General features: G+C 32.4%; 2 long non-coding RNA genes across 5 annotated transcripts; one reads left to right on the top strand and one right to left on the bottom strand.

Annotated features, from left to right (window-relative positions):
- Window positions 1–38,651: 38,651 nt before the first annotated feature.
- Window positions 38,652–45,194, bottom strand: LOC128236424 (uncharacterized). Of its 2 annotated transcripts, none has more exons than XR_008261352.1 (5): window positions 44,982–45,194; window positions 43,820–43,896; window positions 43,405–43,486; window positions 42,498–42,628; window positions 38,652–41,416 (listed from the first exon to the last, which is right to left on the bottom strand). It is a non-coding gene; the product is annotated as an uncharacterized LOC128236424 (long non-coding RNA). The 2 variants fall into 2 exon arrangements; XR_008261351.1 differs by having other exon boundaries at window positions 44,975–45,193.
- A 49-nt stretch (window positions 45,195–45,243) lies between these two features.
- LOC128236847 (uncharacterized) lies at window positions 45,244–52,179 on the top strand. 3 transcript variants are annotated; one of them, XR_008261456.1, is made up of 4 exons: window positions 45,244–45,293; window positions 48,247–48,329; window positions 48,662–48,785; window positions 50,343–52,179. It is a non-coding gene; the product is annotated as an uncharacterized LOC128236847 (long non-coding RNA). The 3 variants fall into 3 exon arrangements; XR_008261457.1 differs by having other exon boundaries at window positions 45,276–45,293; window positions 48,247–48,358; XR_008261455.1 differs by lacking the exon at window positions 45,244–45,293 and having other exon boundaries at window positions 47,892–48,358.
- The last annotated feature ends 19,910 nt before the right edge of the window (window positions 52,180–72,089 follow it).

Genomic DNA, 72,089 nt, shown 5'->3' on the forward strand with positions numbered 1-72,089 from the left:
TAAAAAATAAACAGTACGGGGAATAAGAATAAATCAGTACGGAAAATATAAGAGAAAAATAAAATAACTGCTTCATTAGTATTCATAGAGATAAAACCGGCGATAAATTGGCTGATACTTACATAAAAAAGCAATAGCACTTTCTTTCCCGCACATTGCAATTACGAGCACAATGCCAATCCCCTGAAAGAAATCCGTTTGAATAATGTATTATTATGAGAACAATGAATTTAAATGAACACATTCAATTTCAATTTCTCCATAACAGCCCAAGGATTCATAAAATTAGTAAACTCCTGACACTCACTAGTTACATTTCAAATATAAAAAGGTAACGCTATTCATTGACCACCAATTCGGTTAAAGTCAGTTTAGAGACCCCCCAAAAAACACAAAGAAACTCTTTGAAATATTCCAATGCCATCATCCCAAAGTGTTATTTTGAGGCTATTTTAGGTCACACAATAAAGGTTGATGCAAAAATAATGCATTATCGTGTTTTACTCATTTGACTTAAATGATGCATATGATTTTGGTACAGATATAAAAACATTAGCCACATTTTAGCGCTTTCTTAAATGTGGAGTTCGTGGCTACGTTGCAATTAATAAACAAAGGTAATATTTAAGTTTTTTTATTGGATGTGTGGTACAATGACTATTGCAAGGTGGTAGTTCCATTATGTTTTGGTAAAGCTATCTGGATGCATGTGCGGTCTGTTTGTGAAATATGCATTTGTGAACCTGGTGTTGATGCGTATTTCTATTATTTTGTCGTTTGGGCCCTTACCTTAGGCTTATTGTGTCGTGTTTGAATACTGGACATATACCTTTAATTTTCATTGTATTATTTATAGTTCAGGTTTATTTTCATTATTTTTAATGAAATAATTTACTCGTCAATACAGTTTTAATCCTTTAAGAAGAAACTTTGTTTCAGTAAAGTGATTAACCCCAAAAGGAAAACGTCGACTGATGGCACATATGCCTTTAATAATACTCTGCGTGTGGTATTCTTTGTGTCGCTCACGACAAAAGAGTGTGTATCATTGTACTCTAAGCTTTTCATGAGATACTTGTCTAACCCATAATGTTTCATGTGAGTGTGAGAAGAAGAATAACATTTTAGGAACATTGGTCCTGGACGATCGGATACTTATATAAAGAGGTTAATCAAATTCATTTTTGAAAATTGCTTATTATAATAAAGTGATTATTTTCAGACAGTCTGTCATCATGTTGTTTATTGCAACTAATTTAGCTTATTTGAGTTGTTTTTGCAAATCCCCCCACTTTTCATATTGGTCTATGAGTATCAATATATTTTTCAAAGACGTTTGGTTTCTGTACATATTCTATAGGAATAGTTTAAAGTCCTTTACTGAGTTTGATTGTCAAATCCTTTATCTGTTAACTGACGTATGAAGTTGCATACCTTTCTAATTTTTGAATTACTGTGCGTTCTTTTCATTCATAAATCGGCTGTCAGTGTATCAATTCATGAAACCTATACACCTGTACGAATCTTACACGTTGAACTTTAATTTGGAATAGTGCTGGTACAGAAAAGTGTTGCGTCATAATGACTGGCCGTTCAAATAAGCTGCCTTTGAGATTTGATAAATTCGAGACAAATCAGATTTTATTTATAAATGTAAAGGAAATAATGATGGAAGCTAATGTTATTGGTATCTTTAGAACATTTGAAATATTGATGTACTCTGATTAGTTTTGAACTAGTTCATTAATTGTTATCGTTGTTGTTAGATCTTTTCTGGTCGAATACAGAATATGACAAAACAGACCTTCCTTTCTAATAAACCAATCAGTCCATTTGTTTAAACAAAGCATTGCTTCATTGTTATTCCTAACTTCTGTCAGAAAGTTGCAAAATAAAAAATAGATAAAAATAAAATAAAAAATAAAGGAACAAATCGATTTTATTTAATCGTTCTGTAATATATCTTGCGAAAAAAGTACATAACAACAACTTTGATAAAGATGCTAAACCTACGAAGTAAATGTCGGTGAACCACAATACCTATATTCTGTACTTGGATATGCCTGACAATGATAAATGATACTGTAGTGTTTCCAAGTTTGTGGATTGTTTGGTCGAACTGTTTCATGAACAATTACATATTTTTGCCGTTAATTTAGTATGCTTAATTTGCTATATAAGAAAGGTAGATCTGTATAGTTAGATTCGGTATGTAACAAAAGAAGAACCCAAATGCCCTTGTGCAATACTTATCAGAGTATATCAAGATAGCAAACGTTTTACCTTTTTTAAAATCGACACCGCTAACATTATTTCCAATCATTATCAGGGTGAAGAATCACGTGACTTAAATGGATTCTCATATGGGTCTCCTCGGGTCACATCCGATGTAAACAAAAAAGTTTTTTCTACAGAAAATATATAAAAACATTTCTAAGCCTATAAATAACTATGTTATTTTCTGCTTCTACAAGTGTGAGATATTTTAAATTTGCTTGCAGTGATGCAATCCTTAGCAGAAATTAGACCTTATTTTGTATAACGATGCGAATCTGAAATTTTGTCTAAGGACTGCATTATTGAAATACGAGCAAATCTAAACTATTATCCACTTTGAAGTTACATGAATCCTCACCCTGATAATTTAGTTTATCAAAATCAAACAAACGCGTCTGTAAAGTATCACTTCTCAAAGACAGCCATAAATGTGAAGTCAAAATTTTAAAAAATCTGCCAAATGTAAATTTCACTGTGGTAATCCTTCAGGGTATATATCCGGACACCTATCTTAGTTTGTCTCATTTAATTATATACGGGTAAGCTTAAACATTAAACTTAAATCCTAACATTTTGATCTGAAATTGGATTAATCTAATATAAAGGCGATTATCAACTTCCACGGATGTCATATTTTATACTTTTTAACCAACATGTGATATACTGGGGTTTACATTCATTGCTGTATTTTGTACTATATCGTGAAGCTTTTATGAGTCAAAAACAAAATTTAATTATTTATTTCAATCGTGTCAATGTATGCCCTAACTAATCATTTCACTAGAATGAGAGTATCATGCAAAATGGCTATTAAGATAATAGGAATGGAAAAAAAAGAATATTCCATAACCTAAATCGATGTTCCACTCTAGAGTCAAAAGAGCGAAACTGAACCAAATTATAGGAAAAATCAAAAACGTTACGACGGTCTTGTATACATCTTTGGCTGGAACTCCTAAGTAGAAAGGGACATTAATGTCATCGCCCTTTCATCTATTAAACTAGTTCACCTTCACCCACTGCAAGAAATTTCAAGCCAAAAGAACAGTAAACAATAAATTGCATTCCCTGCTATAAATTAGATTAACATAAATAATAAAGTTTTCATTTTAATGGATACCTAATAGAATATACCTTTTTCGGATAACATCGATCACCTCTTTTGTTCAAAATGCACAGAAGAGAGTAGTCGCGGCCAGCGGATATGACGTAATTTGTTCCGATATAAGCACTATTCCAAGTTAATGACCTAAGTGTCAGGTTCATAAAATGAAGGCTTTTTATGAATTAATCCATTAAAAGCCAATCTATTAATGAACCGAACGCGGATTAAGATGATTAACGACATCATTTAATCAGTTTATTATGCATCGTTAATTTATATAAATATTTCTATGGTTATTGGTTATCTTTTGTGCATAAGTTGAGAGGATAATGTGTAATGACCATGAAAATTGTATTAGTGTTAGTATGTGCTGCTCTGTATGAACCACCGAGTTATCGTACTATAATTCGACGAGATGATCACCATTTTATTAAAGGTACGCAACGAGGCTAAATGTTTCTACACTCCTCTTGTGCCTTTTAAAATAAAATCTAAACAAATAAAAAATGCTATATATTTCAACACCGCGTTTATTATGTAGAATATCAAACTTAAAACCCGTGTAATACGGCTATGCTGAAAAACAAATTCTTGACAAGTCTGTGCTGGGTTCAATAATGTAGAACGATTGACATAAACTGACAAAAAGAACATTGCACACTGATTTGAATATACAACTTTGACATTCAATGACAAAGAACACTGTGCACTTAGCATGACATACACGTTTGGCATTCAATGACAAAAAAAAAACAGTGTACAATCATCTAAATATACACTTTTGACACGAAATGACAATTAACATTTAGCACTCATTTAAATATGCCCTTTCGAAACGGAATAAAATAAACATTGTGCACTCATGTGAATAAACATATTTGATATTCATTGACAAAGAACATTGTGTAATCATCTAAATACACACCTTTGAAATCAGCTGACAAGAAACATCCATGTGTACTTATCTGAATATACAACTTTGACCCTCAGTGACAAAAAACATTGTGCACTTATCTGAATATACAACTTCGACATTCAATGACAAAGCACCTTCTACAATCATCTTTGGTTCGATTTAACAAGTAAACTTAAAACATTATCAGCAAAGCATCCGACGAAGAGAATGAAACTGAAAAGGAACCTTATACACTCATCTGTATGCACAACGTCGATATTAAATGACCACTACCATTGTTCACTCACAAAAACCCTCGTACAATCTTCTCAATGTACACAGTATATATCAACTGACAAAGAACCTCGTACACTAATCTCAATGTATCAACTGACAAAGAACCTCGTACACTAATCTCAATGTATCAACTGACAAGATACCTTGAACACTCATCTTTAAATACAACTCAAATATCAACTGACAAAGAATAATGTTTTCTCTTCTTAATGTTCAACTTTTAGATCAACTAACGAAAAATGTAATCTCATTTAAAATAACTGGCTTTTAATGTCCCATGTCATCATAGAGCATTCATAAGGGTTTTGAAACTTGTATTCGAGAAAAGCATTCTTTTAAATTTCTGTAACCCTTTTAATTCCACGAAAGGAAGTAATTTTCTTCTTTTTACTGTTTTCCGTTAGATAAATGTCTTTAACGAGACGTTTTTGTAGCTTTTATTTTAATTAAATTATCTATAAAATGAATTGAGATGAAATCTCTGAATGCTGAAGACATTCTGACAGGGAGGCATTTAGGAAGCACAAATTACTCAAATAGTATGAATACCACATTCACGATTTGATTGTAGTGTTTACTTTAATCAAGTAGCATGCAATAAATGCAACGGTCTTATACCAGCTTACGACGTATTCAATTTTTCTAGAATCATTTTTTTAAACCAAGTCTTGATACACCCCTATCTTTATGAAAAGACGGTTTCAATGAATAAAACATATTGAAATGTCTTTTTTGTAGTTTTGCCAAATAGTCGCTTAAATGTGTATCTCCTCACTTAAAAGCACACAGTATATTAGGTTGATGCACATATATATGTATTTTAATTTTAATGCATCATCGTGTTTAACTTGACTTGAGTGTCAAAAATGCATATGATCTAAGAAACTGTAAACAAGCTGTTATGTCCGTGGTATGTTTTGAAACTCTATTTTGCTAACACAAAATTTTAACTAAACACCCCTAAACTATATATACAATATTAAGTGACACCAAGCCATCTGGCATCTGTCTCCCACATATTACCTAAAGGTGTTCATAGGATAAAACTGGCACATTTTGCCATACTGGTAAACAATATGCCTCGTTTCAATGTGATCTGCACTTAATATTTGGTCGGTCTGAATGACTGACTTATATATACTTAAACTACCAACCACTAACATTAGAGTTCACAAAAAGTAGGCGTCAGAGGATTAAAGTAGATGTCTTTATCTGACTCTAAATAGCCTTTGCTTCCCAAATCTTTCCATTTTATATCACCAAGAAACGAATAAAAACATACGTAAATCACCACGTGTGTCATTTGCAACATTCGAGATTCCAGTTATTGTCTTTGCAATGATGTGATTGACCAGAAGACAGAATATATCAAAATCGTGTACGTAATCTCTCCGAACGTATTGGTGTACGCTGTCCCTAGAATTTTATCATAAAAAACTGCTGTATGTCGACAAATATCACTTCAGATTGTTTTGCATTAATATGGAGTAGAAAAAGAATTTACAATCAGCTAAAATCGAAGCCTTTGAAAAGAACGCCTTTGCAGCAGTTTATCTGGAAACCTTTATATCCATGCATTTAAGAAGATTTCACGCGTTGACCTAACTTGACAAACATCACTCAGGCAATTTCAGTGAGAGCTATGGTTTGAATGCGTGGAAATCCAGAATATCCATTTAAAGCGTAGAAAGAGATAGCCAGGATAGTCATGGATCGAATACGTTTAAAACCAGGACATACATGGTTCGAAAACGTGGGACGCAAGTAGCACCATGGTTCAAACGCGTAGAAAGTCTGTAGAGCCATTATCGAACGCTCGGATAGTCAGGAAAGTGATGGTTCGAACGCATTGAAAGCAAGAAACGCCTTTCCAATTTTACAATCTTGTATGTATATTAGTATATTGATCATAACATATTATTTGACACCCTGACGTATAATCATGGTGTAGAGAAAGGGTGAGTATGCACTTGATGAGATGAATAGAGCTCACTTTGAATCTGACTACAAGGCGGCAATAATTACAGTTCACTAGTGAACTAAAGACTTTAAAACTTTATCGGCATGAAATCCAATTAGCCCTATGTTGAACTTTTCGGAAATGCTGTATATCTATTTAACTTTACAGTTCCCATTTAACGTGAAAGAAGAATTTCGGCTTTCGTCAATAGGACTTTATACCGGTGCTGTTATTCGTCAGTGAAGCTACTTAAGTAAATGTCAGTGCATTGTGTCGACCAAAAAATCTGTATGCTTAGACAATATCCAAAACGTCATTACATGTTCAAAAGTTATATTTCCCCGACCAAATTCTATGCATGGTCTTTTCTTTGAGAAGAAAATTGCATGGAAAAAAATAATCACAGCTTGAAATCGTCTAAAGCGTTCTTATCAAATGCGTTCTTTTTAATGGCGTCGATTATAGCTGATATTAGATTTTATTTCTACACCATATTTGAGGAAGTCTATCTAGGAATGGTATTAGATACGTGCAACAGTTTTCAACAAGGAATACCAATTTACATTGCGAGAGATTGATAACATGACTTTTATCTTCTATCTTCCGGTCCATTTCACCATTGAAAAGACAAGAACGGGAATTTCCTCCCATACAACTGACAGATGTCGGTGATTATTGTTAGCTCTTTTTGTCAAGCACCAATGTTATTTAATGCTCCGAAACCTACTTTAAAGAATGCCTTTTTGGGGTTCATGGTAATACAAATGAAAGGAATCAGGAAGCAAAAGCCATATAGAGTCAATGTTCTTTAATGCTCTACTTTTCGTGACCTCCAAATTCATTGTTTGACAATTTAAGTATATACAAGTCATTCATAATCACCGGACCAATAAAATGCATTTCACATTAAATTTAGCCTGACAAATGAAGTTCGCTTCATTTTAAATCAAGGTAGATTTCTGAGTTTACCAATATATTAAATTATAATGGAATATGCTATTTTTCAAGTTTCATGAAAAACAACATATCATTTACAAAATTGATCATTATACGAACATAACGTTTCTTTAATCATTTTATTTAAATTGTTTATTCCATTTAAATCCTATAGTAAGTAGTAAGGAATTATGTTTTAATAATGTAATAAACCCCAAAAAGAAAATGTCGACTGAAAGCATAGATGTCTTACCTAGGAGTCTTTGAAACAGTAATGTTAGTTTTTTTGTATGTCGCTCACTAAATTCGTTTTGTATAGTAACTCGGCTTTTTGTTAAAATTTGTTTTAACCTACAGTATAACGTTGTATGAAGTGAATAACAGTTTCGAATCATGGGCCTTGGACGCTTAGACTGTTACTTGAAGTTGAAATCAAATTCATTCAGACATTTATTTATATATAAAATAATAGCAGTTCAATTAAATTATACTGCACAAAAAGAAAAGTCACAATAATACAAGCTATTTTGATGATATATTATTTTCTATCTAGCGATGTTTTGTTAAATGAACCTGAGTCAGCAAGGGAAGATCTTCGTCCCTCCAAAGGCTTTATCTTCAAACGTATGAAAATAATATATTAATTTCTTAAAATCAATCCAAAGAAATGTACACAATTTATTTCCGGAAATCTAGTCGTTGCTCATAACAAAAGGTCAAATACCGTACATAATGCAGAAAATGATTTTGTAATGCAATACACTAAGTAATTAATTGGCATACTGTGCAACAAGATTAAAAAGTGTAAACATTCACAGATTATACAAAAGTGAGTAGTCATTTTACCACAAAAACGTAAATACAACTCAATCAATACCACAGAGTATTTCATTGAAAAAAGACGGAGCCCAGTTTTAATAGTTATTTTTGAAATGTCAATGTTCTTACATCTGTCAATTGCGATTTTGAGCTAGTCTGTTTATGTTGAAGCTTAATATTAGTTTTTCAAACTCCCTTTGTCGCTGCTCCGCAAGGGAGAATATAGCGAGTTTGTTATAGTACTCTGTAGCCTTCATCTTTTCGGACGAAGAGTTGGTATTTAAAACAATATTTCCAAGAAACACTTTTCAGGGCCGTTATAATCTAAGACTTCGTTATCTATTTAAAGTATACATATTTTAATGATATGATTGTACGTGTTATTTTTTAAACACACTGTACTTCACATTTTTTCGTGCAACGTAAAAATTTTCAAAAGCATTCTTCTGTTTTTTATTAACTGGTTCCTCCGTTTAAGCTACATTTTGAACCATATCAAATATATTCGGTGCACGCTCAAAGCGATAGATTCGGGTCTCGATAAGTTATTTGCAAGTAAAGGAACTCAAAAAGCTGGAGATTTGTAAGCCGTTGCTGAGACTTGTAAGCCGTTGCAGATCTTGAGATAGAGATAAAAACAGAGCTAATGAAACAATTGAAAATACAGGGACAGGATCAGTAGCTTAAACTTTAATCAAGTTCGAAATATCAAAATATTAATGCCAACAAAAACTTTACTAGGGACACACAACATAACAGGACAAACATTATTACAAAAAATGTCAAAATATTGTTTTAACTTATAATATTTCGATATTTTAGAAAACACCTTGCCAAGATCAGTAAAACGTAAGCTAGAACTCAGTTGGGGCTTAAAATCCTCGTCAAGAATTAGCCTCTTGCACCAAACAAAATGGATAAACAAACAAAAATACATCATAAACTGATAACGCGCATCAAGATTTACAGCTGAATATCGAATGGTTTCTAAACTCGAAGAAACAAGTTATATAATAGGGTTATTAGAACTGCGATTTGTTCCGGGGGGTTGTATTCGGCTCGAGTGGATGTTTGCAGGAAGCCGAGTGAAATAAATCTGCAAAAATCCACGAGAGTTGAATACGACATTCCGTATCAAAACGCAGTACTAATAACCCTTTTATTATATACATTACTGGTTAGAATACTTAAAAGCTACATGTTTTCATAATAAATGTCATTTTAACGACGCACTATTTTGTTTTATGACGTCATTTTAACATCGCGCAACGATACTTGTTATGACGTGACGTCAAAAGAGTGGAATACGGCCGTATTGCACTTGAGTGGAATACAGACATCCGTATTTTGCAATATGTATTACGTGTGGATTTATGATGGGTATATGATAAGAGTAAATATGACTATACTTTAATACGCTTTTATTTAGGACTTACACACATTGAGACTGTCTTATCAACAGGAACTCGTACGATAACATGTTAGAATTTATATTCTGAGTAGTTATAATATTTATTTAGAAACTAATAACTTTATTGGTCAGTTATGGACATTTAATATCAGTTTGCATGTTCAACTTTTAAATTGATAATCAACTGTAATTTAGTTTTTAGATAAGCGATATTGGACTTGCGCTTGGTAACAAGCAGAAAAACTTTTAGTAAATTACAAATAATCATCTTTATTCGATTCGATGTACTCTTAAGAAATGTTCTTTGCGTACAATTTCAAATCGTAATAAAATTAAGCATACTTCATTGCTTAACTTGAAGGAAAGTTAATTGTAATGTAGATATGCGGCAGTTTTTCAACTTTAGTCAGAACTCAGGCTTGAGACAATTTGTAAGCATGGCTTTTGTATTTTGATAAAAAGACAGACGAGCTAAATATCGTTAAAGCCTTTGAAAACTGTACTAACTTTGACAATCAGATATAAATAGCTTCAATACGACCTTTTAGCTCATTTGAATGAAAAACCCATTTCGTATCTATTGAGTTAAATTAACGGTTTTTGCAACAAGAATAGAACTTCCTTTTGTATAATCTGCGTTTATTTGCATTTTTATTTATCTTGTTGCGCAGTATACCAATATCTGAGTGTATTAAAATCTATTTTCTGCATTTTTTCCTGAACCTTAACTTCGTTGAAGTATTGGATCTGTTGTCTAGGAGCAACAACAATATGATGGAAATCATATTTTATTACTGACTTGTGTATGTTTCTTGGAATTGCTTTAAACATTTCTTCATATTTGCATACGTTTGAATAAAAAATCTTCGGAGAGACATAGTTCTTGCTTTGTTAATTCAGTTGCATTGAATAACCATTGTTCAAGATCGTTCTAAACAGTGATTTAGCATTCGCAATCTGTTTCATTCTCGTCTACTGTTTATATACTGATCAAACTTAGGTTCGAACGAAAAAACAAAGGCGAACTCGTATAGATGAAAGGAAAGTTCAACATTTAATACGATGATTGAATGAAAAAGGGCATTTATTAAGAATGCCATAAAAGAGTTATTAAAATTTTAAATACAGTCGCACCCCGTTGGGTCGAACTTTCGGGGACCGGCGAAAAAACATAGAGCCTCGGAAAATTCGAGCTAAGCGGGAAAACTTACCTTCGGGATATAGCAATCGGTCCTGCACAACCAGTTCGAGCCAACGAGGAATTCGAGTCAAGCATGTTCGAGTCAACTGAGTAAAATTGTACGTGTTATTTAATAAGTGCCGAAATATCATATCTAGGTGGATATAATAAAAGCGACAAAACAATGTAATATTTAGTTCGTCCTTTTTGTCTAGTATTATTGCATGGAACACCTATTAATTTAAAGCTACGTTAGTGCTCTAGTTCGAATGGCAATTCAGAGTATTAATGCTTTTACTTCCCCTGTTAAAATGTTAATGCATTTAAAAATATAATGAAAACTAAAGAACAAAAGCCAAACAGTTACAGCTAAAGCGTTGTTTGAAGGTACAAGGTAATGACCCAAGAGACTCTGAACGAGATTCACTGAATGAAAAAGCTCAATTCTTTTTTACCTTTAAAATATGGTTCTAATGTGTTCTCAAATTATTACTACAACTCTTTTGGTGAAATCGAATCTGATATAATAATCGAATAAATATCCGGTGCTATAGTCATGATATATGGAATGGCTCTGTCATTATAACTCTTAAGATACAATATTTATCTGAGCCAAGAAATTCCCTTGGTGATATTTTATATGAAACCGCCACTATTCAAGGACATTAATATGATGAAAAGTGCGTTCGAATTCTAATCAGCTTGTTGAAATAAGAGTGACTTCTTGCTCTAAATATCATTTCAAATTGGTTCTCGAATGATGAATTTAGTCGATTTAATAAATTCCTTCATGATTCCATTACATATACAACCAACTTGAATTGACGTGTTGCGTCGCTAATCAAAATTATGATAAAAAATATAGTTTTAATAGCTACATCAATGTTGACCGTCTTAGAAAAAACACACACTGCAAATGATTTGCAAGACTAGCCTGAATGCAATAGTAATTTCGGTTGCAATATAATATACAAGTCGTGTATGACACCATATTATTTGAACTTCTCAAAATTAAATGATACTACCCTTAAAAGTAGTTCAGATTATCAGCTAAGTACTGCCTTTGAAATAATAAATAATCGAGATTTGCCTTATACTAGAAAGGCCTTTTCCGTTTATTTCAATCACCATCATCTTTGTCACCTGTTTCCTGTTTTTAAGGCGTTAATGTCGTTTACGAGACGTTATTTGGCTTTTTTAACTACATATCTGAGATGATCTGACTTGTAGTGAAAGATATTTAAAATTTCCAAACGAATCGCTAATCTTAAGATTACATATATAGCTTAAACAATGCCTCCAGATCTTTTTTCTTAAAACACAAAGTATATAGCAAAACGCACAGCTTCACAAATTGAGTAGAACAGAACAAACCCAATTATGGAAAGGGTCGTTGGTAGTTGCTTATTGTCTAGTTTATTGAAACTATCACAGATGCATAATGACGCGGTCAATGTACTAGCAATATTTAACACTTGTACGTTTACGAGTCTCAGAACAAACATCACTCCGAAATTACCATATCATAACAGCTCAGTGGTTGTACTCAAAAGATGGCATGTTGGAAATTGCGAGTTCGAAAACCATATTGAATTATTTCATTATTTGCTTTGTTATTACCTTTTTTGCATTCAATTTTAATGTTGTGTTTGTTATCGCAGCTTGGAGCTAATATTTTCCGTAGTTTAGTGTGTTTCTTTTAGATTGTAGGAGTAACTTGAACATTGACAATCAACAACCTTTTTCCATTAAAAAACACGTTTTGACATATTTTGTAGAACAGATTCCTATGGTTATAATGATCGTGAGGAATTAACGTTGCTTCACTGAAGTTTGTAATATTAATTGAAATCATATCGGATTATTTTATCTTTTCATGATAATAAATTAGTTCTCAAGTCCGTGACTATGAAATGAAATAAAAAATATATATATCGTTTAGAAAAAAACCTGCAAATATTAGAATTTGTTGGATGAGCTATTCACATATTTTCCATTCAATAAGGGATGTATAATTTCGATATACTAGTAAGTGGGCGTTAATTAGTGTTTATATGGCTTCAAGGGATAAAACTGGCAAATTTTACCATACAAGTAAACAATATGCCTCGTTTCAATGTGATTTGCACTGTATTGGTCGGTCGGAATGATTTACTTATATATACTTAAACCACCAGCTGACATTAGAGTTCACGAAAAGAAGGCGTCAGAGGATTAAGGTAAATGCATTTATTTTACTCTAAATAGACTTTGCTTCCCGAATCTTTCCATTTTATATAACCAAGAAACGAATAAAAACATACATAAATCACCACGTGTGTCATGTGCAACATTCGAGATTCCAGTTATTGTCTTTGTGATGATGTGATTGACCAGGAGATGGAAGATATCAAAATCGTGTACGTAAACTAACCGTACGTTAATTGGTGTTCGCTGTCCCAGTTCTAGAATTTGATCATAAGAGACCGGTTGTATGTCTACAATATTTCATATTGTTTTGCACTAATATGGTGTAGAAATAGCATTTACAATCAGCTATAATCGAAGTCTTTTAAAAGAACACCTTTACAGCAGTTTGGCTGGAAACCTTTTTATCCATGCATTTTAGAAGATTAAAGGTAATGACCTGACTTGACTAACATCACTCACAAGCAATTTTGGTGAGAGCTATGGTTTGTATGCGTTGAATCAAGAAAGTCAGGAGAGTTATGGTTCGAACGCATTGAAAGCAAAACGCCCCAAGGTTCAAACACGCATAAAGTCAGAAGAGCCATGGTTCGAACGCGTGGAAAGCAATGAGGTTCATTGTTCGAACGCATGGAAAATCAGTAGAATCATGGTTCGAGAGCGTGGAAAGTCAGGAGAGCCATAACTCGAACGTGTGGAAGGTCAGGCGATCCGTGGTTTGAGTACGTGGAAACAGGAGAGCCATCATGTTTGAGCGAGTGTTTCTAAACCATACAGAACTATCGAACGTGCAATAACCTTTAAATACTCCATAATGTTGTATTACGACTACCTGAAATGAAAACTGTATTCCCTTTAAAAGCCGTCTGTACTCTTTTCTGTTGCTGTTTGTTTTGTAAACTGACGTAAGTCAATGGTCAATGCCGTATGGTTGCCAATAATTGGACGTAAACGCTTTTACATTGTGATCTTTTCCATTTTTACCATCGTGTATGTATATTAGTGTATTGATCATAACATATTATATGACACCCTGACGTGTAATCTTGGTGAAGAGAAAGGGTGAGTACACACTTGATGAGCTGAACAGTGCTCACATTGAATCTGACTACAGTGCGGCAATAATACAGTTCATAGGTACGCTACAGTATTCAGAACTTTATCTGCATGAATCCAATTATCATATGTTGCCTTTTTCGGGAATGCTGTATATCTATTTATCTTTGTCCATTCCATACTATTTAACGTGAAAGAAGAATTTCGTCTTTCGTCAATAGAACTTTATGCCGGTGCTGTTATTTGTCAGAGAAGCTACGTAAGTCAGTGCATTGTTTCGACAAAAAAATTTATACGCTTCGACAACATCCAAAACGACATTACATTTGTGTCTTACGTCGAGTTCGTTTTAACAACACTCAGCAGTAGCGTGTTAAAACCCGATGTTTGCAAGGTCCCGCATTGCATTAATGGCCTCTATATGTAAAAACATTCAATAGTTATACTTCCCCGACAAAATTGTATGGACAGTCTTTTCTTTGAGAACAAAATGGCATGGAGAAAAATAAGTGCATCTTGAGTTCGTCTAAAGCGTTCGTATCAAATGCGTTCTTTTCCATGGCGTCGATTATAGCTGATGTTAGATAATATTTCTACACCATATTTGACGAAGGCTAACTATGAATGGTATTAGATACGTGCAACAGTTTTCAACAAGGAATACCAATTTATATTGCGAGAGATTGCTAACATGACTTTTATCTTTTTCCTCCCGGTCCATTTCACCATTGAAAATACAAGAACTGGAATTTCGTCCCATACAACTGACAGATGTCGGTGATTATTGTTAGCTCTTTTTGGTTTCATGGTAATATAAATAAAAGGAATCAGGAAGCAAAAGCCATAAAGAGTCAAGCACCAATTTTCTTTAATGCTCCGAAACCTACTTTTCGTGAACTCCAAATTCATTGATTGACAATTTAAGTATATAAAAGTCATTCATTTAGCTAAATTGTATAAAAGTCATTCATTTAGCCTGACAAATTAAGTTCACTTCATCTTAAATCGAGGTAGATTTCTGAGTATACCAATATATTAAATTATAAGGGAATATGCTAATTTTCAAGTTCTATGAAAAACAACATATCGTTAACAAAATTGATCATTATACGAACGTAACGTTTTTTAATCATTTTATCTAAATCGTTTATTCCATCTAAATCCTATGGTAAGTAGTAAGGAAATATATTGTAATAATGTAATAAACCCCAAAACAAAAATGTCGACTGATAGCATAGGTGTTTTACCTAGGAGTCTTTAAAAAGTAATGTTAGTTGTTTCTGTATGTCGCTCACCAAATTCGTTTAGAATAGCAACTCGGCTTTCTGTTAGAAAAATGTTTAACCAAGAGAATAAGGTTGGGGTGTATGGAGTGGAATAGCAGTTTTTCTTGCATACCGGACGTGTGTTTCCGGTCATGTGACCAGTGCTGGAAAAACCCATCTTACATACCCCATGTAAGATGAGTCACGCGCAACAACGCGCCACTTCTTATTTCATTTATTGTTAGGTTTATGAAAAATAAATTATGCCTTTTCAATAAAGCGCAATCAAATATATATGTTTGCAAGACTTTTAATTAAAATTGAAAATAAATAATCGTAGAAAAACGCTAATTTTAGTTACTGCGCTCTATGACGTCAGTATACAACGTCGCACGCGCTTTTGGTGTTATTGTACAAAAGTTCGTTTCCAACGTCATTTTTTCCACAAATTGATAAATTTAGATATGCAAGAAAAATTATCAATCATGTTTTTGCGGTCCGGATCGAAAAATCCGACCCTCGGGCACGCTGCGTGGCCGGTAACTCGGCAAGCCTCGTTACCGGCTTACGCACGTGCCCTCGGGTCGGATTTTTCTATCCATACCGGAAACACATGATAGATACTTTTACGAATCATGAGTCTGGGACGCTCTGACTGTTACTTGAAGTTTGAAATCAAATTCATGCAGGCATTTATTTAGTTATAAAACAATAGACGTTTAATTAAATTATACTACTTCAATACGACCTTTTAGGTCATTTGAATGAAAAACCCATTTCGTATCTATTGAGTTAAATTAACGGTTTTTGCAACAAGAATAGAACTTCCTTTTGTATAATCTGCGTTTATTTGCATTTTAATTTATCTTGTTGCACAGTATACCAATATCTTAGTGTATTTCAATCTATTTTCTGCATTTTTTTTCTGAACCTTACTTCGTTTAAGTATTGGATCTGTTGTCCAGGAGCAACAACAATATGAGGGAAATCATATTCTATTTCTGACTTGTGTATGTTTCTTGGAATTGCTGTAAACATTTTTTTCATATTTGCATACGTTTGAATAAAAAGTCTTCGGAGAGACGAAGTTCTTGCCTTGTTAATTCAGTAGCATTGAATAAACATTGTTAAAGATTGTTCTAAACAGTGACTGTCTGTTGAGCATTAGCAATCTGTTTCGTTCTTGTCTACCATTTATATACTGATCAAACAAAGGTTCGAACAAAAAAACAAAGGCGAACTCGTATAGAGGAAAGGGAAAGCACAAAGTTTAACATGAAGATTGAATAAAAAAGGGGCATTTATTAAAAATGCCATAAAAGAGTTATTAAAATATCAAATACAGTCGTAGCCCGTTGCCTCGAACTTTCCGAACCGACGAAAATAGATCTAGCCTCGGAAAATTCGAGCTAAGCGGGAAAACTTACATTCGGGATATGGAAATCGGGCCTTCACAACCAGTTCCAGCCAATGAGTAATTCGAGTCAAGCATGTTCGAGTCAACTGAGTGAAATTGTACGTGTTATTTAATAAGAGCCGAAATATCATATCTAGGTGGATATAATAAAAGCGCCAAAAACAATGTAAAATTTAGTTCGTCCTTTTTGTCCAGTATCATTGAATGGAACACCTATTAATTTAAAGCCACGTTAGTATTCTAGTTAGAATGGCAATTTAGATTATTCCCGCTTTTACTTCCCCTGTTAAAATGTTAATACCTTTAAAAATATAATGGAAACTAAAGAACAAAAGCCAAACAGTTACAGTTAAAGCGTTGTTTGAAGGTACAAAGTATTGACCCAAGAGACTCTGAACGAGATTCACTGAATAAAAAAGCTCAACTGTTTTTTACCATTAAAATATGGTTCCCATTTGTTCTCAAATTGTTACTACAACACTTTTGGTGAAATCAAATCGGATTTAATAATCGAATTAATATCCGTTGCTATAGTCATGATATATGAAATGGCTCTGTCTTTTAAATCTAACGATAAAATATTTATCAGAGCCAAGAAATTCCATTGGTGGTTATTCATATGAAACATCGCCACCATTCAAGTACTTTAAAATGATGAAAAATACATTCGAATTCTAATCAGCTTGTTGAAAAAAATAGTGACTTTATTCTCTTAATGTCACTTCAGATTGCTTCTCAAATGATGCCATTAGTCGATTTAATAAAATCCTGAAAGATTCCATTACATATACAACAAACTTGAATTGACGTGTTGCGTCGCTTTTCAAAATTATGATAAAAATATAGTTTTAATAGCTACATCAATGTTGACCGTCTGCAGAAATGATCCTTAGAAAAAAAACACACACTGCAAATGATTTGCAAGACTAGCCTCAATGCAATAGTAATTTCGGTTGCAATATAATATACAAGTCGTGTATGACACCATATTATTTAAACTTCTCAAAATTAAATGATACTACCCTTAAAAGTAATAACGCAGTCAATGTACTAGTAATATTTAATATATGTACCTTAACGAGTCTCAGAACAACCATCAATCCGAAATCCCAATATATCGCAAAAGATGGCATGTTGGATATTGCGAGTTCGAAAACCATGTTGTATTATTTCATTATTTACTGTGTTATTTCCCTTTGTTGCATTCAATTTAAATGTTGTGTTTGTCATCGCACTGTGTTATTTCCCTTTGTTGCATTCAGTTTAAATGCTGTGTTTGTCATCGCACTGTGTTATTTCCCTTTGTTGCATTCAATTTAAATGCTGTGTTTGTCATCGCACTGTGTTATTTCCCTTTGTTGCATTCAATTTAAATGTTGTGTCTGTCATCGCACTCATGTATATATTTCCTTGTCATTCATGTAAAATAATATGTTGGGGTGATAATCTCATGAAAGGTTGGAAACAAATTAGAATCGTACACAGAATGCTTGGAGCTGATATTTTCCGTAGTCAAACTAGATTCTTTTAGATGATTGGAGTAACTTGAACATTGACAATCAACAACCTTTTTCCATTAACAATCAGTACAGAAAGTAAGAATTAATCAGTTCGGAAAAAAAGAGTAATTCAGCACGAAAAATAAGCGTCTATAAAAAGTAATCAAATAACTGCTTCATTAATATTCATACAGATAAAACAAGCGATACCTACATGGAAAAGCAATACCAGATTACTTTCCACAAAATACAATAACATAATGTCAATCCCCCTACATGTTGTCTGAAAGAAATCCGTTTTATCATTGGGATTGTGACAACAATGAATTTAAATGAACACTTTAATTTCAAATTCAGCATACCAGCCAAATGATTTATAAATATAACTCAACACCTGACACTCAACAGTTACATTTTGAATGAAACAAATATCAAAGTTCACACCAATTATTGACCATCTATTTGGTCAAAATCTCTTTGAAACCAAAAACAACAACACAAGGACAAATTTAGATATACCAATGCTATCAGCCCTTTTGCTATTTCTATGCTATTTGGGGCTACTTACGTTATGAATGTATACTCCTTGTCCTAATCAGATGTTAATTAAATGTAATTATTACAAACTGTTCATGGCTTTTAGTGAAAGTGTGTCGTATATAAGTAAAAAACATTTTTCGGCTTTGTTAATGATTTGTTGTTGTTTTTAACAGGCTGGAATTTGTTCGTTTAAATTTTCTCTACTTGTTCAGGAAATTTGTAATACGAAATGTAAAACTTCCTACAGTGTCTGCATTGTACAGTACTTCAAATACATTTATTTGGAGAGAAACATTAAAGGTTCTGCTCTCGTTTTAATGCAATTCAACATATCATGTATATGATAACATACACTGTCTCAATATATAATTGTCTTTGTAAGACTGAGTAAGTAAACAACACGTCGTATCAGGTTCGATCCTTTTATTTATTCAACTATCATATATACAAAACAACGGAAGTGACGTCGACGTTATGTCATAACGCCGCGACGTCACGTTATGTAAGTTCGCGCGTAGTTCTATGCAAATACAATTCCTGACAATAATATTTATGTTAAATTAAATATGTTTAAACTAAATACATTAGTGTCAATGCCTATGGATAAAGTCTGACTCATCCCTCATTTTTAAGACCAATTGTTAAACTCAAACTTTCAGAAATTAAAACGAAGAATGCCTATTATTTTTTAACGTTATGTACCATGAGAAAGAAAATAAAACTGTCAGATATGGTAATCTTTCTGAACTTATGTGTTCCATATCCTAGTTCAAGAAGTTTATTTTTCTGGAGACACGGTTGTCTTGGAGATAACCATGGTTATATTGAACATTTCACACATGTGTGGCGCAAATTCACAAAGTTATGTTAAAAATGTTCACACATTATAAAACAACGTGTTAACAATTTTGAACAGCGGTTCCTTTGGCTATATTGAACGTGAGAGATAGACGTTGCTTCACTGAAGTTTGTAATATTAATTGAAACCATATTTGATTGCCTTATCGTTTTATATATATTATTAAGTTGTAAAGTCCGTGACTAAGAAATGAAATCGAATGAAATAAGACTTCGTTTAGAACAATAATCTGCAAATATTAGAACTTGTTGGATGAGCTAATCACATTTTTTCCATTCACTCAAAACTGTAATGCTAGTATCTTTTAATAGTGAAAAGTTCACAAATTTAAATCAACCTATAAAACGATATTTTTCAATCAGAATTATTTAGTATACAATGAAGCCAGCCTAATACAAACTTCATGTCGAAAAACTGTTTTAAACGTTTTAATAGTGTTTAATTGGTACATGTCATATGACATTGTAGTATGAGCTTCCGGTAGATCTCCTTTCCAAGAAACATTCAAACTATGAAAACAACAATCACGAATTGTTCGTTGTCAATACAGATAAGTGCATACTTTCATTTCTGAATTAAGCGGTATTCAGTAATCATGAATCAGCTATATCGCAAATCTCAGTACCTCTGCCTTTGGCAGCCTTAATCATGACGCAGAGGATTTTAATATTAATTATGATTTTAATGCACCAAATAATAGTTTTCCAGAACTTGACGAGGCAATATCTGTAAAAGAAATAATAAACACTAGTAAGTCATTAAAACGTTGTAAAGCTATGGTACTGATAATATGTTGAATAAATATTTTATTGAAACTACAATTATTTTAGCATCACATCTATGTGATTTGTTTAACAATATATTAAATTCGGGTTATTTTCCCGAACAATGGACTGAAGGGATTATAATCCCCTTACATAAAAAAGGATCATATTCTGATGTAAATAATTATAGGGGAATTACTTTAGTTAGTTGTTTATCGAAATTATTTACCACTGTTATAAATAAGCGTGTTGAAAAGTTTTGTGAACAACATGATATTATTTCGGATGACCAATTCGAATTCAGAAAAGGGCGCTCTACCACTGATGCTATATTTATATTGTTATCTCTTATTCAAAATTATTTGTTTGAAAACAAAAGGCTTTATGTTATATATGTTGATATGATGAAATGTTTTGATACTATTAATAGAAATGCCCTATGGCTGAAAATGTATAAATGTGGAATACAGGGAAAAATACTTAGAATAGTGCGTGATATGTATATGAAGGTTAAATCTTGTGTAAAATCGTTGTCATCATATTCTGAATACTTTAGCTATACTGTCGGGTTGCGTCAGGGTGAAGTTATGTCCCCTTTGTTATTTTCTTTATTTGTGGAAGATATTGAATTGTATTTACAAAATGATATTAATTCAGGATTACAAATAGATGATATTGTCATAATTATGCTATTATTTGCTGATGATATGGCCATTGTAGGAAAATCTCCTGAAGAAATTCAAACCCATTTGGACAATTTGTCAAATTACTGTAATACCTGGGGATTAAAGGTGAATATTGATAAGACAAAAATCATGGTGTTTCGTAAAAGAGGCGGATTATTTCCCAATGAAAGATGGACTTACAATGACCATGATATACAAGTTGTTGATGATTTTAATTATTTGGGTGTTGTTTTTAATTATACTGGAAATTTTAACCTGAACCAAGAACATTTAAATGGCAAAGCACTTAAGGCAATGAACGTATTATATTGTAAAAGTCAAGATTATGACTTAAAACCCAAAATTATGTGTCAGTTATTTGACGCATTTGTTGGTTCTATTTTAAATTATTCGGTAGAGGTTTCGGGGTATACTAAATCAAAGGAATTAGAAAGAATTCATTTGAAATTTTGTAAAAGATTATTGAAGACTTTCTTTTGTAGACTACGACTGTCCGTGCACCCACTCCATATTCAAACTGGTAGATACAATGGAAATAACGTTGTACGCAACCAAAGATACTGTTTGTGTTGTAAATCTAATGACATCGAAGATGAATATCATTTTATTTGTGTTTGTAAATCCTTTAGCAATTTAAGAAAGAAATATATCAACAATTGTTACTTTATAAGACCTTCTGCATTTATATATATATATATATATATATATATATATATATATATATATATATATATATATATATATATATTAGTTTATTTAATTTAACTACTTAGAAGTATTGAATACTTTTGTACATATATATTTGTATATATATACTCATTTGTTTGCATTATCTGTTACTTTACATACACGTTAACATTATATGTTATATCATTATGTATTGTTGACGATGTACATTGTACAAGTCAAAATAAATTGTCTGTCTGTCTGTCTGTCTGTCTGTCTGTCTGTCTGTCTGTCTGTCTGTCTGTCTGTCTGTTTGTATATAAGAATTAAATCATATCTTATGATGTAAGGGAATGTATCATTTTAATATACAAGTAAGTGAGCGCTAATTAGGGTTTATATGGCTTTATGGGTTCAAAGATTAGTGACCGTGGCCGTGTTAGACATCTGGCCGCTTAATGCTCATACTTTATATTGTGAAAAAGAACAGTTTATTTGAAGTAGCCCGATACTGCAGATGGCCTTTTAAAGTAGGTGACCGTTCAACCAGGTTTGACTGTACTTTGAAAAAACAATAACCAAACGCCCGTACTTGTCTTATGTCGTGTTGCATAGCTTGTCATGAATATCACATGATGATCTTAAATCGTCTTACGAACCGTCACAAGACATCAGTAGTTCCATGACTGGTCGTCAAACCATGCATCTTATACCCACCACCGCATAAAGTCTCAGATCTTTGTCTTTCAGTTTTGAACATTGTCAAAATATTTGCCAGTACTATTTTAGATCGAATCAATATTTCGACAGCCTAGAAATTTCCGACATTGAATAGTCCCCATTTGTACAATGGAAACAATTCCAGTAGCCAAACATTTCACGAATGCATTGCTTAGAGATGTAAGGTTAAGGTCAAACATACGCTGAACGAAAAAGGAAGATAAATTATACATTAAAATATCCTTATTTAATAACGTTCGGTTACCGCTTTGGAACAGTAATCTTATATGGTTTGAATTGGGTTTGTATAAAAAATATGCTTGAAAGACAGTGACTATGATTGAAATAAACTATAACCCAACTCTTTCGAACCTTTCCGAGACAGTTACCTCTTATTTTATAAGCTTTCTGTCCTTATTTTGCTATTTTATATTATAGAGGATAACATTCATTAAAACAAGCTATTAATGTTAATCTAGTGTGTCACTTGATTTGCTGTAGTGAAAATTATATGAACTAATTTCGACATTTTAGAGGTGGTAAAACGGGAACAACATGCTTGGAAACTGTGGGTTAGTACTTTTGTATTTTTTTCTAAATACTATCCAAAAAAGACTCTTTATGAGCAATGTACGGTTTTTCGAATTTAAAAAATATACCTGAAAACAGCTCACTTCTGTTGATTTGACCCGATAGTAATAAATAAGATGGACTGATTTGAGACAAAATACTCAGTCATTTTATACTCCTTTTTTGGAGTTTGAAAACTAAACCATGTTTATTATAAGCATTTGCAAAGCAGCATATTAAGCAGTTATTTTTATATTTTATCTTTTTTGTCAATATGACAAAAAAGATTATAATTGTCGGACAGAGTGAAAGAGAAACACGTCAAGACCTTTAATAATGTCTCCAAATTGATAATATGTTAAAGATGGCTTAGTCCTGCTAATTTAGTTGCAATCGCATGTAAACTTCTGACCCAATTTTCACAAAATATCTTAGAATAGATGTTCCTTTTTGCATAATCATGTTCTGTATTTGCATTTCGTTGCGCAGTATGCTAATAACTGCCAATAAGTGTTTGTATTTCGTTCCAAAAATATTGTTTTTGCATTTTGTTTTGCATTTTTGGAAACGGTGTCTGAAAGCAACAAAAATGTTTCCGGAAATCATACTTTATTATTGAATATTTTCGGCAGTGTTCTTAAATATATCTTTTTTATTTGCATACGTTTGCATACAAAGCCCTTAGAGAGAAGAAGGTCTAACCTTGTTAATTCAACTGCATTGAATAAAACATTGTTCGTTGAAGAATACTGTCTGTTAGAGATGCGCAATCTTTTTTTTTATTCTTGTCTACGTTATATCATAAAAGTGACAATAAATGGAAATGTTTTGTCTTGGCGTTTGTACAGAATACTAGCATTAACAGAAATGGCTATTTTTTAAAGACAAGTTAGTCTCCGTTGTTGGATTTGAATGGTAATTTAAGTAACATGGACGCTCTTTTTCACCTGAAAATATGTCACTTTATTGAGAATACACTGGAAACAACAGGGACAAGCAATGTAGTCAAGCATTTACAGCTGAAACCTTGTTTAAGGGCATCAGGTCATGGCCATAACGACGCTAAAACGACGCCAAAACGACGCCAAAACGAACACCTCGGCCAATTTCCATCGAAAGCAACCTCGGATGTATATGGACGGTTTCCAATGTCAAATCCTTTACATTTAAATAGGCTTTAAGTAAATATCGCAGTAATTTCAATTAGCGGTTTAACATTACTCTTAAGAATCTTGATAATTTATGCGATTATATACTTCACTGGGAATCAAATTTAAACCCAGTCATACAAATTAAACATTAAAAGACTACAATTAACTGATAGTATTAGTATTATTATATATTTACTTACTACTACAACTAATGCACCGGCATACATCCGAGGTTGTTTTCGTTGGAAATGGACGAGATACTCCGATTGTGAACAAGATAGACCAAATGAAAAAACTATGAAATATGGTTCCAATTTGTTGTCAATTTATAAGAGGAAGATGTCTAAACGTTCGAATTGATACCATTATGACAAATCGTAATGGTTTATGGATTTGGTCTGTCGTTAGTTCTACGGATACTTTATTTATCAGAGCCCATAAATTCCCTTGGCAGTAATTCATTTGAAATAAACGCACTATTTAAGCCTTTTGACTGATGAAAGATAAATTCGAATAAATAAACTTCTAAATGATGACATTGATGATAACACAAACTGTTGTTTTAAAAAAATGACATAAAAGAGCTTTTTAAGCACGGTTACCAATGATACAGGCAGATATCATATGTCGAAGTCGTTAGAATCTCAAGAAATACTACGAGATAACGAATGTTCGATAAAGCCGAAACACCAAAAATGTATTACTAGACCCAATATATTTGATTTTCTTTTCGACATAACCAAAACATCGAGATAACTGAGTTCGACATAGAGAGTTTAAAGTTAATATCGTTATACTTAATACCAAAATGTAATTATTAAGCTATCGGATACACCGAACGTGAGTTTGAGTTTCTTGCTGACCTCATATTTTTTATAACATTTAAAAGAGTTCAGATAATAAAACCAAACAAAACCTTTCTTCGACTAAAACTATAAAACGTCATATGATTTAACAATGAACACAATATGTTGAGAATAACCGTCAAAACGATGATAGTGAGAAATAAATGACGCAAAAGAATACCAAGCAGACTTTGATTAAATTGCTTGATGTTATCATAGTGTACGTGAAATAATCGCAACGACGCCATTAATGTCTCTCGATGACTTCCAAATGAGTGTTATTTGTTTCGTGTTTGTGCAGAATACAAGTGGACTTTTGAGCAACTCAAGCACTCTTATAACATTCCCTTTTCAATCATTAAAAATGTATCACAATAACATCAAACTCGCAATATTTTATGGATTGAAATCTATTTCGAAGGATTCACAAATCAAAACTAGGGATTACACATGCATCAAATTATCTTTATTACCATGATATCATTATCATTATTATTTTGATTTTTTTTTCAATACGATAAATATTGCCGGCCAGAGTGAAATAAACACTCGTTAAAACCTTTAAAAATGTCTCCAAATTGACGATAAGATAAAGAAGGGTTTTAGTTCTAGCGTATTAGCTGAAATTGCAAGTATACTCCTCATCCAGTTTTCAGAATAAGTGTTCCCTATTGCATAACCATCTTGTATATTTGCATCTTGTTGCCCAGTTTGTAAATAACTGTCAATAACTGTTTGTTCAGTATTTTGTTGTTGTTTTTTTTAGATCTGTTGTCTGTCCCGGCAATTATATTTTATGATGATTGCATATTTGTTGGGAGTGCTCTTAAACATATGTTCTTATTTGCATACGTTTGAATAAAAAGCCTCTAGATAGTTACTAACCGTGTTAATTCATCTGCATTGAATTGAACATTGTTCAATAGGGAATACCGTCTTGGTAAAGATGTGCAATATGATAATATTATAATATTCTTGTCTACCATATATGTAATAAATGTGACATAAATATCGTAATATATGTTGTTTATTGTCTTTTGTGCAGTTCAATTGCATGAAATCTTAAAACTAAATAAGTGACCGTAGTTTGATGAGAATGGTTATTCCGGTAATTGACGCGCTTACTACCTCTAAAAATATGTTACATTATTAAGAATCCATTGGCAGGTACAGGGACAAGCCCAGGAGTAAATAATAAGCCGAGGTTCTCCGATTGTGAACGAGATGAATGAAAAAGCTATGAAAATTAATATGGTTCCAATTTGTTGTCGATTTATTACAGCAAGATGTCTGAACGTAAGATTAAAAACTGTTCCGACCAGTTGTACAGAAATGGTTTATGGAATTGCTCTGTCATTACTTCTACGGATACTTTATTTATCAGAGCCCATAAATTCCCTTGGCAGTTATTCATATAAAAATATCGGCGTTATTTAAGCCCTTTAGTTTGTTGAAAGATGAATTCGAATTAATAAGCATCTAAATGACGATGGTAATGAATATAAATGAATATAAACATTTGTGTTCAATTTCGAGTGACATGATAGAGACATTTTAGCACGGTAACCAATGATACAGGTAAAAATCCCTGTTGAATGTTGAAGTATTTGGGACCTCTGGAAGTACTTCGAGATAATGAGAGTTCGATAAAACCAAAATACAAAAACAAATATAACTAGACCCAATATACTTGATTTTTTTTATATTACCAGAAAATCGAGTAAACGGTGTTCGACATAGAGATTTTAAAGTGAAGATCGTGATAAATTACACTAAAAAGTAAACAGTAAGTTAATGGATACACACATACGTAAGTTTTAGTTTCCTGCTGGCCTCATATTATTTACATCATTTAAAAGAGTTCTGAGAATAAAACAAAACAAGTGAACAATTATTTTTTTGGCTTTGAAAGGTGATACAATATTGAATGTCCTTTAGGACTAATTTGTGTTTAAATTAAGTAAATATCTAGACACTGTAATACTCGTATGTTGTCCTTTGATTATATATGAGCAATCAGTCAGTAAATATACCTCGAATGGTTCATACACAATTAAACTTTGAGGTTAATCATTAAGTTATTTTTGTTGGGTTCCTTAATTAAAAAAGCAAAAATATATGCTAAGAAAAAAGATCCTTTGCAAACTTCACACATTATTTAGGACAACATTATCTTCCTATGCAAAACAATTAACAAGTCGTGCGTAACACGATTTAGCGTTCTCAAATAATTGGAACCATCATTGAAAGTGTTTCAAATTTAAGCTTAATGCAGCATGAAAATGATATGTTATCGAGATTCGCCTTATACTAGAAAGATATTTACGCTTTTACTTTAATCACTCTAATATTCTACGTCAGTTCCCTTTTATGTCTTTAACGAGACGTTATTTTGAACTTTTATTTCAATTAGATAACGAGGTTGCGAAGCGCTACTTGTACTTGTTCTTCCAGCTTATATCTACTTGGGGTCTGTATAAAACGCAGCTACTTGCACTGACTGCGTTCTGCAGAATGCGTTGTTAGGATGTAAAACGTTGCGGTGCAGCCAATATAGTATATAAGGAAAACACAGATTTTGTAAAATTGCATCGGTTATTGCTTGTTCTTCATGTCGGTAACCCAAAAGATTATGAACGCTTTGATATGGTGGTACGTATCTAAGATCGATGGATAAATTTTATTTAAAACGACATGGTATAATACAGAAGTAAAATGGCTATAGAAAATGACAAGTTAAGATGACCGACTAGTTTTGTCGATCAAATTTGGAAACACTGTATATATAATTTCTAAAATCGCAGTGGAAATCTTTCGAATATAAGTAAAGATATTGCATCGACCATGAAGTAATGCACATACCGTGGCTTGGTGTTTAATTTTGTGCGGGTCAAGGGCAATCGAATGATTTTCAAAATTTCTGCTCCTTAAATTTACGGTCGATTCTGACAAATTAACCAAAACATTGGTCTATTTCTCAACCAAAGCTTCCTTGTTAAAATATATCAGTAGTAAAATAAAGCATATATATTTGTGCAGGCAGTTGACAATTCAGAATGTTTCCAATGTTCTGTTCATTAATTTTTCGTAGATCGATTCTGATGAATAAACAAAAAAAAAAAAATTAGTAAGAGTCATATTTTAAAGATCTACAAAAAAATAGAGGTAGCATCCTCGGCCTCCCGCTCTCTTTTCTTTAGATCTCCAAAATTGAACTCTTAAATAATTTATACGGCAAATATGGCAAGCCTGACATTAACCTTTGACCTAATGATGTCGAATAAGTAGGTTGCTGGTTATGCCTGAGTGATCTCAGTCTACCAAGTTCGAGGTATCTGGGCTTAAGTCGGATTCAATTACCGATAGGAATCTGTGTATGTCCTTATTACTGTCATAACGATCTTGAGCTTTGACCCTTTAACCTCAAAAGGGTTCATTTGCTGCTCATGACCATCCAGCCTACAAAGTTTGAGCTTGCTGGTTCATAACGTTCTTCAGATATTGATTGGAAACCTATATTCAATATGATTTTCTTATTGCCAAAAATACCACATTGCTTTATATACAAATAATTTTCATTTTAACTAAGAAAAAAATGTTTTAAATATTTAATAAACAAAACAATCATTGTTAAACTGTTATTCTTATAAATATTCCAACTGAAAGCTAAATAATATTAATTAAAGGAAAAGATAGATAAGAAGACAATAAAACAGACGTGCTTATTGCATAGCTGATCATTGAGACTGTTATATGTGATGAATGTTCTTTGATTCTTCACATTTAACCATTTATTAAGCATCCTCCAAAACGTTTTTTTCTGTGTTTTGTTTAATCAGGTCCTAAGGTTCGTAAATAAAGCTACAAAAAAGTAGCCTACGAGTCTGGGGACAAGTTATTAAACCCCAATTAAATGTGTCCTAAGGTTTGTATTAACGGTATAATGCATACATATTATTTTGTATGTTGATGATTCTTTAAAAAAATGTTTGGTGGTCCATTTTGATCACGTGACTTTCCATGTTACAGCATCAAAACCTATTCCATAATGACTTCGCGTTTCCACGCTACGTCAATTAATGCTTCAATAGCATTCATAAAATCAAAAGTGTGAGAAGGCGGAGAAGAATTGCAAAGAAAAGCAATATCAGTTTGCTTCTCACAAAGTGCAATAACAAACACAATACCAATCCCCTGCATGTTGTCTGAAAGAAATTGGTGTAAACCTTGAGATTGAGAGAAAAACGAATTTAAAATACAAATTCCAATTTCAATGTGAGCATACCAGACCAATTATTCAAAAGTGGTATTCATCTCGTGACACTTCAGCGTTACATGCTTGATTAAATACATATCTAAGGCCAAACCCATCACTATTCTAACCACCTAGTCAGTTAAAGACAGTTTGACAAGTTAAAGGAAAGAGCACAAGAAATATTTTAGAATCACAGAGCGTAAAAATAGGTCCGTTGATCTTTTTGGGTATCGAACGTTTCTAATAAATATTTCGTATTTCGTCTTATCAGATTGTAATTTATTTCACGAGATAGTGTTACTATTGCCAATAGCTCATGGAATTTATAAAAATGAGCTGTTGTGTTTCATATAAAAATATATGTAATGATTTTTAGTCCATTTGGTTTCAACTCTTTATTTCTGAAAGCTTTTTAAATTCAAAAGATTAGATATTCCTTGAACGTACTTCAAGAACTAATTTGGTAAATGTCTTTGAATAGAGTCTGACAACTCTTTATTATTAAACATATTGTTACACTCAAAAAGCTAAGTAATTTTTCAAATTACTTTTGACAAGGAAAATAACCACCCAATAGTTCTCATTTAATTACTTATCAAATGATTATTGAGTTCATCAAGGTATCGTACTACGCGCATGAACCTTAACTCGTTCGTACAGTTCATATTGGCGACAACTTCCTTCTTACTTCGTTAAATATTATTTAATTCACCTACTGTATTTGTAACATCATACAGCAAAAGCTCGGCACTCATGCAAACAAAACAATTGTTATATTTCAGCGTTTTAACCATTATCAGGCAAAATAGACCATTGTTTTGTAAACTATCAATTGTAGAAAAAGAGTTCATTTTTTAGGCATTTTGTTTTACATTTCACACGAAATACGAACATGTTAAACGTCAACAGGTTCCTTCGCAAAAAAGTGCACGGGAAAACTGCCCTCGTTTGACACTGAAAATCTCTATTTGCCAGAATTGTTCCATTTGTTACCAGGAAACAGATGAAAACAAGCATAAATCACCAACTTCTGTCTTTTGTAACGACGAATTCTTGTCTTGACAATTCTTGTAATGGACTAGAAGACAGAAACCACTAAAGCTATTCTGAACTTTCCGTACTTCAAGCCCTAGTTAAAGAATCTCACATTTTGTGGTAAAAAGATTTCCAAAGTTTATTAAACATATTTAAAAGAAGATGAGGAAATATTGTGTTCCTTTGTACTGAAATGTCTTAAAGTTAAGTGTAAATTACCCTTGTAAAGATATATGCAACTGACGTATGCCAAAATGTACTTACATTTTCTTAAATGAAGAGACATGCTTACCATAAGTACATAAAATACAGCTATATCCTTATAGGCGTCCCAAACCATGACGGTAAAGTTGGAAGGTAGTTGGTAGTTGGTAGTTGGGGAATCGAATATTCAAATATCTACCAGTTGCCATTTGAGGATTCGAATAGTCAACTACCTGCTAGTTGCCGGTTGGGGATTCGAAAAATCAAAGTTAAATGTGGATATTGAGCTACTCGACTATTTCTAGTCGGTTATTAGCGAATATCCAACTACCAACCAGTGGTATGTCTATATATATGGTTTTAAAGGCCACATATGGTAAATTCGACCGCCCAATATTTGTTTATGCATGTACACATGTGTATCTTTGCGACAAACACTGTTTTAAATCACTTGTATTCGTATAGTCGCCAGTCGGATATTCGACCATTTCCAGTCGATTATTCGCGAATATTCAACTACTAACCAGTCAGTAGTTGGGGATTCAGATTATGTCTTTATATACGGTTTTAAAGGTCACATATGTAAATTCGACCGCCATGTGTTTGTTTATGCATGTACACATGTGTATCTTTGCGACAAACACTGTTTTAAATCATTTGACAAATATTTGACTGACTTAAGCTTTTAATTCTATGAAAGCAGGAGGTTGCCGAACTATTTCTTAGTTCTACCTTTTTCATAACTGGGGCCAGGGGTTTGCATGCCCTTATAACACTTAAAAAAAAAACTGTTAAAATTTCAATTTAACTTAGATATGGTAATCTAATCTTACTGCAGCTCATTTCTTCAATATTATGACTGAAACTGTATGTTATAAACAATAAGTATGGTTACCAGTAAGTTACTTAAATGGATTTTTTGACAAGTATATAAGACAAAATTATTGGAAAAGTTAAGAAAACAATGTTTGTTAAAAGGTATAATGCATGTATGTATACTAAAACAAAATGAATAATTACCTGTGTTTGAATAAACTGTATAATAATTGTTTTCACTTCTTATATTTGATATATACTCCAAAATGGCAGTTTAGGATTTGACTCCAAAAGTTTTGCACACAGTATCACAATATGTATATCACAGGTCATTCACATCTATTGATCTCCAATAGTTCACATTTATTGTTCGCATATTGTTAACATTTATTGGTTCATAGTTCGCGAATGGTTCACATGTACTATTCGCAAATTGTTTACATGTACTGTTCGCAAATTGTTTACATTTAATATTCGCAAGTTGTTACCATTTAATATTCGCGAATTGTTAACATTTAATATTCGCGAGTTGTTAACATTTAATGATCTCCATTTGTACAATTTGTTCACAATTTGAGTTCGCAGATAATCTAATTTCCATGTGAAAAGTGAACATTCCGGGAATATTGTGCGAATGAATTCTTAGAAGAAGACACATGTTCGCAGATAGTTCGCAAAATATTTACATATTATTCACAATAACTGTTCACATTTAATGCATTTTTCTGTAAGGGTTATAGATTGTTTAGAGTGTATATCCTACATGCATAGAAAAACATTTGGCGGTCGAGTTTTCCATAGGTGACCTTTAAAACCATAAATATAGACATAATCTGAATCCCAATCACTGACTGGTTAGTAGGTGAATATTCGCGAATAATCGACTGGAAATGGTCGAATATCCGACTGGCGAAGTGATTTAAAACTGTTTGTCGCAAAGATACACATGTGTACATGCATAAACAAACATTTGGCGGTCGAATTTCTCATATGTGACCTTTAAAACCACATATATAGACATAATATGAATCCTCAATTACCAACTGGTTGGTAATACCAACTGGTTGGTAGTTGGATATTTGCGAATAATCGTCTGGAAATAGTCGAGTAGCTCAATATCCACATCTAACTCTGATTTTTGGAATCTCCAACCGGCAACTAGCAGGTAGTTGACTATTCGAATCCCCAACTGGCAACGGGTAGGTAGTTGACTATTCGAATCCCAAACTGGCAACTGGTAGGTAATTGACTATTCGAATCCCCAACTGGCAACGGGTAGGTTGTTGACTATTCGAATCCCCCACTGGCAACGGGTAGGTAGTTGACTATTCGAATCCCCAACTGGCAAAGGGTAGGTAGTTGACTATTCGAATCCCCAACTACCAACTAACAACTACCTTCCAACTTTACCGTCATCCCCAAACCGCCCGGTTCAAACCTTGTATCGTCTGTGCCGGCTAGTTGGAGATTGGGCGAGGGAATTTTATAAATCAAAGCACTAGATTGTGAAGTGGCGAATGCTAAGTAAATTTATGCTAGCAACGTCAGTTTGTAAAGGATATTATGTTGTTATATTTATTTCACATTGTTCCTGCTTGACATTTAAACAGAATTGTTGATAATTTTTATACCGTTTTCATCAATTTTCGACATGTATTTTATCATGTATTTCTCCCACCTCAGATAAGTAGATCCAATAATGTAACCATGCTAGATATTCTTATTTTGCCCACGGGCGAAAATAAAATGCCCGGATGGAACTCCTTTTTCATGGTCAACACATTGTAATTACCTCCCTTGTTGAAGACTGTCGTCTGTAGCATCAAGGAATTCTTGTCTTGTGGCAATATTTAGAACGCTTATTAATTATTTCTCACTTCAAATGTCGCCATAAAACATTTTTCACGCACCATTAAAGAAATAATGCTTCATTCTCCTTAGAACTATTTAAAGAGACCGATTTGACTAACATTAACTGGATAACTGCGCGCATATCCATGACAACCACGTGCTATCGCATATCCATATGCAATTATTTTCACTAAAAACAAAAGAGTTCCAGCAAAAATACATTTTTACTTAATTTTGTTTAACTGAGGTGGGAGAAAAAGCATCTACCATAGCCGCTCGTGTAAGATAGGTTCATCCCTCGTTTCCGCAAAACACCCTCCGCTCGGGTCGGAATGAACCTATCTTACACTCTCAGCCATGGAAGATACTTATAATCTGCGAATTAATGATTCCGATTTTGCCCAACCAAGAAACATTTAAGGTTTATTGAACTGCTTAGGCGTTTACCTTATAACATATCTGATATGTTAAACTATTTGTTATATTTTTATTAGAATCGAAGAAATTATGTTATTGATCTATAAGCACTGATGCTACCTAAAAGCATTTCCTCGTTGTAATAGTTTTTCATTGAAAACATGTGTTTAGTTGTCTAATTTTTGTTGATTTCTACCTTTGATAACTTAACGGTTTGACAATTAGATTTAAATTAATGTGTCAACCATTTAATTCGATATTTATGATTTCATAATTGTATTTGATAAAACAAAAACTATGTTTTTTTTTTTTAAAAGTATGATTTAAACAACTATCAGACAATCTTCCACTTGTATTCTTTTCTAAGAACAATAGAGCATTTCCCAGCTTATCCCCAAAACCGTAATAATCAGTGGTCTAAAGGTGTATTGTCAACCCTTTGAAGTACATAGTTTATACGCAAACAAACTCATGATTGCATTCTCAAAACATTCGTTATTTCGTCCCGTTTTGGATAGTGCTACAATAACATTCCGTTTCTGAACGACACGACGGATCAATTTCCAGGAAAAAAATTGCTTCAATGAAGTTTGTGAAATTAGCAAATACAAGCTTTTAACCAATTTATCATAAAATAAATGTTTAACAATTTGATGGTGCTATTACTTCTGATGGTGCTATTCCTTTTGATGCTGATATTCCCTTAATGGTGATATCCCTTTTCATGGTGATATTCCTTATGATGATGATATTCCTTTGATGTTGATATTCCCATAATGGTGATATCCCTTTTCATGGTGATATTCCTTATGATGATGATATTCCTTTGATGTTGATATTCCTTTTGATGGTGATATTCCTTTTGGTGGTACAATTTATTACTTTTGATGGTAATATTCCTTGTTATGCTGATATACATTTTGATGGTGATATTTCGTTTGATGTTGATATTCCTTTTGATGGTGATATCCTATTTGATAGTACAATCCCTTTCGCTGGTGTTATTCCTTTTTGTGGTAGTATTCTTTACCATGTTGATAGTCCCTTTGCTTGTTCTATTCATTTTGATGTTGATGTTCCATCGTTTGGAACAAGCGATCAACTGCAAGAGGAATGTTGCTTTAAGGATGTTTGTATGATCTTCAATCTTGATTTAATGCTTGATTTATTTGTTATCAATTTTAAGTAGTAAAGTAAATTGAGTATAATATTGAATTCCGTCAGATTAAAATTATGCTTGAAAAAGCACCTTCGCAATAATATTGAGCCCCATTATTGCAGAAAGTTGTTTCACTTTCAATTCAGTAAGACTTTCATTGTTTGCAATAATAATTTGTACTAAGAGTTAGAAGAAGTTCACCCATTTATAAACCAGCCACTACACAATATGCCATTCAACATATCAGAATTGTTTTTAAAGGCTAAATAATACAAAAATAATACAAAGCTGATGTCAACAGTTTTTGTTTAAACGTATCTGTATCAATTGTGTAATTTAACAATTTTGAGGAAATTTAATAATTATTTAGGGACGAAAGTCTTTCTCATTGCCTAAGGTTCAGTTGTCTACCGTTCTTACTTTGGCGCATTTATCACCGCTTCTTTAGTTTTAATCCGGTTCGGACGTGTGTTTTCTCAATTGTAAGCACGTACTTTATGCACATAATAACAGCACTAGCCTCTGTTAGCTTTAAATTGTTCATTACAATACAGAAACATGCGCAGTGTCATCAATGAATTGAGTGGTATTCTATAATTATAAAGCAGTAAGATATATTCAATGAACTCTTATGACAAGGAAATAAATAGTTTTATTATACTGTAGACAAAGAACGTTCAACCGTAAGTGCAAGTAGTATGTCTTGTTGCAGGAATAGTCGTGATTTTAAAATCATATTGCGAACTATCACAAGACATCAGTTGTCCCTTGACTGATCGTCAAACCATGCAACTTATACCCATCATACCCGCAATAAGTCACAGATATTCGCTCTTCAATTTTGAACATTGCCAAAAACTTGTCAATGACTATGTTCGATAGAAGGACTTTTTCGATCGCCAAGAAATTGACGAAATTTTGGTCGTACATTTCCAGTGTGTGTATACCACGTGATAAATTACGTCATATATGCTATGTCGGAAGGCAACATTTTGCTTCAAATGAAGACTTAAATCAAAGATGACTTTCCTTTTACTAAACCATTTTAAATGAAACAACGGGCAGCCCCACCTTTGTTTTATAACCGGAGTTTGATAAGGTGATTAGTTTCATCAAACACTTCGACAAACCTGTTTCAAAAACAATGTTTTGACAGTGCTCCGTCAGACGGCCGTATTGTGAAAAGGTTTGTCGAAGTGTTATAAGAAACTAAACTCTGAATCAAAATTTGGTAAAAGACCGAAGGTTGGGCTCCGTAAGCGGCATAGACTGCGCTATGTTTTATTTAAAATGGTAAAGAAAATGGAAAGTTATCATTGTTTAAAGTCTTCATTCGAAACAAAATATTGCCTTCCGACGTAGCATTTATGACGCAATTTATCACGTGGTATACACATACTAATTTTATACAATGGAATTACCAGGGACAAGTCAAGTACCCAAACATTTAACGAAGGCCCTGGTAAGAGACATCAAGTTTAGGTCTAACATACACTTAACATAATAAATGTATTTGTTACCGCCTTGTAAGGTCTTACATGGATATCTAGTTGGATTAACATCAAAACAGTGAATTATTTGAATCTAGAAAAAAATATTAAATCTAGAATGCTTAGACCAAGTTGAGATTGATATCTTATATCAACACAGTGCATAGACTCTATACACTATATGGATATGCACGATACACCGTGACAGTACATACACTGGCGTTATATTCTATACCAGTATATACTGTGCACGGTATATATTCTATTCATTCTCAGAGGTGTTGAAGCAGTGCTTCAACACCCCTGTTCTCTATACAATGTATACAGCCAGAGATTTTGAAGATTTACTTCAACTCCTCTGTTATAGTCTATATACATTGTGGAAGCGTGCACTATACTCTATTCATTGTCAAGAGGTGTTGAAGCAGTGCTTCAACACCCCTGTTCTCTATACAATGTATACAGCCAGAGATTTTGAAGATTTACTTCAACTCCTCTGTTATAGTCTATATACATTGTGGAAGCGTGCACTATACTCTATTCATTGTCAAGGGGTGTTGAAGCAGTGCTTCAACACCCCTGTTCTCTATACAATGTATACAGCCAGAGATTTTGAAGATTTACTTCAACTCCTCTGTTATAGTCTATATACATTGTGGAAGCGTGCACTATACTCTATTCATTGTCAAGAGGTGTTGAAGCAGTGCTTCAACACCCCTGTTCTCTATACAATGTATACAGCCAGAGATTTTGAAGATTTACTTCAACTCCTCTGTCATAGTCTATATACATTGTGGAAGCGTGCACTATACTCTATTCATTCTTAGAGGTGTTGAAGCAGTGCTTCAACACCCCTGTTCTCTATGCAATGTATCAACCAGAGATTTTGAAACTTTACATCAATTCCTCTGTTATAGTCTATATACATTGTGGTGGCGTGCACTATTCTCTATCTGTAAATTTGAACCTGTGTTATAGTCTATATACATTGTGGTAGCGTGCACTATACTATACTCATTCTCAGAGGTGTTGAAGCAGTGCTTCAACACCTCTGTTCTCTATTCAATGTATACAAACGGAGATTTAAACGGAGATTTTTGAACAAAAAATGAAGAAAACTGCACAAAAATAGTTTTGATGAATTTATGTCATATCAGGCAACATATTTAATATACTTAAATCATAGAACAATTATATGGCGCAAAAAATGATTTTTGGGGTAAAATGTTGGAAAAATTAAATGAAAATGACAATTTATGAATTTTGCCAATAACTCTGCCTAATTTTGCAATAAAAACACCAGAACTACTGCAGCTAATATATATCATTTAACATTATTATATATTATATAGAAACACAGTTTTTTTTTAAAATATGATTTTCGGGGTAAAATGTATGAAAAATTAAATGGAAATGAGAATTTCTGGAATTTGCCAATAACTTTTTCAAATATTGCAATAGAATGACCAGAATTACTGTATTTCATAAATATTACAGTTTAATATATCAAAAGTAAAGAAACTATGTAATTTTGTGAAATGTGAATTTTGGGGAAAATGTTTGAAAAATTAAATAAAAATGAGAATTTCTGAAATTGCAAATTATTAGCACAAATTTTGCAATACAATGACCAGAAATTTTACTGTATTCAATAGATACTATAATACAGTATAACAAACCTAAAGTGTAGAAACCATGTATTGTGTGAAGTGTGATTTGGGGGGTAAAATGAAATTAAATAAAAATCGACACACAGCAGTTATCAAACAACACAAATAAACAAAAATCATTTATGTGCATTTTTCTGAAATTGTCTCCTTAATATTTGAAGCTCTGCATCAATCCTCTGTCAAATCAATTAACCTTGTTCTCTGTATTCATTTATGATGATCCCCTTTTAGTTAATAAATCTTTTGAAATCATTGAAAATTGACCTTTTTCTCTGTCACCTGTATGTCGATGAATTTTATAATGCAGATATTTGCCAGACTCGCAAAATTCATAACAAACCAAAAGCCCAAGGCATTTTTTCAAGAATATAATGCGACAGTCACTTGGGTGTGGAGCCTTGCCCAGCAACGTCTACATTTTTAAATTGTCATAGCCTTAAATTGCCATTTCCCGACATGCCAACATTTAGACATATCCAACATGATAACCCAAACTAAGGTCTCCCTAGGCTAAATACTTTTCCAGCTAGACACTAGAATTGGACCTACAATATCGAAGATGTCCATAAAACCCAATTCACATAACAGGACAGGAGACCAGGACAACCAAAAGACATGGTTGTCTATGTTATAAACAAACAAGACTATGCATTTACCATAACTGTATCTATTTTGAACATGAACAGAACATTAGTAAATTTAATCCTAAGAATCTGATGTCAATAATCCCGTACATGTATGTATATCTATGTCCATCAATATGATAAGAAATGGAAGTTTCTTCTAAAACATACACAGAAACAGCTATTGTTCATATAAACCATAACATAAGGTGTCTTATAATTATGTCAACAAGAGCTGTCTTTGGACAGCACGCTCAATTAAATGAGGCTTTGTCTTAAAAATGAATACAATAATGATGTAATATGTGCCTGTCGAAAGCAATAAAAAGAGTCAAATTAAAAAGTTAACTAGAAATGCTGCAATGCAACAAGAACTTCAGCCTTTATTGTGAGATTCAGTTTTAAATGTATTAAAACTGAAGTTATTCAGTACCAAGCATTTTTCTATTTTTAGTTACAGTGACCATGACCCTAGGGACCCAAATCAAATATAAAAATGAATGGAAATTTTGCCTTTAGACAGTTATTAAATGGTAAATAATATTTGACAGTTATCTATGTACATCTACATTTTAACTTTAAAAAGGTTTCCTTGACATTAAACAATCATTTGTTTTTATAAACAAAAAATTAACAAAACAATGTGGCGAACAGATCAAGAATCTAGGTTTAAGAAGTGACATTTCTAGAGGCTTACCATGTGCTCCAATATGTATGGAACTTAATAACCATGGTTTTATTGAATTTATACTGTCATATAGGATAATGTGCAATATAGTTAACAGAACACTCAAAAGTACAATGAAACATTTAGGTTAGAAGTTAAAATATAATTAGACAATTAGCCGTAATTGACCAAGTCAGTATGGAAATTAACAACAGAACAAGGTAACTAAAAAAAATATAGATTAAAAATAATAATATATGATTTGCATTCATTTAATTCATGTTTAAAACAAACTTTTAATAATGAGCTAGCTCAATTGTTACTAAGCAATGTGCTTTATTGCTCACCTCAGAACCAGACACATTATTTGTTTCAATAATATGTTCACAAGATTTTATTCACTAAAATATGTGCCTAATTATTAACTTTTTACATGTTATGCCTTATTTGTTGTAAAGTCTTGCTGGCTAAGTTGTGATTTATGATGAGGAAACAATACCTCTATGAATAGCAATTTTTAAGGCTTTTAATACTTGATTTAGTGACTCCTGTTTCATCTTACCTACATTCATTCTTTAAGGAGGGCTTGGGAAGAGAATATGGCCTATAAAACTAGAACATAGTTTTTTTCTAAAACTTGACCAAATTTCATTCATATAAAGTGGAACTTGAGGCCACTCTAATCAAACACATTTTGACCAATAAACAAGTTTCACCTAATATCATTTAAATGTTGACGAGAATAAATACTGACAAATATCATGAAAATTATATATATAGTTTCTGAAGCATTTACAGTTTATATTATTAGAACAAACAACCTACATGCTTTTTGTCCAACCTGAACAGTTATCAATCTCTACTAAGATTTTTTTGGTAAACATATTCTGGCCAGTATGAATAAAGACCAAAGAGACAAGAGCTGTCACAGAGACAGCGCTCTCGACTATTCCGCTGCTTTTCAGTGAAAGGATTGAAAAGTTTTGGCGAAACATGCATGGATCACTGTAAGATTAGATTTCAATGCAATACATGATGTGCTGAGATATTAACATAAATGTGGTTACATGCAAAATTTTAACCAGAATTTTTATCTAACTTGATTATTCAATTAGGTTGGGTGGTTGTATAAAGTCTCAATGCAATTCATCCAGTAGTTGCTGAGATATTAACCTATGTGTGCTTACATGCAAAACCTTAACCAGAATTTCTGAGTGAAATAATAAACGCAAGTATTTGCATTAAATGCAAACTATAGTTATATAACTTGGAAAATTAAGTAGGTTGGATGGTTGAGTACCATTGTATCAAGTCTCAATGCAATACCTCAAGCAGTTGCTGAGATATTAACCTTAGATATAATGTGTGCTTGCATGCAAAACCTTAACCAGAATTTCTAAGTCAAATAATAAAGGCCTAATATTTACATTAAATGCAAACTAGAGTTATCTTACTTGTTTAAAAAAAGTAGGTTGGATGGTTGAGTACCATTGTATCAAGTCTCAATGCAATACCTCAAGCAGTTGCTGAGATATTAACCTATGTGTGCTTGCATGCAAAACCTTAACCAGAATTTCTAAGTCAAATAATAAAGGCCTATTATTTACATTAAATGCAAACTAGAGTTATCTTACTTGTTTAAATAAGTAGGTTGGATGGTTGAGTACCATTGTATAAAGTCTCAATGCAATACCTCAAGTAGTTGCTGAGATATTAACCTATGTGTGCTTGCACGCAAACCCTTAACCAAGGGGTGACACCGACGCCGACGCTTGGGTGAGTAGTATAGCTCTCCATATTCTACGAAAAGTTGAGCTAAAAATGAGTCCCCATACTAAAGTGTTAACACTGTATGAAACTGTTAATAAAAATGAAGGACAGACTATGATCAATCACAATAGTTCAACATGAGCACTTTGTACTGTGTTGAGGTAAATGTTAATCATCCAACTTATCTAAGGGTAATCTATTTTCAAATCTATAATGTATTTGTCTGTTAAAAGTTAAAATTGGTATATCATTCCAATTTTAGTGAATCTTTATGTGACGGATGTCTTGTCCATTAAGTTGCCTTCAATGAAGATTTTGAAGTCAGACTGTCTCTTGTTGGATGTGGGGAGTTTTCTGAAAGAAAAAGGTACATTAAGCAATACATAAACACAGTTCCATTGTTGGCTTCAAATATTGAACTATTAAGGAGCTTTTCATTCATTTGTGCCATTGGCTTCAATGTTAAAATTTGATAGTTACCCCATATAAGTATCATTTGAAAGGGCTTTGCATACTGATTACTTATATGTAAAATCAATGACAAGAACATATTTTGACCTTGAAAAGTTATTGCTGGCATCCCAAAATCACATTATTGTTCATCAGATACATTAAGTTATTATCTATCTTGCAAAAGCTCTATGGTTGATTTTGAAATATGATAGTTCTTATACATATTATATCTTAATATTACAAATTAGCCACACTTTTTGTGATATAGATTTTATATATATGCACATAAAAATATGTAACAAAAAATATACAAATAAATAAGAAACGATAAAAACACACAAATCTTAGTTTATTTTACATTGATAGATAGTTCATATAAACTTTGCTAAACACAGAAAGAAAATAATTGTTTCTATTACAGGATTTGAACCTGGACAATTAATTTTAATGTGAATGAGCATATTTGAGCATGATCACAACTGTGCATTACAACAAAGGATAACATTGAAAACTAACAAAGGGCAACTACTACAAAAAAAATCTTGAGTTATGGTTTCTGTGCACTGCACTTCTGCTAAATGAGATCTATCTGTACATATTTGAAGTTTGAGATCAACACCTCAAAGACTTTTCAAGTTCTGCTGCAGACAAAAACTCAGTATGAAATATAACAAAGGGTTATTACAAAAAGAACTGTAAACAGAGTTATGGTCCCTTAACACTGCACTTCTTCTCAATAGGGATCTATCTGTATATGAAGTTTGAAGTTAATACCTGGGGGATTTATGCTCAAGATTACATTCCGTGCACACGCACACACACGTGCACAATTACACAATTACTGTATCCACTTTGCCTTTTGGCAAGGGATAATCAATAGTTTAGTCCTCATCATCAGGGTCTTAAACAAACATGATGAACATAATCATAGCATGCATAAAACAGTTTACAGTTGTATCAAATCTGGAATAAAAAACTGTACCTAGATGAATTTGTAACAGGTGGCGATCAGTCATCACTTTCCTGTTTCCTGTTTCTCATTGTGTCATTCCTGTATCTCATTGTGTCTTAGTTGGTTTAGTACAACTCTGGCCTGGTCCACAATTGCAACAACTGAAAAACAACTGAACGATTAGCAAAAGAGAACTTATACCTTAAATGTACATAATATATTGCTACTAAAAAATGACTCATACTGTCAAACACTTGTTTCCATGAAAAACTACAGCTATCACCTATTGTAATAAGAGGTTTCACTGAGAGTGATATTTGCTTTTAAGCATACAGTAACCAATTAGGCAATAATTTTAAAACTGCCAAGCACAAAATAAACATAAGAAAATAATCCTTAATATACCAAAAACAGAATAGTGTTTTGTTAAATTAAAGTAAAAAATGAAAAAAAGTTATGAAGAGAAGAAAAAAAATAAAAAAATATAAAGATAATAATCAAAGGTTTACAATTCTTTGACTACCATACACAATTTAATGATTCATATGCACAGCTATTTTTCTTATCACGTCCAATATGTGCATGAAGTTTGAAGTTAATACCTCAAAAACATAGAAAAGTGAAAGAAAAATAATCAAAGACCAATAACTCTAAAATACCATAAACAAAAATGTTTTTTGCACAGCACTTCTCCTCAACATATTTAATATGTGTTAGAAATCTCAGAAGCATTTGGAATTATGGATAATAGAAGACTTGTCCAAATGAACCCTAACCATCAAGTGGTAGGAGTATAATAGCAGAGACAAATCATACATATGCCTTTATATTTAATATGTCAATGTATGTTTGAACAGAATAATTATGTAAATTCTCATTTCTTGGCTTACCTCATATTTATATTGTTATACATAGAATTAATCCAAAGAGAACTTACCATTCACTGACAAGATTTCCTCATTATACACAGGAGTATCTTCATACTTTTAGAATCTCTCCATTTTTCATCTCCATGGGAACTGCAATGCATAACACATAAGAAAGGAAATCAAACAATTGCATTTTTTAAAACAATTTGTAGAGAAAAATAAAACATGACTTCAGACACATGCAGAATCATTTGCATTTATTTTAAGCAAGTTACAAGAGTAACTGTACCCTATGCCATCTGAGTAAAATCTGCATGCAACAAACATGTGCATGCAAAATTGCATGGACTTTCATTTATTTGCTTAACAGTTTCAATTAAACCTAACAACCTGACCAAATACTTGAAATATCTTATACTTGAATACATTATGTTATACTAGTAAATGACATTGAGTACATGTAAATATGTGTTAAAAATCTACCTTTCAAATCCAATGCTTTCTTTGCATCAAAACGTTTGTCTGTTTGCCCTTAAATTGGTCCCTCAAGAGTATCTGGTCTGAAATAAATATAAAATTCACCTACTTTTAAGCTAAAATTAGCTATAATACTAACTTGGCTGATCTTAGGAAAAATGAATCTTAAAGCTGCACTCTCACAGATTGACTGTTTTAACATTATTATTATCTCAGAGAATCAATGCCTTTAATTGCTAACAATAAAACAGAAGTCATGTATTGAGAAATCTGCTTATTATTTCATTTTTCTGAAAGTGTTCAAATTTAAGTCACAGAACAACAATTATGAACGTACATATGAAAAACAGCTATCTGATATTTTTTCAGCAGTTTTAAATCATGGTTCGCGGACATAATTTATGCACTAACATTGCATGATTCATTCCATGATGAAAAAAAAAGTTGTCAGAATGGTAAATCTGTGAAAATGCAGCTTTAATAACAATCCCCAACAGTTCCTCCCAAAGACTTGTTTAAAAGGGGCTGTAATCTGTTTAATGAAATAGCGGAAAAAAAGAAAATTGACGAAAACTGACATAAACTTGGTATCTATGTGTACAATGCATTAAAACTTACTAACTGAAGTACCACATAATTTACAATAAAAAAAAATCGCCAATATATTACAAGTTAGGTATAAAGATTAAATATTCCAACTGTTTAGGATAAGCCTTCATAGCACAGTGGATACAACACTGGACTGCAATTTTGGCGACACCGGTTCCAACACAATCTCTGACTTGATTTTTTTTTTTTACATTTTGCATTTTGGTAAAAAAAAATTACCATTATGATATCAAAGATCAAAAGATTTTTTGAATAATTGTCCTGAGATTCTTTACAGAATATTTTTTTTTTTTTTTTGGGGGGGGGGGGTCCCACCCCTTTTCTGGATCCGCTAGTGTGGGTTACTCCCGTAAAATGAACTGAATTTAATTTGGTGCAAAGCTCTAATAAAAATTTGTGTATTCAATTAAATTCATAAAACTAATTAATGTAAACAAACCATTTGCAACTATCCCTGAATAACTTTTAAATGATACATTTGCATGATAACTAAGAAAATATAAAATAACACTTGAGTGTCCTGTATGGTATCCCGATATAGTCAATACTTACAACTTACATGTGCAGGAATCAGGAAGGAGTTCCATTCTACCAACTTAATACCATTCTTATTTGTCGTCTTCTTAACCGGATGCTTGAATTTTTGTAAACAAACCCAATGAACCCTGCATCGTTCCACTAGACTTTCTCGCTTAATATTTACGCTCGGTTGTGCCTGTATCGAAGAAAATGAAGACCAGTCCAAAACATTGCGTCATTTAGTATTTAGCACGCGCGAGAGAGGTTCAAACGGGTTCAAAACATCGAATTTGACCGACACAGAGGTATATGGCTATTTTCTTTGAAAATATAACACTTTCTAGTTCAAAAGGTAATTGAATTTATGTAGATACGTAAACAATTGACAGTTTAACGAGTATATTTTATTGATATAACGAAGTACTCCTTAAAGCTGCACTCTCACATACATGTATTTTGACAACTTTGTTATTTTTTATTTTTGTCTTGGAGTTTGAATGAGCCAGTTTCTGTGTAAATTAATATATGCAAATAAGTGATATAAGCCTGCTGACATATTCCGTTAAAAAAATGTTTTATGGCTAAAAGTGCTACTAACAGTTGGAAGAAAAATGCATAAAACATCATTTTCTTAAAGCTGCACTCTCACAGATTGAACATTTTGCCAACTTTTTTATGTTTTATCTTGGAATGTACTAATTTTGGCGAAAATCCATGGAAACCAGTTATATAAGACTGCTGACAAATATAGATCGCAGATTTTTATATATACCAGTTCAAAAATTGATGTTTTGTTCATTTTTCTAAAACGTTTATTAACGGTTTTAGCCATAAAACATTAATTTTCAAACGGAAATATGAAAATCTATGATCTGGTTTTTCGTAAGCAATCCTATATCATTGGTTTGCAGATATTTATACAAAAATTTGCTCTTTCCAAGACAAAAAATAAAGTTGTAAAAATGGTATATCTGTGATAGTGAAGCTTTAACTAAAATATATACGCAATCCAATGTTTTTTTAAGCAGTCTTGTGTCACTGTTTTTCTTGCACTTATGCATTTATTGGCTTGTATAAAGACAAAAAATAAAACAGTTGTCAAAACATTTAATCTGTTAAAGTGCAATGTTTATTTAAATATACTTGATGCTTGCCTCAATCATTGCCGCTGACCGATCATCAGATGACAGCACCAACATCCAACAATGCAGCGATATTTTTAAAGTCTCTTTCACATCATTCTGTATCCTAATATTTTAATTTATTTAAGATAGTTGCTTATCAAGATGTTGAATGCATATTTTACAGCCTTTTAGGCTTTAGAGTGTATTCAATGTCATTTTCAGAAGAAATATCTTGATCGAAGCTAGGAACAAGCTCACAACTGGCATTAGTGAGTCATGCCTGTCAAAACTAATTTTGGGGTACATGCATGTGTCTTTTAAAGTAGTACAGTAGACATCAACTTTACAATGTACATGAATACATTGCATTCATACTTGAGTTATTTATGTATTCATGTACATTGTAAAGTTATTGTAGATGTAGATCGTGTCTATGAGAACCAGCCGTTCAGTTAGCTCAGTTGGTTACAGCGCCATGATAGTGTTCCAGCAGTTGTTGTTGGTTCAAGCTCCACACTGGGGCACTTCTCCTCCCAGGTTTACTTAAATGGTGGCAGCGGTACATGGCAGGAGTGCCTCCGTCAGCTTTAAACTACAGTCGAAACTCGATGGCTCGATATTCTAGGGACCAGCCAAAATACTTCGAGCCTCGAGAATATCGAGCCAAGCGGGATTGCTTACAGAATGTTATTTTTTTTATTATTCGTTACAAAAAGTCTTGTTTACCTCGTTTGTTATTGGCTATGCTATCTCCGGGAAAGAAGAGTATTAATTGGGCATAGTTACACGTCTTAAAGTTCGTAACATCACTTATTCGATACTTAGAAAATATTATTTGATTGTTTTTATTAATTATAAAAATTATGCGAAAACAGCAAACAAGTAATTTTAAACAGTGGGTAACAAAAACATAGCTTATTAGTTATATAAGGATGCATTGAAATTTATACATGTATAACAATTAGGGAAAGAACTTAGATAAAGTGATGGCATGTTTATTCAAACTGTTAAGTCATTCAAATTTGATAATAATTATAATAAATTGAATTAATTTTTATCGATTAGCGCCGTGTGCTAAATGAAGCCAACAAAACAAATCAAGGTGTGAGGTTCTTACCTGAACCCGCGAAAATGACATCGACCCAAGCAAACAAAATTGTGAAATTCTTACTTGGAACCGCGAAAATGACTTCGAGCGTGGAGAAATATCGACCCTCAATATATCGAGCCATCCGATCAAATTTTATATGAACAAAGAGTTAAACAAAATCGGTTCTTTTAATCTGGTTCAAGCCAACGAGGATATCGAGCCATGAGATATCGAGCCAACGAGTTTCGACTGTAATATATATAAAGGGTTAATGGAGAGGAGTGGAGTGTATTGTGTGTCACTGTCAGTGTGTAAGAACCAGCCGCTCCGATGTGGAAATACTTGTACCATAAGTCATGGTTTTTAAGTTAATTGTTTAAAGTTTCATTTTCTAGTTTTGACCTTAAAGGTGCACTCTCACAGATTGAACGTTTTGACAATTTTTTTGTCTTGGAATGAGGCAATTTTTGCGAAAATCCATGGAAACCAGTTATTTAAGACAGCTGACAAAAAATTAGATAGCAGATTTTTATATTTAAGTTTAAAAAGTAATGTTTTATGCATTTTTCTTAAACCATTAGTAATGGTTTAAGCCATAAAACATTAATTTTCGAACGGAAATATAGAAATCTACGATCTGATTTTTTGGCAGCAATCATATATCATTGGTTTGCAGATATTTATGCAAAAATTTGCTCTTTCCAAGACAAAAAATTTGTAAAAATGGTATATCTGTGAGAGTGCAGCTTTAAATTTTATGATTTAATGACAACTGCCTTGAAATAGATACCTGATTTAAGCATTATGCCAATGTTTATAAATTTCTATTATATTTTACTGTGAAATAATGTAAATATATACATATAATTGTTTGTGTTAGTTTAAATTTGCTTGATTTATCATTAACCTAATTATATATTCTTTCATTTTTTTTTGTATTAACCCAATATTATGTCATATAATATATCTATGGGTATATAATACCAAGGTAAACACATGTATACAAATCACTTATTATTATGTATAGATAGTTTTTATTTCCATGTAACTCATTTGCCTACATACATTTTGGAAAATGTGGTCCATTACAGATAAAACCCAGATGTATACATGGCCTGGATTTCCATATTATGCTGCCCAGAATAAAAGACGATGCAGTCCAGATAAAAACATTGTATGGCTCAATAATCTTTACCAAACTTGGTAAAAAAAACTTTGTCATATTATGAGAAATCCCTGTTTTTTTGTTAATCATCTTCATTCACAGTATATGCAATTCACCAAGCAACACAAGACTTAAGTTAATGTCCACTTGACACATTTCTAGTATATTTGGCTTGTACATAAACATCACTTTTTCATAAGAAAATAAATCTCATGTAGGACATTTAGATTGCTCTAGAAATAATTGCCAAGATGTTTTGCATTTGAATCATGTTTAAAGCATACCCAACATTATTTGCATTTATTGTGTTCATGATTGTGTTGTATTCTTCCTTTTTTAAGATGCATCAGATGAAGTCTTTGACTTTCTAGAAAGGGATTTTGTAAGCTAGTACTGGACATGAAGACAGTCACTTGGAAATGATGATTGTGCAACAGCGGTTAAACATATGCAATACATCATATGGTAATTTCTTTTCACCTCAATGAATATTTAAGTGACCTACCCACAAATAAAGTGATTCTCTAATAGTTCCAATTTCCACTTTGATTTTGTAATCTGGTATTCTTCATTACTACTACCCGTAACTGGTATCTAAAAATAACATTATAATATTCATCAATAATATCATAAGACCATGTGAATATTCAGTAATTTATATATGTAATCAATTTGTTTTTGTGTATGTGGTGTTTATATGTTGGAGTTTGTAGTTCATTGTCAGTGATTTTTTTATTGTGAAAAACTCCATTTTCCCCAAAATTAAAAAAAATTACATTACATTCCAGATTAAAATAGCAATGAATTTCTTGAAATATAAACAAAATCTTGACAAGTCTTACTCTTTCACAGCATAAGGTATGCATAAAAAAGTTAAAAAATGTATATTTGCCATTATATAAGCAATTTTGGCCTGATTTTGTATTTTTCCCAAAGTTGACTTTTTACCGAATTTGCGAGGTACATTGTACAGGCAGTAAAAAGAATTCATAAATTTTTTTTATGAATGTTGTTCAAGTTTCGTCCTTGGGGTCAAAGTTGTCCTAACCAGAGTTCCCCAGTTAATGATAGACTTCTAGAACAAAAATTGATACACATTCAAATCAGGCAATGACTTCTGCAGTAATGTATGAATTCCTTAGAAACTGATGTCTAAACTAAAAGGTATTTAGTTTCAAAGATTATGAAACAAGTTGTTACAACAATATAATAATCACCTTTTGGCAGGATGTTAAGCAAGGTTTTGCCTTGTTGAGGAAATCGTAGACCTCGTAGTACCCTTAAGGAACCCACTTGTCTAACTTAGTGACTTAACAATCCAAACTCACAATGTCTTCCTTAACAACCACTTTATAAGCAACCAAGGACATCCTTATCAAATACTTCATTTACAGCAGCCAATGACTTCCATAAAAAATGATGACTTCCTAAACAATCCTTGGCTTCTTTATCAACCAATGATTGCCTTAGCAACTACCTTCATCCATAGCAACAAATGAATCCCCATTCAACCAATGACTTCCTTAGCATCCAATTCCTTCCAACGCATCCATTAACTACCTTTATAGGCACCAATGCCTTATTTAGCAACCATTTTTTCCTGAGCAACAGCCAACATCCATAGCAACCAATTACTTCCTTAGTAATCATTTACTTCCATAGCAACATTCTGGTTCATTACCGTAACATCCATTGACCATGGGAACAACCAGCTTACCATAATTCTCATTTCTGTTAACAAAGAGCAGCCTTCTTTGAGGAGTCCTTATCAACCATCAAATAACACAGCAACCACTAACCTGCTAAGCAAATAGCAACACCTTTCATAACCAGTTGTTACCTGACTGACTTGTTCATGGTCATTTTAATCAGGTGACCAATTAAGGGCCATGCTGGCCCTTTTGTTTTGAATGTACATTTCCTTAGCTTATTCATTTAATTCAGCAAATGTATAAACATAGTGTACAATACTTTCAAGTTTTGTCATTATTATATATTATCAATGTTTTAATTTTCAAACAGGTGACCAGACAGGGAGGAAACTAGGGAAATGGTTATCCACCAACAGCCCAAGTGCTTGGTTGATAAGAGGAGCCACAGCATTAAACATTACTGCACAAAGTGGTGTGCTTTGCTAACACTTATGATTGTGATTTGATAAAAAAGCAATGAATGAACGCTCATTATTCATAACTATAACTAAAACATTGATGTCAAAAGTTGTCAATTTTCAACATATATAGTATTTAAGATCCTGATCTATAGTTGTGTGCAATGGATTATCAAACAAAAACAAAAGAGTGGGCAACAAAATGAATAGCATAATGCACCAGTCAATTGTAACCACATCCCGCCCCCAGGTCCGGGGACTTTTGACTTTTGGTCCAGCCTACCCCAGGTTAAATTCCCTGAACTGATCCTGAACTAAAATCCCTGCCAAATTTCCCCCGCATCCAACATACCATAGGTAAGACAAAACCACCGCATTCACACCCAGTATACCCCCAGACGGGGGTGGTGGTGGTTACAATTGACATGTGCATTACCCACTACCCATTTACACCAGTAATTCATAATTATATTTGATAGACATGCCTCTTGTCAAAGGTTTTGAAGGGTATGAACGTCAGAACTACCTGCCTATGGCCTTTCAAGATTTTATTACATTGTTAAACTAAAGAAATTAGTATTAAGTTTATACTAGATCTTTGTTAAGAGTGACCCCTTTGATAATTCTGGAGAAAAACTATTAGGATTAGGTTCTGTATTTGTCCATAATTTGTCATATGACATGTAAGCAGGAGTTCATTCCTTCAAAGAATTGTGAATCTTATATAATTATGTATTTGACATCTTATGAATTTTATCACACTTTAACCTAGAGGCAGTTCAAATAAATACTGCTATGATTGAACCAATACTGAATAAGGGCAAGAATTCCAAACAAGACAGTATACATCTAGTATCATGTTTGTCTGATAATTTTGAAATCATAGTGATTAAATCTAAAAGGATGTTAAAGCTGCACTGTCACTGATTAAGAGTTTTCACATTTGCTTTGAAAAAAATAATTAAAATAGTCTGACTTTAGCATGAATGCCTTCAATCCAGTCATATAAGATAACTCTCAATGAAACAGAATTCAATTGTCTGAAAAACTGCCAAAATTTTCATTTCTTCTCAAGCATTACTAACCATTAAACATAGAGTTTTAAATGGTAATAGGAAAAACTGTGATTTTGTATGCAGTCTCATATAACTGTTATCAGACATGTGCACAAAAGTTTTTCATTCCAAGTTAAAAATAATAAAAATTCATATATCTGTGAGAGTGCAGCATTAACAATGAAAAAAATTATTAAAAATGGTATTTCCAACTGTGTATAATAATGCAACAACAATTTACCTTCTACTAGCACACTGAATTACAAGTTCTGCTTTTTCAAAGAAAACGGGCATATGGGAAGTACCATCACTTCCAGCGATATTTTTGTTGTAGCTTTTTTTATAAGAAAAAAACTGTTCATAGATTGTGTTTTAAGGTGTATGTTTTATAGACAGTACTCCAATTCTCTTTAATATATAATATGTTTGTTTCATTTAAGGCTTTTGTGTGTTTTAGGGCTGTTTCAGACCATTCCTGATATCGTATTTTCATATAAACCCTGCAATCATAATTGCATACCTCTTTGCAAAAGAATAATAAACATTCACGGAAATTAAACAGTAACGGAATTTTTCGAATTTTTCTCAACATAAGAAGAGACTTTTGTATTTTGGCCCAGCTAATGTTATTATATTGTTGACTAACATAAGTTTACAAGCAAATTAACAGGCAGAATAGATAAAGAAAAGATGAGCATGTAGTCTTGTTTTGCATACAGAAGTAAGGGGCTTAGCTAGCCCTTTATATGTGGATTCATAATTGCTAGGTGGGTCTCGGGGCATGCCCCCTCAGAATATTTTGAAAAACATGGTGCATTCTGGGCGCTCTGAGGTGCTTTATTTTGTACTGGAAAATATAAATGACATTTAAAGGATCATGTAGTCAAGTATGCATACTGCAACTTTGGCTGATATTTTTTATGTTTTTATCAGAATCATGTGGATTCATCCGCATACTAGTGTTATATGCAGCTTCACGCCTGGTATCTCAGACAGACATTTTTAGGCTTATGTAGATGTTTGCAAGGCAAGGCTTGGCACACCAAAGCGCCTGTCGCATTATATTGGTTTCAAAGTGCTTTTGCATGTTGTTTGCAATTGTGCATTTTGCGCGACTGGTAAATATCTGCAATATAAAAACTTAAAATTCATTGATGCCTAGGTGACCAAATTTCAAAAAAAATCATTTCATTTGTCAAACATTGTGCCCCAAAAGCACATTTCACATAAGTATGTAGTTTCTTTACTTAAGGTCTATTATACTGTAATATAAGATATATTTAAAAACAGTAATTCTGGTAATTTTATTGCAAAATTTGACAAAGTAATTGGCAAAATGCAGAAATTTTCATTTTTTTTTTCTAACAAATTTACCTAAAAATCATATTTTACAAAATACATAGTTTGTATATTTCAAGTATCTTATAATGTTATATAATATCTGTTTTAAAAAGTTATTTTGGTAATTTTATTGCAAAATTTGGCAGAGTTGATGCTAAGTCCAGAAATTCTCATTTTCATTTAACTTTTAAAACATTTTGCCCAAAAATTATATTTTGTACAATGTGAGTGTATTATACTTATAGTATATTAAATGTGGTGTCTGATATAACACAAAACCAACAAAAAAAAATCTAAGCATTTTTCTCCCATTTTTCATTTTCACTGGACAAAGAATAAATAGAGGTGATGAGGTGTTGAAACTCTGCTTCAACACCTCTATTCAAATAGAGAATAGTGCACGTCACCACCATGTATATAGACTATAACAGGGGTTCATATCTACAGATAGAGAATAGTCCACGCTACCACAATGTATATAGACTATAACAGAGGAGTTGAAGTAAAGTTTCAAAATCTACATTGCATAGAGAGCAGAGGTGTTGAAGCACTGCTTCAACACCTCTGAGAATGAATAGAGTATAGCGCACGCTACCACAATGTATATAGACTATAACAGAGGAGTTGAAGTAAATCTTCATAATCTCTGGCTGTATACATTGTATAGAGAACAGGGGTGTTGAAGCACCGCTTCAACACCTCTTGACAATGAATAGAGTATAGTGTACGCTTCCACAATGTATATAGACTATAACAGAGGAGTTGAAGTAAATCTTCAAAATCTCTGGCTGTATACATTGTATAGAGAACAGGGGTGTTGAAGCACTGCTTCAACACCTCTTGACAATGAGTAGAGTATTGTGCACGCTTCCACAATGTATATAGACTATAACAGAGGAGTTGAAGTAAATCTTCAAAATCTCTGGCTGTATACATTGTATAGAGAACAGGGGTGTTGAAGCACTGCTTCAACACCTCTTGACAATGAATAGAGTATAGTGCACGCTTCCACAATGTATATAGACTATAACAGAGGAGTTGAAGTAAATCTTCAAAATCTCTGGCTGTATACATTGTATAGAGAACAGGGGTGTTGAAGCACTCAACACCTCTGAAAATGAATAGAATATAGTGCACAGTATATACTGGTATAGAATATAACGCCAATGTACGTACTGTCACGGTATATCGTCCATATCCATATAGTGTATAGGTCTATGCACTGCGTTGACATCTAAGATCTCAATCTCAACTTGGTCTAAGCATTCTAGATTTAATATTTTTTTCTAGATTCAAATAATTCACTGTTTCAAGTAATTTTGCATAACATACAGTGAAATGCTTTAAAATACGTTATATACTACATCCCCTCCCCCCTTGTCCGCCCACCGAACCGTTCCTATACAGTTTCCTACTATTTTATCAACAACTCTTCATACATGTACTTTATTTGTTGTTCGATTTCATGGAGGAGAAGTTTCATTTAAGCAAGCTACAAATCATGTTCCTTTGTGGTATTTGATTTGCGTTAAAAGGAATATTTTTGTATTCTATACAACAAGAAATTGGTACTCTTACCACCGAGGCCGAAAAAGTTGTATTGTAATTCTTTCTTTCGGTCCGTGTTTGATTGCCTTTAAAACATTTAAGAATACTTAAGGTTTTAATTAAAATGTACGTTAGAGGCATAAGAAAATCATGTCAGACGGCGTAAGGAAATAAGATTGGACTGAAGTTTCGATCCAATTTTGTCTAAGAATGTAATCAAATATCGAGGAACGTTGGTTCTTCTCTGACGAGAACATGATTATTAAAAAACAGACTTTTGAGGACCATTGAATGAAATTTCAACTTTAAAGACATATATTACGTTTAACAGTATTTGAGGAATTTGTTTTCGACTCGGGCTCAAAAAAGTCTCAAATGCATTATTTTTCTCACTGTTTTCGAATTGTGTCCCGCTCTCAATTTCAAATCAAACGTCAGCGCAAACAGGACTGGGACACTATTTCAAAGAAGTAAATTCCGAAATGACTCGTTCGCATACAATCTGGTGCACTTTTCTGGATAAAACCAGCGATAAAAAGTCATTTCAAATCATTTTTAAGCATTTGAAATGAAGAAAAAAAATGTTTTAGTGTATGATCGCAATATATGTTACGCGTGAGCACCAAAAGTCATATTAGCGTCCACGAGAGACCGGAAAAGCGGAAAGTTCATGTATGATGCTGATGGCAGTAAATTGGCATGTATTTTTTACAAAGGATTGCCAATGCAATAAAAATCAAGCATGCGTTTGTTAATATCATACGTGTATATGCAAGTACTTGAACTTGAACATGAAATTGACGTTAAACCACGACCTGAAGGATTTTTTAAACATGACTTCCTTATTTCAAGTTGAATGCTATAGTGTTTCCTGTCCCATCTGGATCACACACCGCCCTCTGCTAAATTTGCTATCCACTGTTTGCTGTCAAGTTTTATTCATGGCTTGCTGTTTGTTTTTAAGTATTGAAAGTACATTTTGAAATTCGAAGAGTCTTTTTATTTGCTGTTCGATTTTGTATATTCGCACAATGGCTGCAAATTTTTGAAAATGAAAATTGCATCGCACAGTACGATTTGTAAAATAAATATAACACAAGAATTGTAAAACAGGCGAACATCGAAATGAAAGAGGAAAGGATAGTTCAATAAGTGTGTATTTAACTTTAGACAAGCGTCGTATCGAAATGGCCAAAAAGATCTTGATACATATGAGGTGTGATGGTATTCTTTTAATATATAAGTGTCATGAAATAACCTTGTTATGTTTGTGTTTAGATTTTAAAGTAATAAACAAGATATTTATTCTGTTAAAGATAGAAACAATACCACATATTAATTCAATGACAATTAATAAAAACAATGCTAAGTGTGTGTTGCTATTGTCTTAAATTATGCTTTTTTGTAAAAAAAAATTGAAGAATATATTCAATCGCAAAAATGGAACGGCGGTTTTCAATGCGACTTAAGAAGATACTTTAAATATATACCCGTCGAAAAGACGACGATATCAAGGGATAGTCTGGGCTTAGTTGTCAGGGAATGGTCTGCGGTAAGAGTGTTTTAATTTAACACAACGCACAACAGAACATTTATTATTAATGATGTACTGTATGGACTCAGTGTAACACTACCACTTTGCGACCTAAATGCGCGAAACTTAAAACTAAGATCATTTATGAGGAATTAAAACACACTATGTAATACAAGTTTTGCGTGACATCTCACCGACTTTGTTATACTTTAATAAAATTTATATTCTGCAATTTGGGTATTAAAGAGTAAAATAATTATAAAAATTATTGAAAGTTTGTTTGTATGTGCATTACCGGGAAAATTAATTTTTGGTGTCAAAACATGAGCATTGAGCAAGTCTTTTTGATGTCGTCACATCTGGCCTCCTCGATTCACTATCACACTGACAATTAAAGAAAGAAAATGAGAGTAGTAGATTAACAAATACATTATAAATTCTACTTTTATTCCAGACCATAACTATATAATTATTGACGACCTATGCGTCATTTGGCTATTGGCAATTAACTGAAAATGCAGTATTTCCTTCTTACACTTTTTCTCAATGTATGCAACTATTTCTTTGCTTATTTTATTGCAATCAAAATCACGTCATTTCCAAATACAATAAGTGTTATATGAACTAAATAAACAACGTACCATTCAATCTCACTGTCAATATTTGTCCCCGTTCAGACCTACAACTCGTCACGAATTGACCATAGTTTACAAACACGTGACCGCCGATTCAGAAATATACTTTCACACATACGTGATAAAGCAGTTATAAGTGTCGTATACCCAATAACCTTTGTTTTGCAAGTATAATTGGATAAAAAGTGCATAACTCTTGAGTTGAAACAAAATATATTACCAATTTGCTGTCAACTTACTAGAGCAAACAGTCTTAAGATTGGATGAAAACATTCCCGATATAGTCCTCCTGTTATCTTGTCCTAAAAAAATGTATTGACATTTCTCTGCCATGATAAATATTCAGATAAGACATCTGTCCCTTGGCGTTAATGTATAAATAATCGGCACTTTTCAAGGTTTTATTGTCTGATTAAACAATTGACATTCGAATTAATAAAGCCCTGACCGATGTCATTAAAGACGACCAATAAGCTTTTATTAAAGCTCTTTAAGAATAAAATAAATTGCAGAATTTAAGTACGGTCCCAAGGACATTGAAATTTGGTTTGTAATGTGTAAACGTTTTAAAATGCATTTTACTTTCGGATAACAAGTCGTAACACTAAACAAATGTTATCGACTATTTCTGTTTAATTCAGGTTTTAAAATTCCGAAGTAAGCTTATTGCATAACAATTAGTTATATAGCTTTCCCTGAAAATTGAATACATGTCCATCAGTGAGAGCAGTGAGGTCTTAAAGCTGTCACGAACACGAAACGATTGTGGCAATAAGACTGTCATACATGACACTGTGATAGACACAGAGCAGTTCGCTTAGGCCTCTTGAAAATAAAACCCTAATCCCCTTTGTCTTTTTATAACGAAGGACCTTTTCAAATTAAACTCGAGTCAACTTTTAATGTCAACAAAGATAATTGAATTTCTCAGAAAATACTTTTAAGTTTGGTTTGCTTTCAGTTTTTCTTCCTTTGAAATATGTTATTGGAGAACACAAAATGACATACGTGCCGTTTAATACGCTTAATGGGAATAAATTTAGCCTTGTAATTCAGTGTATCGTTTTGAAAAGGCGAAACAAACATCGAAAGTATCATTAGCGTAAGTGCCGTCAGCAAAATGCAGTCTAGACACAATGTTTTTTGTGATAATTTGTCATAATTGTACAAGTCGGGATCAGATGTTCAAGTATTAATATTTCCAAATATTACCAAAGAAGCAACCATCTAACATAGAATATCAGTTTACTCGTGGAGAGGTGTCTTGTTTCTCATTTAATCCGTCATTGTTGGTTGGTCATTAACAAACCACGAGCAAAACTGTCGCCAGAAGCCATTTAATATGACTGTTTTGTGTTGTACATGCAATAAAATAAGGACTTTAGAAGTGCAACAAATATTGGTGTCACAGATTCCCAGCATAAGGTTAATATAAAGTCTTTGTTTCCACATACATTTCCAAATTAAATAGGGTAGTTAGGTAGGCATAACTGTTTCCATTTCTTTATTAAGAACAGGGACTCTATACTAAACAGACCTATATCAGGAGACATCACTTATGTGGGAAGTTGTTGTAAAAAATGATCCAATTTGAGAACGTTCATTTAAAAAATGCACGAAGACAAATCCTCATTTTGGCAATAAATTTAAGGGTCGTGTTAGTGAAAAACAAACATTGTTTAATGCATGAGACACTGAACGTAGTTCGACATTATAGTAATGTGTTGTGTTTGTTTCATTGCTGTCCGTTCTAAATAGTGTATACCTGAACGACACGCAAACGTATTAAGCATAAACACAATATTACTTGTGCACGCTGTTTTCGTTCACTATGGCAAAACAATATGTATGTCATAAACATTGTTTCTAATTATTTGTTTCGTTATTAAACAGTATATATTTCAGAGTGAACCTTCGTAAAGTAGTCGTGCATGACAATTGATTATTTTACTTTTTAAGACAATTGAACCCATCATCGAAAATAATTCAGTTTAATAGCTGAGGCAAGGACAATACGATAATTAAGCCTGTGTTACATTTGTAAATCTTTAAGGTCCACATCCTTAAGATTCATTTTGTCACTTTTCGGGGCAGCACCTGGTTTACTTTTACACCAAAGCAACTTAAGTATTATTTAAACACATCACTTTTCTCGAACTCAGCTGGGCCTTTTCATATAGTATGGGGTTTTTTCTCTCAAAAGCAATAAAATAAACAAAACCTACGAGACTACGTGATACTCCGAAGCACTTTTGATTTCGATACTGACTTGGCTATTTGTCAGAGTGTTTCTGTCAGGCTGAACGATTTAAGTTTAAAACAATGACATATATGAACAAGGACATTTATTAGTTTTATTATATCATTAATTAATTTTCTCAATAATATATTGTTTGTGCGACATACATTATCCTCTGTAATATCTCAAACCCAACCTTGTGTATAACTGCAGACAAAGGATGAAGCCTGACGTATCTCTTATGAAAGGTCTCCTTGCAGTTTTATTAATATCGTTATTTGTTACAGGATTGATCTGAAACTATCAGTTATTAGCAATTTTGAATAAAAATCTTTAATTAACCTAGTTAAATGTATATTTTATAGATTGGTATACAAAGTACCGCAGTGTGTTTATTAGTCAAAGAATCACGAGCCTCGTAACGATAATTAAACACGAGCTTCGTAATGATAATTAATCATGAGCCTCGTAACGATAAATAATCACGAGCCTTGTAACGATAATTATTCACGAGCCTCGTAACGATAATTATTCACGAGCCTCGAAACTATAATTATTCACGAGCCTCGAAACTATAATTATAAACGAGCCTCGTAACGATAATTAAGCACGAGCCTCCTAACGATAATTATTCACGAGCCTCGTAACGATAATTAAGCACGAGCCTCGTAACGATAATTTTTCACTAGCCTCGTAACGATAATTATTCACGAGCCTGGTAGCGATATTTATTCACGAGCCTCGTAACGATATTTATTCACGAGCCTCGTAACGATATTTATTCACGAGCCTCGGAACGATAATTTATCACGAGCATCTTAACGGGGTATTGTTAATAGATTGACACTTTATCTATGGTAAGGTTGGGCAAATATTTCGATGTTAATCATAATTAGTTAATTCATTAGTAACGAGAAATTCGTATTCAACATATAAACCTAACCGAAAAGTGTAGCAATATAAAATATATTTACATATGGCCTCTTATTGTTGTTGCACAAAAGTTTTATACTGAACAAAAGGTAATATAAAAATCCTTTAGACGAATCATCCGAATACGGACTGACCTTTTTCTGACCGTGAAATAAACAAGTCATATAAAATAAACTATAGCTGGTAACAATATGCAACTATTAAAATAACTTTAGTTAGACTGACAGACTCCTAACGGAATGATTTTTTCTGATGGTGAAATAAACAAGTCATGTACAAAGTCTATAGTTGGTTTCCAGCTCTAAAATAAAGTAAAGACTATACTTAGATTTTTCTTGTTTATATATTGATATAGGGATTTAGAGAAAACGCATAATTAAACAGTTAACTGTAATATATTTAAATATATATATTCTTACGAATATTTACATTTTTTTTTCTAAACATCTGAAAAATGATATTAAGTTAAACATGCACTCCCGCAGATATATCGTTTTACAACTTTTTTTATTTTTTTATCTTGGAAAGAGCAAATATCTGCAAACCAATGATAAAAGATTAATGACAAAAGATCAGATCGCCGTTTCTCATATTTCCGTTCGAAAATTAATGTTTTATGGCTTTAAGAAAAATGCATAAAACATGATATCTAAACTTAAATATAAACATCTGCGATGTATATTTTTGTCAGCAGTCTCATATAACTAGTTCAATGCATTTTCGCACAAATTGGCTCGTTCCAAGACAAAAACAATAAAAAAAGTTTTGAAAACGTTCAATCTGTGAGAGTGCAGCTTTAAAATATGGCCATTAAATGACTTTTGAAAAATCTACTACCTGTTACATTAGTTTGTTTTTTTTATATTTTACTAGTTATGACCCTAAAATAGTGTATCGGGGATTTTCTGTTCTTGTTATATTGTATTTTATCGTGTACCTTCATGCTATGATAAACAGTTTCATTAATTATTTCATTCATCTTAATGTATCATGTCCTAATTAATCATCACACCAGAATGAATGGTATCATGTCAAATAGCTGTTAAGGAAAAAGTGATGTGGCAAATATTCACTCATCACACATGGTCTAACAATTAAGAGTAATTAATGTAAAACTGAATCAACGGATATGGGATATTTTCAACGTTAAGACAGTGTTGCATAGATCTTCGGTTGAAACTGGAAAGGGACATTAATTTATTTCTATATGTTATTGTCCTTTCATCTCGCAAAGCTAAAAAAAATTGCCCATTCTACATGTTAGTATAAATGCACGAACAACTACTGTACCAAGGTAAATTTAAGGATGCACTCTTACTCCCAAATAAAATTTAGCAAACTTAATACGTTTGTTTATATATACCAAAACGATGAATATATGTCGAAAATACTGGTTCGTAAAAAGGATACCGAGCTTAATTTGAAAGAAAAGAAAACATAGTTATTCTACCTTATGAGGCTATTGTAGTTAATCTTTTAGCACTCACCGATTATTTAATATATTTGGGTTTTCAGCTATATAATGCACGGTTAAAATCTTGTTATCAAGAATCAATATTTTCCATATGTGCATTATTTAGTAAGTAGTTAAAGGAGTATCACTCAAAATTTAGGTTTGGTTATACATGTGAATGTATTGATTTTGAGTAATTCACTTTAAAATTTCTTTAACAATTTAGGACGAAATGTTTTTTGATTTTAACTGTCGGAAGGGCCCGCTTATAGTTGTCAGCCTATACAGTGAACATATCACCATAATGAGCCACATAGGAGTTATCATTATTTTTATTGGTTACTCTCTTAAAGCAGACCGAAAATTAGCAACCCAGACATAACAAGCAGTCGATCTAGTTTTACACATTATCGCTTCATTGTTATTCAAAAGATTCGTGAGAGGATTGCGATCAATCTAAAAAAAAGATTTTAATACAAGATAAATCATGTCTTGAGATTCCTAAACATACAATAAACAGTAATACAGTATAGATAATGTGTATGTGCTTGTTTAAGTTGAGTCCATGAACTCCGCAGTATGTATGTGGTTCGTCACGTATTGGCGATATATAATGATAAAGGTTAACATAAAACAGTATAATATTATACTTTTTTATGTTAACCTTTATCATTATCCCCATACATATTGTATGCGTGATTCGGGCACAACACAGTTACATTCCTTACAAACAATTTAATAATATATTATCTAATGACTTTAATTACTTAGTAATAACCTACTACTGTAAACCCTATTTGTAACTATATCTACCATTTACACCAAAATCCATCATATTTGTACGTAAATAATAATAAAAGAGCTGGATAACTTATTTTGGTAGTACATGAATCAAGTAATATCAAAAGTTTTTATAAGTTCCTGAAAACAATATCATCCATGCTTTATGTTATGGTGTTTTTACAATTTTTAACCTATATATCAACTAGAAAGAGATAATAAGGTTGATAAATATTATAATATATTGAATAAAATTAATCAATTAGTTTAAGTATTAACATTGATACAACTACACATAGCATACAATACGAAACTATTTCTTAAATAAAATGAGATAATAATATTCAATAACTTATACAATTCTAAATACGATTATGAAAATGACATGTAATCGGGATTTCCTATTATTATGTAGAAAACTCCGTTATAATTGTAATGGCACGGAAACGAATCGCTTACATCTTTTATATCGGTTTCCACTTTAGCGAAACGTGGTTCAGCTTGGCTCCCAAAAGAGTCTGGGTTAATGTCCCTAATGTCTTCTGACTTAGGATGAGATGAAATAAGGCTAAATACAGTCTTGCATCGCGGAAAAGTATTTCCTGTCATGTGACCAGTGCTAAAAAAAAGATCTTCCATCAAAGATCGAAGACGAGATACCCACAACAAAGCGTTTATTGACAATATTTTTATAACTGTATTACTTTATGTAATTTAATATTTTGTCGTTTTTAAATGGTAAAAATAATTAAATTATTATTTGAAAAACATCCATCTCTTCGTCTCTAAATGAAGGACACATATACACAAATATCTTGTCAATAGTGCATAATACACATGTTACTATAAATAGTAACATTTCACTATAGAAATACGTTCTCGCAATAATGATTATCGTCTCCGCCCGTGAGAATATCACGGCACGTCAGTGTGATTAAGGCATAATTGCTTTTCGAAGACGAGAGCGTGCACATTGACGTTATTTTCATGAAAATTAAAATGGCCGTCGTATACTTGGTAGGCAAACATTTAAATATTATTAGAAGCTTAAAAGGGATTAAAATGGAACTATCGGTGCGATAACAGAGACATTAGTTTTACCAATGATGACACCTTCCGTGTTTCAGTAACGAGTACTACCCGAAATCGTACCGGATGTTTACATTAGGTAAAGGTCATAAAGCAGTGATACAAGGAAATGTTGTGTTGAATCATGTTTTTTTTTACCTTATTCACTGAGAAATATTAATTATTTTAGCGAAACTATTCCTATGCTTGGTTGACCTTAGCTGTGCTCACCTATTGAAATTAACATTACAATCGTCCGATGTAAAACAGAAAATATTTTTTTTTTAATGGAAAAATTGTAGGCTTATTCTTCAAGCAGTGATACAAGGAAATGTTTTGTTGAAACATGTTGTTTTTACTTTAATCACCTAGAAATGTTAATTATTTTAGCGAAATGGCTAGGGTCATTTAAACCGAGATTCTTATTAAACTATTCCTATGCTTGATTGCCCTTAGCTGTGCTCGTCTATTGAAATGAACATTACAATCAGCCGATGTAAAACAGGAAATATATTTTTTGAATGGAAAAATTGTAGGCTTATTTTGAAAACACGTACGAAAAGGTTTGCTATTTTGATTTCCAGTTGTTATATCTCATTTTCAGACTTTCGGACAACATGCTAATTATATGACATATCCTTCATTATTCCACAAAATCATGTTTTAAAATCCATTAGAAACCATTGACAAAGGCCAAACATATGTATTATACCGGATTTTACATGATTGACCTTAGCTTTTGGTTAATAATTGCCCCAGTGAAATAAATTGTCCTCGGACCTATGTTTTTAGTATTATTATATCAGAGGTGCACATGCACAAGGTCTTTTGTGATTGAATATCATAATTGTATAATCAGATGAGTGTACAAGGCTTTTTGTCATTTGATATTCAAATGAGTGTTCAAGAATCCGTTGAGATCGCAGCTTAACATGCAAAAGAGGTTCGTTATCAATTGATATCAAAGTTGTGCATTCCAATGAAATTACAATGTTATTTGTCAATTGGTGACATTTGTTTTACATTACCGAACCCAGCACAGACTTGACATGCATTTGTTTTTCAGCATAGGCGTATTACACGAGTTTTGAGCTCGAGTTCAGACCATAGATATGCTACTCATTTAACGAGGTGTTCAAATATAAAGTTAAAACATAACTGTAATTTGTGTATTACGTTTCATAAAGTTGTGATCATCTTGGCGAAAAAAGTACAATAACTGGGTTCATACAGGGAAACACAAACACTGAAACAAATATCAGAGTCATTAGATTGTATCCTACTAAGACCAAGTCTCCCCGAATGATGCACAAAAGATTACTAATTATTATGACCATGGAAATATGTTTATACATTAACGATGCATAATAAAATGATTAAATGATGTCATAAATCATCTTAATCCGCGTTCGTTTCATTAATAAATCGGCTTTTACTTTATTAATTCATTAAACGCTTTAATGTATCTGAACCTGACACTACGGTCATTAACTTGTAATAGTGCCAATACCGAACAAAAAACACAGAATACAAGTTTATTTCCACACATATCAACACACATATATACATCAATGAAGTAGACTATGATAGTCCATGATCATTTCCATTATTTAACACTTGCTTGGAGGTGTATATATGTTTTTAACTAGTGAGATATTTTACAGTAACAAAAATAGTAGCAAATGTTAATCAAAAGAAGAATTATTACGAACAAATCCTTATTACAACTATATAATGGCTGGTATTAAAACATATAATAGCATGTATCATGTAAAGTAATGAAATTTTTTCTCTGAGCAAATGCTTTATACACGAAAATAGAAAGATTCTTTAACAAATCAGTATGATCTGTATTCAACAATTCTATGGTTTTAAACATATTTGGATTAGTACGATAATATCTAGGAATATATTTAGATCTAATATTTGTATACAGGCTGCATTCTCTTCTAAGACATTACAATGTGGGCAAAGTCTTTGTTCCAAAATTGTAGTATTCCACCTACCAACTTCTATATTTAACCGATGCGACGATAATCTTAATTGGCTTAAAGCAATTCTGAATTTCTGTACATTAACACACTTAAGATAGGGTTTTAATTCAAAATCAGAAATGTTTGAATAAAATAAAGCTTTTGAGGAGTCTGACAATCTGCTGTTTAAATTTTGAACATAAACGTCTCGTATTCTTTGCTTTAAAAATGACACAAAATTCGAAATATCACCAACTCCTTGTGCAAGCCAAACGTGATGAAACCCCATATTACTCAATATTGTTTTGACATCTACTGCCCAGTTTGTTTTATTTGGAAATTTTACAACATCATTAATCAATACATTATAGATGGTTCTTACATATATATCATTCGGCATACTTAAAACTTTAAGCCAGTATTTAATAATATTTATAATGCATTGCGACAGTAGATCAAATTTGCCCGTCTCTGCATAAACAAAGTCATTTTGTGTTGTTGTTTTAAACGAAAGTACATATTTTATGAATTTAGTGTGTATCCTTTCAATTGGCAATCGTTTTGAAAATCCCCAAACTTCTGAACCATATAATAGGATAGGTCTAATAAGTTTGTCAAAATTTATGTTCAGGTGTTATATTAGTAAATTTGTTTAAATATTTTCTTAATTTAAAAATTGCTTTATGTGCTTGGCCAGATACGTTTTGGTAGCATGAATAAGTGAACCCCTTGCGCTAAAGACTATACCTAAATATGTTAATTTGTTAATAACCTCCAATGTTGATCCCTGATAGAAAAACTGAAGATTTATAGGTAATCCTAAAAAACAATATCTTTGTTTTGCTTATATTGACCTTAAGTTTCCATGTGTTACAATATTCCTCCAATATATTAATATTCGCTTGCAGTTCTGCTGCTGAATTAGCAAAAATTACAATATCGTCTGCATATAAGAGTTAAAAGAACTTTAACAATCCTGTGTCGACCCCTTGGAGATATAATACTTCCTCTAGATCGTTAATATACAATGAAAATAATAATGGCGATAGGCATTCGCCTTAACGTACACCTAAATGACTTTCAAACACTGCACCTAACTCGTGTTGGTGTTTAACTCTTGGATACACATGATTATACATAGACTTTATAACTGAAAAGAGATTGTCCCGTAGTCCTAATATATAAAGTTTATACCACATATTGTCTCGTACTATAATATCAAACGCTTTTGTAAAATCAACAAAAACACAAAACAACTGCTTATTTTAATTAACAACATGGTTAATTAAATTTTGTAATACAAAAATGTTATCAACGGTACTCATTTTAGCTCTGAATCCAGCTTGTGCCTCGATATATGCATGGTAATATTCAGCCCAAGTTGAAAGCCGACTATTAATAATATTTGTTAATAGTTTTCCCAGAACACTTAATCATGTAATTCTTTCGTTTAAATTTCCCTTTTTATGTATAGGGACTATATAACCCTCAATCCACTTTTCCGGAAAATACCCGGTTATTAATAGTTTATTAAATAGCCTTTAAAGAAACGACGATAGTCTATGTTTACAATATATCAAAAATTCATTCAGTATCCGATCTGGACCAGCACTTTTGCCCAAATTCAAATTTGAAATACCTTTAAAAACGTCTTCCTCAGTGAATGGCAAATCTAGTTCAGAAAACATTATCTATAATTCACTTTGTAAAATAGTATTATTAAAGTATAATATGTCTTCGTCTGGCTGAAAAAAGCCTATCATTAGGGTCATTAATTGCCTAAAAGTAGGCTGTAAACGATTCAAGCGATATATTTTAAGGAGTTCTATGAGTTGTTCCATCTTTTAATAATTTCCAATAATCTTTTGCATTTTTGTTTTTAGCATTTACTTGATTCGTCCGCTTATTCATATTTAGGTAGTTATAACTTCGAACGTTTCTTTTATAAACACTTCTCGCCCGAATCATTATAGCCTTATTTTCCTCAGTTTTATATTTTTCTGTAATTATTGAAAGCGGTGTAAAAAGACTTTCGTTCGTCTTTACATGTTTTATCGAATAAACTACCCCTAACACTAGAAGAAGATGGATAAGCATTAGTATCGGTTTTACGTGAAAACAATGGTACGCAAATATTATCGATACCGTTAACAAAACTCGATCAACACGAATCAATATCAGAATAATTTTCCGATTGTTCAACTGATATTTCCAACTGATTCATAAACTGAATAAAATTTTCGGCGTTTAAAGTACTTACATAAATTTCTTTCTTTGAATTACGCCACGAAAATGAAAAATCTATATTGATATGTGAACGACTTTCGTTATTTTCTATATTTTCATGCATATTTGGTGGCCGTTCTAATGCAAATTCAATTAAACAGTGGTCTGTCAAAACATTCGGTCCATGAACATTGAAATTTACAAATAAAGTGAGCAGAACCTCATCTAAAATGCAGTAATCTATGACACTTGACCCATTTGCACCCACAAATGTAAAAGCGCCAATATTTTTATCACCCCCTACACGCCCGTTTGCTATTCTAAGTCCTGTTTCAATCAAAAAATCAATAACCAATCGACCATTTGTATTAACAACATTATCTTCAGATGTTCTTGACAAATAATTATCGGTTGTATATTCCTCAGGTAAAAGGTTTTGATTCCTTAATGTGTAATTATCATCTATTACAAAATCTTTCAAATGTCCCACCCTTGAATTTAAATCTCCAAGTATCATAAACAAACAATTACTGTCATCATTTTGTTGCTTAATTGTGATGATATTTTGTTCAATAATATCATAAATGTTATTTTTAACTTTAATGTTCCTGCTAGAATCAGAGGGTACAATATAACATAAACAAACAAATAAACTATCCCCTTAACATAGTAAAGCTTTATCAATTTTTATCCATTAATGCGAGTCGCTGTGTGACATCACTAAAGAGACATATTTGGCGATATTTTGCCTAACATACAATAATAAACCACCAGAATTTCTCTTTGTACCAGCAATTTTCTCTAACCTATTTAAAATAAAACATTCAAAATCTTCGACATCGTAACAGTAATCACTACTTCCTCAACTTTCTGTGAAACAAATAATATCATTTTCTTTAAATAATGTTCGAACTTATTTGGTTTTTATTAAAAAATGTCTTAATATCCACTGGCCGCGACTAAAAAAATGTTCTATGCGTTTACAACAAAAGAGGTGATCGATGGCATCTGAATAATGAATATTTAATTAGAAATTCTTTTAAAAGTAACTTTATGATTCCTGTTCATTGATTTAATAGCAAAAATGATTTTTTTCGTTGAATGGCAAGGTAAAACATCTTTACATTTAAAACTTCCATGTTCATGACTTCCGCAAGACAACCTCAGAAACTGTACAAACATAACTACTGAATTCTTGAAATGATTTTCTGTCGCATTAAACCACAATATTTCCAGAGCATCTCGTACTACCTTGCAAAACAAACATCAAAATACAACTGGTTTAGAAGTCCATGTGCCTAGAGGTTACATACAGTGGGAAAAGGTGACCTAATTCGGGAGATGAAAGGGCGATGACATTAATGTCTCTTTCTGCTCAAAGACTTATGCAAGGCCGTCTTAACATTAATAGAATTCCCTATACTCTCGTTTAGTTTCGCTTCTTTGACTCTCAACTAGTACATCGATTTAGTTAATGGAATATTTTTTATCCATTACTATTATCTTAATTGCCATTTTGCATGATCCTCTCATTCTAGTGAAATGATTAGTTACGGAATACATTAATACGATTGAAGTTAATAATTAAATTTTGTCATAAAAGCTACACGATATGCTTCAAAAGAAAACAAGAAATGAAAACCTCATTACATCACATGGAGGTTAAACTAGTATAAAAGATGACATCTAATGAAATGGGAAATCTTTTTTTTTTCAAATGTAAGTTAATGCCTTTATATTGAATCAATTTAATTTCATATTAAATTGTTACGATTTTAGTTTAACATTTAAGCTTAACCGTATATAATTAAATGGGAACACTAAGATATGTGTCAAGATATATACCCTGAGGAATGATAATAGTGACTTTTACATTTGGCAGAATTTCTTTAATTTGACCAACACGCATTAGGCTGTCTTTTTGGGAAGCGATACCTTACCGGCAAAATGATACATTTTGATAAATGAAAAGAAAATAATCAGTTTAAGGATTCATGTGACTTCGAAAGGAATACATCTTTAGATTTGCTTGTATTTTAATGATGCAAGCATTGGCAACAATTTCGACTAAGGATTGCATCATTAAAATGCAAGAAAATCTAAGATAGTTCACACTTGTAGAAGCAGAATTTAACGAAGTCTTTTATAGGATAAGTGTTTGTTTTCATATCTGTCAAAAAAAGTTATTTATAATTGGCTTTGTTGTTTACATGGTTGGGACCCGTGGTTACCAACGTGAGAATCCCTTTATGTCATGGGAGTCATCATCCTGATAATGAATGATTGAAGATACTGTTATTGGTGTCTATTAACAATGAGATTTATTTTCCAGCGCGACTGTTTTCGTTATTTTTGGATGTTCACTGGTTGCATACGGATTCTTACAATACAGGCCTACCGGTCCTATATTACAAATTAAGCATACTAAAAAACGGCAAATAATATGTAATTGTTCGACAAAAATTTCACCAAACTATGCACAAACATGAGAACACTACTGTGTCGCCTGTCATTGTCAGACGTTTCTAAGTACAGTCTGTAAGTGTTGTTGCTCGCCGCCGACATTTACTTCGTAGGTTCAGCACCTGATAAAAGTTGTTTGTACTGTACTTAATTGCCTCTTCAGTAATCGTACGCAGCCGGAACGGTTAATGTTTTGTTTTAATTTGTTCCTTTTTCCGTTATTTCTTAGATAAATTGTAATTTTCTGACAAACATTAGGAATAAAAAGGAAGCAATGATTTCTTGAACCAAAAAGACTGATTGCTATATTAAAATAGGTCTGTATTGTAAGATTCGGTAAGCAGAGAAGTCCATAAGGAACGATATCAGTTAATGCACCAGTTCTATACTAATCTAGTATATTTCAGACATTTCTCATTTCTTAAGCATCGATAAAATTATTGTCCATCAATATTTTCATTACATTTATCAAAAACTATTTGTCTCGAATAGACGACAGCATAATATTTGAACGGCCATTGGTTATGATGCAACATTTTTCATTATCAGGACTATTCTAAACTGAAGATCGAAGTGTGTAATTTTTTTAATACACGCTATGCCACCAGTCACTGTTTTTCTTTTTGGATTCATAACTCAAACATGTTTCCTCATTAAATGATTTAAACTGAATACGTGTATATAACCAGCCTGAAATATTTAAATAATACAATGAAAACTACAGGGCTTATCCCAGCAATCTCTCCCAGTACTTTATAAGGCCCTTTTAGATGCAAAAGGTAAGGGCAAAATCGACAATGAACTAGAAACACAAACGTATCATACCGCTTTCACAAATACAATCTCCACAAAGAGACAACATATACTTCAAAATAGCTTTACTAAAATATGATGGAAATACGGCCTTGAAATGGTCTCATTAAAAAAACATTAAACTTTATATGTGATTTTTAATTAATCTGAAACTAAATCAGATGCATTTTTCGTTTTGATCATTAAGAAAAACACGATAATGCATTTAAACTAAAAGAAAAATATTTTGGCATCAACCTATATTGTGCTTCCCAAAATAACATTATGAAATAATGGCATTGGTATATTCCTAAATATGTCTTTGTGTTGTTTTATTTGGGCCCAAAAACTGACTCGAATCAAGTTATATATAATATTTGTTAAATCTAAGATGCACATGTGGAGTAGACTGATATATATGGCTCATTGGACTGGTATGGTGAAATCGAAACTGAAAGTGTTCTTTTAAATTTAAGGTTCTCAAAATGTCATGTTAAATCGGATTTCTTTCAGACAGCATGCTGGGGATTGGTATTGTGTTCGTTATTGCACTTTGTGAGAACCAGACTGATATTGCTTTTCTAGGTAAGTATCCGCCATATCATCGCACGTTTCATATCAATGAATTCTAATGAAGCAGCTATTTGAGTGTTGTTTTTTTTAAAAGCTTATTTTCCGTACTGATTAATTCTTATTTTCCGTACTGAGTAATATCTATTTATGGTTCTAATTATTTTTTGGCTATTCATTCTTCGTTTCTGTACTGATTAATTCTTATGTTCCATTCTGATTAATAATAAGAAGGTTGTTAATATCATTTTTATGTTACACCAACAATCTAAAGGGTGCTAGAGCGATTAAGGCAAATATCAGTTTAAAGAAATCTACCTTTTTTATTTCAATTTGTTTCCGACGTTACATTAGATTGTTATAAACAGCGTATTATAAATGAATGACACATCAGCATAACTAACTGGATTATGCAGTGTCATTAGTTTTAATGATGGAAATGTACAACTAGTGTTTCGTAATTTTCAGTTTTCACCATTAAAAGATCAGAAGCAGAAAATGGTCTTTGTTGGTGACACTTGCTGCAAGGTCCTACGACTTCGTGTGGCAGCAACATGAGTTCGAAGATAAATAAGAACATAATTTTAAAAGTGAAACAAAGGGAAACAACAACAAGCAATGGCATTCAACATGGTTTTCGATCTCGCAACCTCCAACCTGAAATCTTTTGAGTATTACCACTGAGCTTTAATGAAATGGTTATTTCAGATAGATGTGTTTTTGTAAAACGTACAGATGATAAATATTTAAAGTACATTGGCCGTGTATTTTTAGATCTGCGATAGGTTCAATACATTAGAGAATGGGCATTTTAAATGTGCTCTATGCGATTTTTGAAGCAGTGCCCATTGCTATATACATTATGGATAAAGAAGATAAAGTTGGCGGCATAGTTCAGGCTAAACATTACCTCAAGGTTTCACAATTTGTTCGAAATCTTTTTTCACCACAAGTTAGTGAATATCAGATATTCAATGAATTTAAAAATAAAAGCCCAAATGACGTCTCGTAAAAGACATTCAGGAAGCCGATGTCGAAGATTACGGTGC

Source organism: Mya arenaria, chromosome 6 (assembly GCF_026914265.1).
Source record: "Mya arenaria isolate MELC-2E11 chromosome 6, ASM2691426v1".
In the NCBI taxonomy this organism is placed as follows: domain Eukaryota; kingdom Metazoa; phylum Mollusca; class Bivalvia; order Myida; family Myidae; genus Mya; species Mya arenaria.